This window comes from Prionailurus bengalensis, chromosome B2 (genome assembly GCF_016509475.1).
Source record: "Prionailurus bengalensis isolate Pbe53 chromosome B2, Fcat_Pben_1.1_paternal_pri, whole genome shotgun sequence".
NCBI lineage: Eukaryota > Metazoa > Chordata > Mammalia > Carnivora > Felidae > Prionailurus > Prionailurus bengalensis.
In genome coordinates this window covers 18,282,443-18,353,104 of record NC_057349.1, presented here as the reverse complement: position 1 = coordinate 18,353,104, position 70,662 = coordinate 18,282,443, and the positions used below count along the sequence as shown (strand labels likewise).

Genomic DNA, 70,662 nt, shown 5'->3' with positions numbered 1-70,662 from the left:
GAAGAGGTGAAAAGGGCATGGTGGCCCTAACACTTGGGGGAATAAAGCGGAAACCCGAAGACGCCGAGGCCTGAGGGCGCTGTAAAGTAACCAAGGAGCCAGGTGACAGGTGCTGGGGGAAACTAACATGTAAGAATGACCTTTCTCTCTTCTAAACGTAAAAATGTAAAACAGTGGTTCAAACTCCGCAATCTGTGTGCCCACCTAGGTTAAAAAACAAAAAACAAGACTCAGCTCTCCAAGCAACCGCTGATTTGGTGCTTGTGACATGGTTTTCTGCCAGACGGCTCCCAAACCAGATCTTATGACCTCTAAGACCTTTCAGCAGGTGACTGGGGCAGAGGCTGGAGCGCGTCTGCTGTTCAGCCTCCGGACAGATTCTCCGCATCAGCCGGTGTGGACGCGGGTCCCGGGGCTTTTCCGATTTGCTGAGTCAGCCGCCGGCGCCGCGGGCTTTGCTGTTTCAAACCCAGGCGACTGTGCTTCGCTGACTGATGTGTCGACTTGGTAGTGTAATTATTGTTTTGTTTTCTAATATGTAATTACTCTTTGTCGTCGCTATTATGAATCCGCCGAGCCTGACTTGAACAGCAAAATGGATTCAAGTTTGGGGTTAGGACTCGATGCGTGGGAAATACTGACTGCTCCCCACGCTGAGGGCCCTGGGCCCACGCATCTATCTCTCACCGCCCCCACCAGCCCAGCAAGAAAAGAGCGCGCCTGGGGTTCCCTGGCTGACAAGAGGCCGTTAAACCTGAGCCCCACACCGCTGTGGATCCACTCTCTGAGAGCAGGAATCGCTGAGGCTCTTTTTTCTCGTATGCATATTTATAAAGAGGGACGACGATGGAGGGAGGGAGGGAGGGAGAAAAGGAAGATTCAGAAACAGAGAGACGGGCTAGAGAGTTGAGGACAGGGTAAAAGAGAGACATTGATTTGGAAAGTGTTCAGAGACAAAGAACCAAGAGAGGAGGAGGGGAGCTTGCTTATTTTCAGGTGTTCCCGTCCTACATTTAAAATGAGATATTGGAAAGTTCCCACCATTTCCTATTTGTTTTACCACGCCCTGCATTATTAAACACCCCCCACCCCCGCCCACACACACACACACACACACACACACACACACAGTGGCTGCTGGGTTCCAACACTACTCCCGCAACCGTGCCTCCGGCTCTGAGCCAGGCCCGCCTGGTCGGGTCTCCCCACCCGACGGGGCGACTTTCAGGAGGCCCTGAAAGTGCCAGAACAAAGAACCGACGCCGCAAGCGCCTCCAGTACCGAAGGAGCCCCGTGGGCCCCGGCCTCAGAGTCGGACCTCTAGGCTGAGCCGGGCTGAAAAGGCCCCCAAGCACTTGGCGGGCGGAAGTTCACGGCTGGGCTGGGCACCGCGGGACCGCCCCACCGCGGCGCCGCCCGGGCCCTGCCCGCCGCCCTCTGCGGCCTGCAGGGCTCGCAGAGCGGAGCGGGCAGCTTTGCAGAGCCGCCCGCAGGCCCGGGAAGTGAGGTCCCCGGCCCAGGGAAGCGATCCATTTTCTCTAACCATTTGCCCGAGAGCTGTCAGGTTAGCGCTGCCTCCTCGGCCACCCAGAGAAGAATGTGTTAAAAATTGAACGGGAGGCCTTCCCCAGACCCAAATATACCACACCAGGGCACTTGCGGCCCCAACCGCCGGTCCCTAACCTCGGCCACCTTTTCTCGTTGAAATATGCACATCGCTCTTCAATAATTTAGACACCTGGGAGACTGGACAAGTATAATTTTTTTCCCAAACACACGAGCATCCGGGTTGCCATCAATCATGCTTTTGTTTTATGTGAGATGGGCTTTGTGTGTTTAGCTGCCCGGCTTCATCCTATTTGCATGCGGCTATTTAATGGACATTTATTTTAGCTTTGAAGATCTGCTTAAAAATCTAAGCCCAGAAAAGAGGTGGGGGTGGGGCGCCCCTTTCCCCCCCTTCCCCGACCCCCCGCTTGTGGTTCGGGTGAATTTGCCTCTGGGGCCCCTTCCTTTCTGGAGACGGGTCCTGCGGGTCTCGATTACAGATGAATTTTGATTCCGAGGTGGGACACGTAATGAAACGGAAAAGATACGTTCTTTCCCCCTATATGTCAGTGTTTCTTTCTAGCAAACAATGCTCCAGTCAGTATTTGTGTATGAGACAAGTAATTGTGCTCCAAATGCTTAAATAAATCATTGATGGGTGAAATTACACATGCTCACTTAAAGTGTAATGTGATTAAGAGATTATGAGATTGAAGCTAATATCTTGTCTCCCAGCTCCTGGCCCCCAATCTTGACACCAGAAATTTATCAACTACAACTGTCCTGAAATTTACAGATACAATAGGTTTCCGTTGACAGCGGATCAAAAACAACCTCTAAAGATAAATAAGTAAGTAAAAATATGTATGCGCGTATCTGTATCATACAGGTCGTGGTTTTATTGTGAAAGGACATTAGAAGCGAAGAGGAAAAGACAAGCGATGAGAGCGAGAGGGTGTTCGCCTGTTTTATCTCTCATTTTTAAAAAGTAAATGGCCGTGGGGGGGAGGGGAGGGGAGGGAGGGGGACCGTGGCGGGCTCTACGTCTGCGAGCTGATTACTCCCCGTCTGAAAGCGGCTCCATTTCCCGCACGGTGGGTAAGTCCTTTATCGGGGGAAGCCCCGGCCTCGCCCGCAGCCATCCTTCGCCTCGAGGCGCGCGCTGGGCCGGGGCGCGGGAGCCGCTCGGCGACTCCGTAATGACCCGGGTTCGCCGCAGCTGCGCCCTGACCCTTTGTGATGGCGCAGATAGCGCTCGGATGAAATTATGTCCTTCTCCGGGTGTGAAATTACCATGTTTATTAATTGAGCCAGACATTAGCTTTACCTTTTCTTTTTAAGCCGTGAAAATTTGTGATTCAGGGCAAATGATTCTCTGGCAGACGCTGCGCTCCGCACCCTACCCCTCCCGGCCCGCGCCTCCCCTCCCCTCCCCTCCCCTCCCCGCCCCGCCCCGCCCCTCCTGGCGCGCCCCTTCCCCCCTCGTCCCGGGCAGCTCTGGACAGCTTGCTGGCTTTCCAAGCTGGAGAGCCCGGGGAGAAAAAGCAAGCGGGCCCGAGTGTGAGAGCGCGCGTGTGCGTCAGTGCGCACGCGGGTTTTTTTTTTTTTTTTCCTCCTCGGGAAGTGTTCTCAAACAATAATAATAACCCCCCGACTCGGAGTTACAGCATTTCCCCCAGAATTCTTGATCAGTGAAACCCAAATCGTTTTCGAGACAAAGAAGCATCGATCAGCGACAAAGACAGATTTAACGTATTAAATCTTTATTAAAGTGAAGTCATTCTTATTGAAATGATGTATTGGGTGTTCAAAAAGATTGGATTTTTTTTTTTTTTTTTTTTTTTTTTTTTTTTTGCATTGCTAAAGATGGAGTTGGTGGCGGAGGGCAAGCGTTGTGTCTTTTGCCCTTATTGTTCTGGGCTGGGGTAGGGTTACCGGGGCTCTGCCCAAGGTCCCGCGCCCCGGAGAACACTGCCTTGGACTAGGAGAAAGGCTGATCCCTTTCCTTGTGCCTGCCCCTACTTTGATTTCCCGCAGAACAAGTGCCCCCAGTCCCCTCAAACTTCCTGCGTTTGTCCCCACATTTAGGGGAAACTGAGGTTCGGCAAGCATGGATGGTTGTCTGAAGTTCGAGAAGTTAGCGACACTGGCGGGGGGGTGGGGGGATGGGGGGGCTAGACTTTCTCCTCTAGGGTGTTCCTAGGTTTGGGGGAACAAGCCCAAGTTCTCCTGAGAGCCGCAAGAAGGTCCCTGCGCCCCAAGTCCGAAGAGTAAGGAGAGCATGTGTTCTCGGACCAGAGCGTTCTCGGGCGGTCTCCACATCCTTCCTTCCTCTAGGCCAGGACTGGAGGCAGGAGCTGACCTCTTTCCCCTCTTGAGATACACCTTCAATTCAACTGGCCCTCCGGACCTCTTGCCCAGCCAAAGGCAGGGAAACCAGGACCAGAAGGAGTTCAGAGAGGGGCCCTCTCACCCCCGCCCCCCCAAGGGACAGCTGCCCCAAATTTTCGGTCTTGCCTGTTAAAGGGCTCAAATTCTTAGCTCCCTAGAAGAGGTGGAAGGGGCAGGGTATCTAAAACTGTAGGCTGCTTCTCAGAAGGGCAGCCACAATTTTAACAAGATGTATTTGTGTCTCCACCTCAGACACACAGACATCCACCCCACTGCAAACGAACTGTTGGAATCAATTTCCTTGGAATACTCCACTTTTTTTTTTTCTATCATATTTCAGCAATGGCATGAATGCTATAGTCAGTTGATTCAATTTAGTATTTGCATAAGGAGGAGAAGAAGGTGCCTTTGCAGACTCAATGAATAGGTCTCTTGTTTGTTGTATGTGTTGTCGGATTGGACTTTTCAATACAGGTAGGGGAGGCGGGCAGTGGGAGGCCACATCCAGGACTGTGTTGCTGCCCATGAGTCAGAAGCAGAGAAGTCACTGCTGGGATGGTAACAGACTATTGTTCCTTGCCTCTCCACATGTCCTCACTCCTCGGACGCGTCCACCCATTGGAATCCCCTACTTTCGGGTATTTGCAAATTGGAGTTTTCGTGGCCCGTTCCAGGCAGTCCTGCTTTCAAAGACATATCACTTTGGCAAACTGAAATAGTTCAGTAGCAAAGAGAGATGGCAAGAAGAGAGTTTTATATACTCTGCACAGAGGAAAGCAGCAAACAGATTTTCAGGGCAGTCTTCAGAAATAGAGCCAGTTTTAATAGGATCCCAACCCGTGCACTAATTAAATATTTCACAGCTTCCAAATTTAATGTGTTAACATTGGGGTTTTCTTCCCCCACCAAGTCATACAAATTGGCCTTCTGTAACACCATCCATCCCCCACCCCAAGGATCCCCTCCCATACCCACCCACACACATACACACTCCCTGCCACAAAAGTCCTACCCACCCGGTTTCTGAATGGCATTACAAAGAATTTTGTTAAAGAAAAGTCAGACTAATTGTTGCCAGAAGACCCGTCTCTTAGAGAAGTCTGGTTTTCATAAGCCAGATTCTGTAAGGGTTGTGGTTAAATCTAAGCCTAGTAGAAGGTTCTTAAGGTTTTCTCAGCAAAAGAGGGAAATACAAAGAAACACTAAGTTCAGCCAAAATGCTCAGTGGGGAGAGAGGATGAAGAAGATGGGGTGGGAGGGAAATTCAAGAGGATTCCCTGAACTTTTGTTTCTTTCTAGATTCCTCTCCTTGGAAGAGCTTTCTCCAAACTAAGACCCATTGAGACAGTTTTCCCAAGTAGCTCTAGCATTGCATGGTCACCGACCAGTGACTTGATTCTCTTGATGTGGCTGGGAGTTATACTAGAGAGGACAGCAAGGGACTTTCCAGCCCCAAGATTCTCTGAAGCACCCCCCTGCTCTCTCAGCTCCTGGCTTGTTCTGGGGAGCCAAAGGTTCCTTGGGCAACATGCAGGTAAGCCATGTTGCTGTAGGGGCCGGGCCGGTGCAGACATCCGTGCCAGCCCTCCCCCTGGCTTCCCAGCAAGCTGCTGCTCAACCTTGTAGCAGAGTTAGACTGCGGTGCAGGCGGGGGTTGGGGAGAATATCTCTTTGAGTGTTTGACAAAGAAAAACCATAGAGAATCTTAAATACTGAGAACAAACTGAGGGTTGATGGGGGTGGGAGGGAGGGGAAAGTGGGTGATGGGCGTTGAGGAGGGCACCTGTTGGGATGAGCACTGGCTGTTGTATGGAAACCAATGTGACAATAAATGTCATGTAAAAAAAAAAAGAAAGAAAAAGAAGAAAAACCTCTCTAAGACTGGTCTATCAACAGGCTGATTGAATTTTAGATTTTCCTCCTCCAAACTTTCCTCTATTCTGTTGTTCCTGAAGCTTTTATAGGCACAGTCCCAGGGGTGGTTAGAAGGCCCCTGGAGTTCACCATCAGAATGGGCTTCCCCACTGCCACCTCGTTTCAGCCAACCCTGGAAGCTGGAGCCACCACTTTATGTCTCATGATGCAAGAGAGGAAACCCACTCAATTCCCAGCCTCCAAGCTGCATGGGGGATTCCCAAGACCCTTTTGGCTTGCAGAAATATCTTCCAAGGTAGGACTCATCACTCCCATGTTCCCTGATATTCCAGAAAACAGTTCCCTTCCTTGAACTTGGGTCCTTCTGTTCAACTGGCTATTGAGAGTGTGCGTGTGAGAAATCGAATATGCAACAATAATGCTTGCTGAGCACCATGAGAGGGTTCTTCCAGTCCTTGACATCCTGGTCTGTAGTATTTAACTTCTTTCTCCTCCCCAAGATTCCTTCTGAATTCCCTTCCCATCCTCCAATCTTACTGCAGGGGTGACAAGAGGGTCCAAGAAGGTCTTGATGTTACTGTCTTCCTTTGTTATATAATTACAAAAAGATCATAATAGAAGCAAATGAATAAGAACTTAAAAATGCCTTATTGTCTCTCTCTCTACCCCCCCCACCCCAATCCTCATGGTTTAGGTTCTGAAGGATTCTAACCATACTTTAGTGTTTGATATAACCATACAGAGTAATTTCTTGCACTCAAGATACAAAGCTACTTAGCTAAAAGATGTATTTCGCTTTCCACTTTCCAGGATGAGTAGAGCAGCCTTCTCCCCCAAATCCTATCACTTCCCTTCCCAACAGCCTGAACTTTTTAGGGGAGTTAAGGCAGGAACATTTCCAGTCACCTATTAAAACTGTGGTCACGGAGGTCTGACAACGTAAACACCTGGACCTTGACATCAACAGCAAATCCGGCTCATCCAGGAGACCTCAAGGGTTTCATTTGACTCCAGATGTGGATCAGGGCTAGTGGGACCAGCGCTGACGCGTCCCTATGAGTGGGAAGAACACATCCCTTTTCGAGCACTTCATAGCCTGGGCTTGTGCAGAGTAAAGGGAAAGACCAGAGAGCCCCATGGTGTATCATGCCCTGAAGCCCACTGCATTTGAAGACCATAAAATATGCAGCAAGTCCATTTGTGTTGTCTTTCTCCTCCTTGATCATCATGAAATAAATTGTTGCAAAAGGAAAATACCTAAGTCCCTGAAATCCCTCTCAATGTAGGGTGAGTGAGATTTGAAGTAAACTGTTCAATTACTCTGACGTTCTCATTTTAGAAACAAGCCACAAAGCTGTGTTCCTATAATAGAACTACAGTGTCTACTGTTGGTGTATATTTGCATAATAATTGCTACACAAAATCAAACCTCAAGCTTCCTCTTTTGCATTTGGCTTCATTCCCTCCCCCCCCCCCCCCAGCATCAAAAATATTTTGTATCTCTGCTTCTAAGGTCTTCTCTAGAGTTCATCTTTCCACTCTGTCATTCTCTCTTTTTCTCCTAATCAATGAAAGCTTTTTCTCCTGAAGCTAGAAATCCAGTCAAACTATTAAATCCGGAGCGTGTAGGACTTCCGTTATTTACCAAGAGGGTATTATCATACGGCAGAGATCTTCAGATTCAACTTTAGCTGTGCCTGTCACCGGCAACAAAAGAGATATGGGGTGTGTACAAGGGAATCAGCATCAGGGATCTTTTTTGTGGGAGTTTTTTGATAAAGGGACTACCCGTAATGTCCTTCAGACAGGGTCCTTCCCTGTTATCTGCCCATTTTTGCTGTCTTTTTCTCCCACTACACTGCCCCAGCACTCCACAGAGCCAATTTCTGTAATTCCAAAGGAAGAAGAAAAAAAAAAAAAAAAAAAAAACCTGAGATGAAACATGTTTTCTCTTTGAGGGTGACCTCTGACCCTTCCCTTTCCAATACACCTGACACCAGGGTTTTAGAATAAAACCCGTTTAGGTCTGGGATGCTGACGTTGCTTTCTCTCCGTCTGTCCGTCTCTCTCTCTCTCTTCGCCTCTCCCTCTCCTCTCTGTCTTCTCTGAGGCCGAACTCAATGAAAAGTTGTTGCAATAATCACAGCTCCCTGCTCCGCCAGGGCCCAGGGAGAAGGGCGGAACACGCAGGGTGTTTTGTTAAATGCTCCCGTCGTTCGCAGGGGCTGGGACTTGATAAAAGGAGACAGTTTTCTGAAAAGATTTGATTGAAATGGCGTGTGCCAGGGCTGATGGGAGCCAGCGAGGGACAAAGCGCCGCGAATCCATGGACACTCGAGCAATTATGCCTCCACGCTGAAGGTGGATTAGCGCGCTGGAAAGAAGCATATGTTTGGCCCGGGGCGACACTTCCCCCCGGCTGAGCTTAGAGAATGGGAGCGCGGAGAGCTGCTGGACCCGGAATATCAACTATCTGCGAAGCCCCCCTCCCCAGCCCAGCCCAGCCAGTCTCCCCGCCCCCGCCCAGAAAAGTCAGAGCGCATTTTTACAAAGAGGGGGGGAGGAGGAGGAGGAGGAGGGGGCGGGGGGAAGGGATGCCCAGAAGTGCAAATGGGCCTGGGATTGGCGAGAAGCGCCACCCAAGGCTTTCATCTCGGGTCATCCTAATGGGAGATCCATGCTTGGGCGTTGAGATTCAGAGGGGGTCGGCTAACCGCTCCCCCAGTAGCCTTTCCTTCCCACTGCTTAAGTAGTTCGGCCCAGGATGTTCGCCCAAACGGGTATTGGAAGGTCAACCAAAATTGTTGCAATAAAACAAGATCTTCATGCCTTTTTAAAGATTCAAGTGGCTAATGGACAGTGTCGCGGGAGGCGCTGAGCGGGCGACGCGGGTTCCTGGCCTCTGGGTGGGTCTAGGTGAAGGAAAGGCCCCGGGAGGGCGGTCAGAGAGTGAGGTTTTGGGCGAGATGCGTGGCGAGTGAAAACAGCTCGGGGAGGCCTGGACGGAAAGAAAGGGTGGGGGTGCCGGGGTCGAGTCCCACGCCGCTCGAGTTGCTTAGAGACCCAGGCCAGGGTTGCTAAAACTGCGCGCCGCCTCGGGAGTCGTGGAGCCAGAAAGTTTCCCAGATCCTGCCTCCAACCATTAATTAAAGCACCGCTCCTGCGGAAAAGGCCCTTAAAACTCTGACCTGAGCCTCCCGGCTCTCGCTCACTGCACCGGCGAGCGCGCGAAGGGAGGCGGGGGGCGCACGCAAGTCCCAAACCTCTCTCTCAGGGTTCGACTGCAGCTTAATTGGGTCTCACCCGGTCGCGAGCGCCGGTGGCCGCCGCCCAGGCCGCCCGCGCCCCTGGCCGGGGCTGTCGTCTTGGCCCCCTACGGTCCCCACCCTCCCTAACAGTCCCCACCCCCGCCTCCATCCAACCCCGAGCTGGGCTCGAACCGTCAGTCCTCTTTTCCACCGTCACCGCCCCCGCCTCCCACCTCCAAGGCCAGACCTTCAAAATCAAGTTGCGCGTTGCTTCTGATCCAAAGAGGCGCGCGACGGGATTTTGGGGGGCGAATGTAGCTAGGACTGCGCGGGGGCCGGCGGGCGGGGGCGGGGGTGGATCCGGCGGCGGGGCGCACCGAGGGGGTGCGGACCGTGCCGCCTCCTCCAGCGCGGGGGTCCTGGCGCCCGGAGCTGAGATCAGGCATTGGGGACCGCCTCCTTGCTGTGGACAAAGGCGCAGCCCAGACTTGGGGGCTCCAAAAAAGACAGGGGGGATCCTGAAATAGGATTTGGTAGCTGACAAAGGAGACGGAAATTTGATCCTAGCATTAACTCAGCGCCTTAGGAAAAAAAAAAAAATCTTTTAAGCTATATTAGCTAAATTTAGTTTGACCAAACCGTTCAAATAAAAATATAAATAAATCTGTATACATAGATGTGTATATTTCCCCAGGGTAGGTTGGATTCTAAAAGGGTGATGAGCGAGAACAATTCAAAAGAGAGCTCAGGGAGATGTGTGCCCTGACAGAAATAGGGGTCCTGGCTTCTTTACTTGCAAAAGTTTAGAGTTGGGGGTGGACAGCTGAACAGCAGGGCATGGTCATACAGAGGCTGGATCACCAAATTCCACTTCAGTTTGAAGTTTCGGGTTTAGGATTGTTGCTGGAATTCCGTGCAGAGAAGGCATAGCCTGGAATTGGGCCACTTAAAAGAAGAAGAAGAAAAGAAAGAAGGAAAATGCCCCTCCTGCTGTTGAAAATATTCCCATCTCCAAATGGAAGTTAATATGGAAAGTCAAGCTAATTCCACAAAGTTTCCCCAAAGATGGTCAGACTCCTCATTAAAAACAGAGAGACAGAGAGAAAAGGAAGGAAGGAGGGAGGAAAAGGGGGGGGGAGTGAGAAGGAGGGAGGGAGAGAGAGAGAAGGAAAGAAGAAGGAAGTTAAGGAGGAAGAAAGGAAGGAAGGAAGGAAAGAAGGAAGGAAGGAAGGAAGGAAGGAAGGAAAGAAGGAAGGAAGGAAGGAAGGGAATCTCTGTTATAAATACCTTAAGTATCTACTATGGAAAGTTCATCTCCTCTGCATTTCCTTCTCCTCCAACATAGATTTCTCTAGCAATATCCTAAGTGTTGCTTTTTTTCTTGAGAAATAAATGTCCCTGTGAAAGCAAAGTTGGCTTTGTGCTGTCCTTTTCAGACGCCAAAGATATCAAAGATACACAGTTTTACGTGGGAATAACAGTTAAAGTTTAATCACAGGGCCCTCAGGTTCAGCCTAAAATCTCCTTCACTCTCTCCTTTCCTGTTTCAATCATGACCCTAAAGAGCAGAATGTTATTTTTCAACCACAGGAACCTCCTGTGTACATGAATTGCGTAGGTTTCCATCCCAATATTCTCTTTCTACTCGCATGGCCACCCTGCTGCCCTCAATGGGAAACAGTTACTTCTTGGAGGAAGACTTAACTTGTGTTGGCAATTTGATTGAGAATGTTTCTCATCTATGTCCATGTGGGCAAAGATGAGTTTGGGCTACTGGTTTCGTAGAAAGAAATCAATGTCACGTTCAATCATACAACTGCTCTCTGTTTATAAATACTCCACCTCGGACTAATTCATCCCTGCCTTCAGAAACACAGTTGAGTAAACTCTGATCATTAATGGGGTTTTCGGTTCTAACTCGGGGTTAACTTGGCAAATAAAACTTCTAAGAGGAACCCATAACAAGGTCAAACTTTGTCAGTTTCTCTCCCATGGTGTGTTCCAAGGAGGACAGTATCCTTAAGAGTAGTGTAACACTTGGAAACTGACATGCCATACCTGTGCAGCAATCAAGTTTAATATAAGAAAGGAATTGTTCATTGAAATTCGCAAGGAAAAATATCCCTGAGCACCCCAAGAGGTGATGCAGAGGTGTGAGAACTGTTATTACCTGGCGTGTTGTGTGGTTTCATTCTTCTGGGGTGGATGCTGGGGTGATGTGAGGAGTTGGCTTGGGTTTGTCTGTGGTATGTGGGGTATTTTCTTCTTATCTCCTTGCATTTTAGGTATTTCTCTTTACCACATAGCACTAAGCGATGGGGGAACGTGGCTGTGTTTCTTCAAATGCCCAACTTGGATAATCAAGCAAATTAAAGAACAAATTTCACTACTCTCGCCTCAGGATCATTGTCATCGCTGCACCTGTAACTCAAAGAATGAAAACCCTGGTTATTTATGTTGTACTTTCTGCCTCTTGGATCTCTAGCGACTTGACCCGATTTTTATAGCCCTTTTACCCAAGCAATGAGGATTCTTCCCCTCACTTCACCTCCCCCCACGCCCAACCAACCCCATAACTGAGTGGCTTAGGAGGAGATCTGTAACTGGGATGAAGCAGCTGTTGGCTTCATGCCGCCCTCTAACTTGATTATTCTTTGGACACGTTAGGCAAGCATTAGTGATTGATAATGACGCTAATTAACCCCTTTCCTTTCCAAACAGTAAACGGCTGCCAGCAGGATGCTACAAACAATAAATATAAAACACTGCATACATCAATATCTGTTTAAAGCACAACTTCATTTGGGCACATTTAACCATACTGCTTTCAGTTAACAATTTCACTATTTACTCAAGCACTTCTCCAAAAGCCGGAGGAGGGAAGAGGCAGAGGAAGAGAGAGGGTTAAGAAAAGGAGCCTGCAGCTTTAAGACCACAAAAACAAAAACAAAACAAAACAAAACAAAAAAACCCAACAACAACAAAACGCTTGTCATACCTGTCAGCTGCAGCAAAGTTAAGCTCTAATGAAAACCATGCGTAATTTTTTTTTTTAATTTCAGGTCAATACTTTTTTAAAACTTAATTAATCCAGCTCTGTTCTTAACCTGTTTAAACTTAAAACAAGGTTGATGACCACATGTGATTTTTTTCTTTGCGGGGGGCGGGGGGGGGGGAGCAGCTCTCCTACCTGACATGGAATTATTATGAATTTACTTTTGATTGAGAAAGAAGTGGGGAGACTGTTTCATAAAGGTTGGTGAAATTCAGATTTTTAGAGGATTTGAGGAAACCAGGGCAAATTTGATCTGATTGCGCAGTCTCACGTAACCTGAGTTGTAAAGAAATGTACATTAAATTTGGAATTTTGATAAATGAATATTCCTAGCAAGTGAATAAAATGTATTCAATTAACTAAAACCCTGTGCACTTCTGAACTGAAGTGGAATCGACTGTAATTGATTTATTTGAAACCAGAGGTTAAGGACTGAATTAGCTAAGTACAACTGGGTATTTCAAGCCACTGACTTCTCAAATGTCAAATCCCTTCTATTTTAAATATTATTTCAGCTGCGGGGCATTGCAGTCCTGATGGTAGTTCCATCAAGAACTCAAATTATATTAATATTCGATTTTGGGGAGGAATGGATTGGATTGTGATTTTTAAAGGGTGTTGGAGAACAGAAGGGGTAATAAAGGAGCATTGTGTTTTCATAAAAATTGGGCGTGGTGATTAGCATAGCCTAGCAAGCATCCTTATAACTCAAAGTATGTATCCTAATTTGAGTTAATCTACAGAGAATCATGGTTGTTAGTATATAAACATGTGACCTGTCAAGCAATCACCATGTGCTTTAAAAAATACACATTGGTCACAACAGATAAAGTCAAAATCCATATAATCTTCAGTTAGACCCATAGAAATTATTTTTAATAATAACTGCTCTAATCCTCCCACCCCTTAGAAATAGATATAACTTCTTTTAAATATTAAAAAAAAAGAGAGAGAAAAAGGAAAGGAAAATCACAATATCCTGATCCTCAAAATGTCTAACTACGGAATAAAAATACCTAATTCTGTGCATTTGGAAACCATTGTTTATTATGACCTTGTAATGTTCTAACCCACTATTTCCTTTCTATCTTTCTCAGGATGCAAGGATTATATTGGGTTCAGGTTTTCCAACATAACAAGCATCTGTAAATCCAGATATGAATGAATGGTATTTAATAAGATTGTTTTCGTTTTAAAATGAGTATTTATGTGTCGTTGGAGAAAGCAGCAATGTATGGCTGTTTATGAATGCTATTGTGCCTGAGGTTAGGATCCCCCACACAATCTGAGATGCAGCCAAGAAAAACAGCCCTGATAGACAATGCTTCACTTCACCTGCTACGATGCTGTGTGCGTTTCATTTCTGTCAAGAGTATGTACAGTTAGGGTTCATTCGCCTCATTATTTTGTTACATCTACGTTACAGTTAACCAGTCTCTCTAGGAAATAATAAATAACCGCTTTAAAAAACAATTGCTGCGTTGCGTTCGGAGAATACACTTTCCATTTGAAATTAAAAAAAAAAAACCACCATTGTTATGAATTCTCTGGCTTTGGAAAATAGAATTTAGACTCCACCAACTCTCGTTCGTCTGTCGAGATTGATTTTACACAGCCTTCCATAAGGAGATTAGAAAGCAAAAGGCTGCAAAATGGACACTGTCTAATGCTTTGCTTCCTTAGTCCTTCGGAATGTCAAACCGGATGAACAATTGTTAAATCTCCTCCAGTGTGTATAGCTAGACACATTTCCTATGACCTTTCCTATAAACCTTCCAGTTAACTACCTCCATTTTCTTCTTAAAAACCATTAAAAAATCCCCTTCACTTCCAAAGCAAAGACTTTCCAAATCAGACTTTCCCAAAGCTCTGAATTCACCATTTTTAGGTACAGGAAGTCCTTCCTGCTTTAAGAGCTAAGCATATAGTCCTGTTACTCTAGAAGACAGATAGGATAGTCTGTAGGGGCAGGATTCACAGCCCTCCCCCACCCTCTCCACCCCACCTCAGGGCACAGTTTCTATTTCTGAAAGGTCCTAGGAGGAGCCCCGAGGTGATAGAAAAGGGTGGGTCGGCATTTAGGGGGCAGGCAGAAAAGACCCTGGGAATGAACCTCATTGCCACTCACCTCTGCTACCTCAGGAGATCCTAAGAACAGCAGAGTAGTGAACTCAGCCCTAAATAAAATACTAAAATAAATGGGAGGCAGTGTACCCTCTCTTTCCCTGCTCCACATGAGTTTAACCATTCCTTTTCCCTTCCCAGAAAACCAGAGCTGGGTCTTGCTCATTGACGTGTCTTAGCCACTGAGAAGCTTGAGCCAGTCAAGTGAATGTTTACGTGGTATTTCCTTTGTGCTAATGAACTAACAATTCAAATTTCAGTTATCCTCTGACACAGGTTCTAGAGCAGTTATGGGGGGGGTGGGTGTCTTCTGTTCTGTTCTCCATCTTCCCGGTCATTCTTAACAGTTTGGTTCTGAAGGTTTTATATTGTGGTTTCCAAAACACAAACGAAAACCTAAAGGGTCACCATAAATAAAATAAAACTTTATTTTTAATAATAAAATTAATGTTTCTAGTCAGGAAAAGAGAGTATGTCATTCCTTTAGCAGTACAAACAATCTTTTATCCAAAAGAATACATTGGGTTTTATTGTGTCATTTGTCTGAATACAGACTCGGTGGAATATCTAAATGATACCCTGCTCTGAACTCCAAGTTGAAAGTAAGTTTTTATTATACTTGAGGGAAACAATGGGTTCAGCTGCTTATTGCACGGAACAATTGCCAAGGGAGAGTTAAACTCAATTACTGTAACCATACTGAATAAAAAATACTGCCAAGAACAAAAATACGCCTGGGTAAAGACAGCCCCTGAATAAAAAAAAATCGACATAAAGCGTATCAAATATTTATTTATCTGGGCAACAAAGGACTATGATACATTGACAGGCATGAAAACTACTGCCAGCACAAGTCAATACAATACAACTAGAACTGCTTCCAAAATGGCCAGTGAAAATACAGAATACCAGGTGGTCCCAAATGTTTGAAGTTCTTTCAACAAAAAGAGAGAGAGAAAGAGAGAGGGAGGTGGGGGGGGGGGGGAATCCCTTACCCTTGGTTTAAAGACAATGCTCATTTATTGCTGGAATGATCCTTTCAAGGGAGGATAGTGGAATAAGATAAACTTTTTTTTTTCTCCCCACAATACATAGAAGGGTCATCAAACCACTCAAGTTTAAAACTCTTTCCAGGGTCCGATATCACTTTTTTTCTTTCAGTTCGATGGAAAGCTAAATGTAATACTAATTATATATAAAATTTTAGTTGGCTTTTTTTTTTTTTCTTCGTTCAGCTGTCTCCTTGTCGTCTTTAACATGCTACAACAGGGCTAAATTCATGAATCCCAGAGGGGGAAAAAAAAAAAAATCCCCCAAACCTTGAATTTCTAAATAAGTACCATGAACCACATGAAGAACTAATAGGGAAGATTCAAAACCCACTAAACAAGAGGTAAACGAGATCACCAGATAAATTAAAAAAAAAAAAAAAAAAAAGAGGCTTAAAACAGACTCACCATATTTACAATTCCCATTAAATTACACATAAATAAATATATACAGAGACGTGAACACTGATTCCCTTATATAACTGTGAATCGTGTTGCCAGAGAAAGTTCAAGTTGGTCGCTTTACCTTGAAGAGGAAAAACTTCTACAACTGAAGACATGACATGGAAATTCCTGTGTTTGTGTTCAAGTTTATTCACAATACTGATAAAAATGTCATTATCCTTTTGGCCTTTTTTTTTTTTTTTTTTTTTTTTTTTTTTAGTATGGCTACAATCTGAACCGAAGTATGTAAGGGAAGGTGGTGACTCAGTCCCATGAAGCTCGTATCTTTTTTTTTTTTCATTTTTATGTTCTTTTTTTTAGAAAAAAAAAAAAAAAATGTTTTTCTTTTTTTTTTTTTTTGTGGTGGTTGTCACTGTTGGGTTCCTGTTGGTTTTTCTGTTCTGTGTTTTTGTTTTTTAAAAAAGGTTCACACACTTGGACAGAACTTTTCTTTGCTGGCTTCTAGGCCTGTTCTGTTCTCTTAGGCTCCACAGGAGGGCAAAGGGCGGGGGAGTTGGTGCTGGTGGGGGGGGGGAGGGGAAGTCGAGGCAGGGGGGGCGGAGTCAGCAGGGGCGGTCCCGCTGCCGAAAGAGAGAGGGCCCCCGGACTCTGGAGGGCCGTGGGTGGCGGGCGGCGGCAGCAGCAACAGCAGTAGCAGCAGTGGGGTTCGCTGATTCCGAAGCTGTCACCTGCCTGCGGTGGTAGGTGGGGGGAGACGACCGAGTGGGTGGGCTCGCTGGGCGGGGAGACGCAGGGCGGGAGGACAGCCTCACTTTCTGTGTTTCTCCTCTTTGTCACTGCTTTTGGCGCTGTTGTCCGTGTGGCTGTTGGGGTTGTTGCTGAGGTACATTTTGTCCATGGCCTTGAGGGCCTCGGTGAGATAGTTCTGCAGGGCCGTGACCGCGGCGCACACCGCTGGGCTGCCGAAGCCGTGGGAGATGAGGTTGAAGTGGGTCAAACAGCTCTGGATGCCGGGCTCCAGGATGGGGTTGGGCCGTGAGTTCCCCAGGGGAGATCGGTCCTGAGCCAGCAGGTCAGTGAACTCTTTGCATATCTGTCTGCAGCACAAGTGAAGCAGAGAAAGAGAGAGAGACAGAGAGACAGAGAGAGTGGTGGGGGAGGGAGAAAGAGAGAGAGAGAGAGAGAGATGAGGCTCCCCTGTGGGCAGTACCAGCAGCAAAGAGAAAACCCTTCTCCCTGCAGTCACCCCCAGGGGATTCCTGGGAACCCCGACCTGACCCAAGGCCCCAGAGACAGACTTGGGGAAAGACCGAGTCACCCCTCAGTGTCCACTGAAACATGGCTCCTTCCGTCAATGCATGCCTTTCCTGCCTTCACAAATGTCTCTCTCGCTCTCTCTCTCTCTCTCCTCTCGCTCTCACCCCTCAGCTACCCTTAACTGCTAACCGCCTCTTTTCTCACTCATACCAAACGCCCCAGACACAGAAACACATTTCACACGTTAGAAGAGAAACAAAAGAGAATAAGACGGGCAGGAGTCAGGAACACAGGTATCTCGCCAATGGCCAATAGCACACAGCCATCAGCTGTCCTGTTCAAAATACTAGACAGACCTTCTTCCTGCTCTAGAGGTCTAGAGAGACCTCAGTTGGTGGGATGGTCTCCACTCATTCACCTGCAAATCAGGTTGGATGCAGACAGGAAGGCAAAACTTTTCTTGGGATTATTTTGCCTTAAAAAAAAAAAAAAGGTCACAGAAAACCTGTTACCTGGGGACAACTCAGACTGATTTTTGAGAAGAAATCGACCCTTCAATTTCAATTTCTCCTTCCACCTCTTTTCCCACCCCCCAACCCTCAGCCCCCGAAAAATCTCTAGGGAAACTGTGAATACGGGTGGGCTTAGGAAGCTAAGGGAAGAGAAAAAGTTGGCATTTCAACAAGGGTCTCGAAAAGTCAGAAATACAGGCAGATGAGGCCTGTATGCTGGAAGCTGTCTCTGAATCTGGGAAGGAAGGACTTGCTGGGGCCTCCCTGAGGCAGCAGCAGCCTGGAGGGGGTGGCGGGGGGAGGGAGAGGAGGGAGAATGGGGAGCACTGCTAGGCTGCCTTCTCCAAGTCCAGCTGATGCCCTCAGGTCAGAAACTATCCCGCCTGAGGCCCCAGCCTCTGCCCTCTGGTTCCATGCCCTCCTGTGACACAGACTTTGATAATTAAGGGCTTCCGAACAGGCCTTTTAATTTCCAGAAAACATATCAAAACAGTAATTTTCTTTTCACACACCACCTGGAGGGGCCTATTCAGCCCAAGCACTGATGGGAATATAACTTGGGCCATTTTGAAACCTATTTGACATCTCGCCTGTAGGCTACGACTTGTGTGTGTGTGTGTGTGTGTGTGTGTGTGTGTGTGTCACTTTTGAGGAGGGAGGAGAAAGAAAGGCAAGAAATGGGATAAGGGATTAAGGTTGAAACTAGGACTCCTGGCTTGCACATTTTGCAGACCATTGCTTAATCCTTGCCCTCAGAGACCATACTGATAGGAGACAAAAACTGATATAGGCAAGCCTGGTCCCCATTTAAGGACTTGATGCTGGGCTTTCTGAAAAGACAGAGTCACCAATTCACACTGAGCTTCTATCAAATCCCTACATTACCCCCCTCCCGCCCCCCCCCACACTCATTTTTTAAAAAATGAGGTGGAGCAGAAGAGAGGATTAAGATGGAAACACAGGACAATCCCGCCTACACTTCCCTTTAAAACGGTATGGTTTAATAAGAGCGTGTTGTTAATTTCAGTTATTTACAACAACAAAGCTGATTAACACAAAAGAAGCCGGGGGGGAAAAGCCGGAGAGACCAGAAACAATTTCGATTTTTGTTTCTCTGGACAACAGACACAGAGAGACCCCGGAAGAGGTAAGGTAAATGCCTTACTTTGTAGCCAGGAGCATGTTTTTTCTTGTCACTTGCTCATTGGGATCGGAATGTTGTCGGTTGAGAAATTCAGCTACTGCTTTGGCAGGAAATTCGGTTTCGCACACGTACCCAAAGTCCCTGGCTAGGTGGACGGCTTCTCCTGGCAAGAGGGGAGAGAGGAGAGGCAGTGTGACAAAAGGTTGAAAAGAGCTGAGATCAAAATTTCCTCCCAACTCCCTTATTTTCTTAATCCAGATGTTGAAGAAAACACAAACTACTTGTTTTCTCATTTCAGGAATTTTATTTCCTTCTCTGTAGTATCTGGCAGATGAATTTATCAGAAAAAAAAAAAAAAATGGCCACTTGGCCTAGAAGGCCAAGAGGGATTGAAAATGTAAGTCCCCTCCCCCACCTGCGAGTCCCCTCCCCCACCCTGATGACATTTTCCCAACTTCTCTTTTTAAATGTTTCTTGTACTCCAACCTCACACCTATCAACACATTCATAAATGATATTCATAATTACTCGCTGAGCTTTTCTTCGAGGGAACAACTAAAGGTTTACATTTTAACTTGATCGCATATAATTATCTGTTCATCCAAACCGATTAACCAAGAGGATTTGAGGGTCACTCCACTGAGTCTGTCTGTGTTGTTGATTTTCGAATCTTTGGTTTTAATTTCCTGAACCAGTTGGTTTTTACTGCAGGGCTTCCTGCCATTAGCTCCAGCTCCGGAAGAACGCATGCGCCAATTAGAGCATCAAAGCCCTCTCTGCAGAGCTCGTTTCCATAAAATGGAGCGGATCGCAAACAATAACAGTTCTCCAGAAACTGCCTCCCTGCTACAGGACTCAACCCCCAAGCCCATACACTCGCTCACACTGCTCACACTATACCCGAATCCACTATTGCCACTGCTATCATTTCCTTTGCATGTAATTCTCGGGGGGGGGGGGTGGTATGGATAGTGGGTTCTCTTATGTACTGATGTTATTTTTAACGTAATGCTACTGTAGCTGAGTTTCTGGCACTGAACACTCGCTTATTATTTAACAATTATAGTATCGTCCTCAATGCCATTAACAAATGCTTCATAGGATTCTTTCTCAAATTTACGGGTTTAAACTTTTTTTAGTTACTTATAAGCTGGAGCTCAAGTCCAATTGTAATGTATCTCCTCAAGTGCAAGATGTAAATAACACAAAATGCCTTCTTGAAATAGAAATGGCAGTTTTGAAATCTACCTGGTAATGTGTCTTTTTTTTTTCCTATGGGCATAAAACATCTTCAACCTAATGCATAGGAAAACACAAGAAAGCTTACACATTCATTCCCAGCACATCTAAACTTAAGCCAATTCAGTATCAGAAAAAGTTAACAGGAATCTAGAGGAAGCAGGAATGTAAGTGGGTTCTGGTGACAGGGTATCTATAGCATGGAGTGAGAACAGGAGTAGCTTTTGTTTTGAAGGGTTTGGAAGTGTGTGTGTGTGTGTGTGTGTGTGTGTGTGTGTTAAAAACTGCCATGAGAAACTTTCTGCAATGCTTCCATTTTTTTCTTTCCTAGCCAAACAATTCAAAATCTAAAATTGCTCACTTTTCTTCCCCTCCACTAGAGAAGCACAATTAAATAAGAGATAAGGGAGCATATGTTTGGAAAACAAAAACCTGAAAGGGCATATAACCCTGAGCTTTCAGGACGGTCTTAAATCAGGATGCAGGTCAAAGATTCCCAAATTAATTCAGGAAGTAATGGTCACGCATTTCTCAAACGCAGATGTCAGAATAGCTTAAGTGATTTACTGCTGAGCTCTCTGAAGGAGACAGGAACTTGGGATATATGCAGTTCTTAAATTTTCACATTGTTTAGGTCCATATTGAGCTACGGAGGTGGAATTTTGTGGCAGAGGGAAAGAAAAAAGGAGGACAGGAGTATATGCAAATAGTTTTTCGACATGCAAGGATTCCGTTCACTTCCATTACAGCCTCTGGAAAAAACGAAACTGCCCAGTTGACACAAAACACAACCAAATGGCCACTAAGTATTATCCATTTTCCCACAAGACAGTTCCCTTCTTGTTAGCAAGTGGACTCGCTTACCCTCCACTAGTGATGTGAGCAGAGTGACATTGGCAGCTTTACGTCTCCCTGCTGGCAGATTTAATCCTATTTTGTCCAGTTTTTCTCTTAAAGATCTTCCTCCATTTTTAGACTTCGCCCTGTTTCACAAATATATGCAAGAAAGGGATTGAGAAAACACTGGGTTGCTCTACATCACATTATTTTCATTTTGAAAACTTCCTAAAATGTGCTTTTCACAGTCAAGAATCGTGGCCCTGAGATACTTAAGGGAGGGAAATCTAGGAAGGAATGGTACAGAAAGATCATAGAAGACAAATGCTTGACTGTGAAGCACCCCCGCGTGCAGTTATGATTGCGGCAACCGTGGCAGGTTAGAAGGGTTTGATTTCCCAAATCTCTAAAGAACCACAAACAAACAAACACAACTCTCATCTCTAGGGCTTGAGGTATTCTTGAGTTCAACTGATTGCTGTATATTTTCCCTGTTGTTACAATCACACAAATCCCAGTGGGGTCTTTAAATTGTCTTTGCAAGGACTGCTGTTAGGTTGTTCAGAGTAACCAAAGTTATCATCACTCTCACGTTTCTTGCTCTGGCTTTAGCCCCAGTGGGAAATTCATTTCACCAACTGTTTACATGCCATGTCACCAGCCTAACTGGAAATGTCAAAAGCTGAGATCAGCCTTTAAAAATTTCACTGATTTCAGCGACAATGGGGGTGGTTCTAAATAGATGTCTAAATAGACTCCCATAATCAGAAAGTGGTTAAGATAAATTGTTTAAATAAAACAGCAAATTAATTAATTTCAGATTTTATTCCCCACTCAAGTGCTCTTTAATTGTGTGGATTAGATTATACTCCCCTAGGTAAACAGTCTCCAATATTGGGGATGGGGGAAGGGGAGGAAAAAGCAGAGGGCGGATTCAGATCTCTGTCAGTGAAAGATTACAAAGGGAAGCAAAATGACTGGAGGAGAAAGAAAAGATTAGAAAAACTGATGTTAAAACCTTCCAAAAACGGCTTTGTAAGGTTTTGCATGGGATATACCCATCAGAGTGGGCCTGTGGGTCCACAGATACACAAATGAATAAATGGCAAAACAGTGAAGTTCTTGGTCTACTTTCTTATTTAAAAAGAAAAAGAAAAAAAAAAAAAGATCATGTGGGAAACTTCCACCCAACACCCACCACTCACAAAGCTGGGTGGAACCCTAGGAGGACGCAGCTCAAGGGAGGGAGAAATCTGCCCTAAGGGAAGGTGCTTCACCTTGCAGACCCTTATAAAATCTAATCTACGAATCATTCCGGCCTCACAGGGGTGAGATGTGTATCCCTAGCCACGTATGTAACACGCACTCGTGGACAACGACTACACAGAATGATGCACGTAACCGTATCTTGCACACTGCCTGGAGCACATCGCGGCCGCAGTACACGGGAACCACTAATGCGTGTGCCTTAGGCACGGGGAGTCGCCGTCTGGCCAGAGGTGACAGTGACAGAGGGGGGGAAGCGGAGAGGCAGGAAGGGCGGCGGACTCAAGAGAAAGCCACCGTCTTCCACTTAAAAACCCTATCTATTCAAGGGGCGGTGGATTTCCGTCGGAGACCCTACACGGAGGTAAGGCAAAGTAAGGCGCCTGAGAGGAAGTTTTCCAGGGTTTGCAAGGTGCTCGCGGGAGTAAAAAGGTGGCTGCACGGCGCCCCGCCGCTGCAGCAGCCGGGACTGAACGCCCGGTGCAAAGAGCTGCGCGTGCGCGCGGGGAGTTGGGTTGGGGGCGGAGGGCGCGGGGAGCGCGCTGCGGCGGCGAACCCGGGCGCGCGCCAGAACGCCGAGCGCGCGGGAAGCCTGCGAAGGGCGCAAGCGCGCGCCGCCTCGCCCCGCCCCCAGCTCCCACCCACCGGGTTTGGCGCTCTTCTCCCCGCCCCTTTCTTTTCCCGCGAAGGGAGGGCCGTGGCACGAGGCCCGTTTGCGTCGTCGCCCCCGCGCAGGCGCAGTGTTTCCCGCGGCCGCGAGGCGGGGCGGGCTGGGCGGAGCCGGGCCTCACCTCCGCAGCACTCCGCCCAGCAGCGAAGCGTTGAGACACTCGGGCGGTGAGAGGCGCCGCTGTACTTCCGCCACCGTGACCTTGTACTTCGAGGTGGAGCTGAGGAGCGAGAGGCGACCCGGAACTGAACAGAAGACTTCGTTGGGGTTCACGACGCCGCCGAAGAGGTTGTCCTTGTTTATGGGGATGGCGGAGACGGCGTTGCTGTTGGATTTGGACAGGGACACGGGGCCTGCGGAGATAGACGGGGAAGCTGCGTGTGGGCGTCGAGGGTCACTCCTAAGTCCTTCCCGACCCCGGAGCTCGCCCGGGCTTGCGCTGCAACCCCCCCCCCCCCCCCCGTTTCCTGCCAGCCCAGAAAATCCCCTCTTCTCTCCTATTCCCTGGTGTTCGCCAGTCCTGGGGATCGAGCCTCTGGCCTTCGGCGCACCTCACCCGGCGGCCGGCAGGCGCCCCCACCTCTCGCCACCAGCCAGGCCCGAGCTTCCGGCTGAACCCTTTCCTGTTAGCCGCAAGGGTGCTGTCTACAAATGGTAGTGACATTGTGACCCCCTGGGCTCTCATCCGAGGACAGTGGCCCCAGTTGAGGTGCTGGAGCCTAGGGTCAGGGTGCAGGGGAGGGGATTACGTTTGCACACCCGAGAGCAAGCTGTGTGTACTTTGGAGTTTTTGTGGGGTGGGGTGGGGTGGGGGGGCGCCTTAGTGTTGGGAAGAGATTGCTTCAGAGACCTATAATTAAAATCAGCAGAGAGTTTAGGTGGCTGAAGCGGCCTGTAAGTGAGCATTGCAGTTAAGGCACCAAGCTGGGAGGCGGTCGATTGGCTTGTCACACACCACACGTGCTCCACCCATCCTTTTGAGGAATAAGCCCTTTCCTAGGTTTAGTTGTGAAAAAGACCCGAGTTGTGGAAATCCATTCCAAAGCCCCATTTTGAACTGGGAGAAAAAAAAAGGATAAATAGGCCTACCATAGGATATTAGCAGTATGCCCTGTTGTCCAGCAAATCGTTAATGCCCTTGTCTGCTTAAGAGTACTCATTGGGAAGGGGCGAGGATATTCTTGCTGGTTCAAATCATAAGCTCTTCATGGTCGGCCCCACCATAGTTAGAGAAAAAAGCCAAGGCCAGCAGAAAGTGTGCTACCATGTTACATTTCTCAACACCAATAGAGTTCAGATGCATTCACAACCATTTAAGTACAGTATGCATTTGTATTTTAAAATTCCACAAGGAGACATATATAATAATATGCACACATTCTATTCACAGTACTCCTCCCTCTTTAATGGGGATATTCTAGACGTATGGGGAGGTAGGGGGCTCTAGGTTTTGGATAGATCACTTGTGACATTAATAGCTCTGGGGAGGCTAATAGAGACAATAGGAGTTAAACGAACTCTTGAGAGATTACTAATAAAAGAGCCAATTATCATGTCGACTTGGAAAGAGCATCTCTTAAGATTTATCCCTTGCACATCTAATTTGACGTGACAAAGACTTCACAGATGCAAAAAATGAAACTTTAAACTGGCTAACAATATACTGATTGGGGTTAGAAATGAGAACAGTTTTATATAGCATCGTCCTCTGGTGGTGCCTAGAATCCTGAAATGTAACATTGCCACCATAACAACAACAAAAAAAGCTGCTGTGAATAGCATTTAATCCAGTAAACTTTATTTCTACTCACTAAACACAATACAAATTACAAATCCATCCAAGTCACTTGACACTTTTTAAAAACAATTTCTGCTCTGAACAATTATGCTAATAATCCCGACATTTTCAAGATGCTAATTTTAACCAAAAGCCAAATTTTTGTTAACCTAATTCACAAAGTTTAAAACCCCTTAAACAGCTAATGAGAAATTAAACTGAAGAACATTAAAGTTTCTTCTTCCTCTGCTAAGGAGTGTTACCAAAGACACAACTGCCCTTCTATTAACGTTGAATTATTTGCACCGTTTTAGCATTACACCCCTTCTTAACACTCATAGCCATGCACACAACAGATGAACTAAACTATTAAACCATTTGAAAACTGAAATGCCACTTCCAAATCAGTTCGACTCTTACACGTTTCATGTGTTTGTCCATGTATCATTAAACTAAATTAAATGGTCAAATCATGAACAAGGCTAGCCTGTTGCCATTACTAACATACTGAGAGCCGATCACTTAAGCATTGCTGTTCCAAGCCCATCTATTTGCTAATTCTGAGCCTTTAGGAAATCCTATTTGAAAAAAATAAATACAGCTCTGCAAGTTCTTTTAAATAGCACTATGCCTGTAAGGACATGCCTGGAATGTAGAAGGAAATGGCTTACCTTTCTTAATTACAGTTTGATCTGGGATGTTAATACCCGGGTCTTCTACATGCTGCAACAAAAGGATACACATGGATGTAAGTGTATAATCAAAACAAAAGGAAATGAATATTCCATGCAACATGGGGGGAGGGGAAGGGTTAGAATCAAAATTTCCCCCTCCCAAATAGTGACATTTATATATAAACATCTCCTCTTGGTTTATTGGAATTTGAGGCTTTGCAACTCAAGAGGTTTCACTGCACACCCACGGCCCATTTCTCCTCCCCCAGCAAATAATCCATGTTTGAAGGAGGTGGGGGTGGGGAATAAAACTTTCTTTGGAAATGAAACCAAGTTTTGGAGCACCTAATCTTTCTCACAAAGTCAGTTCAACCTTTAAAAATACACCTGGCTTTATTTTGGCGCCTCAGCGGCTTCGGACCTTAGCGATTCGAGTGTTCGGGCAGCAAAAGCCAGAGAAACACAATAGAAATGACAGAGGCGGGAGTAACAAGGGAGCATTTTAAACGTTTTAGGTAGTGTGATAAAAAGCAAATGCATATACACACCTTCACTTATGGAACACTAAAAATAATTTTTTAAAGAAGACTACTGCCTAAACCGGGTACCAGAAAGGAATATGAAAATGGTTTTAAAAAAAAAATACAAAAAACAAAACCTTTGCGGTTTTTTCCCCCTGTTGTCCAGCAGCAGATATGTTGGGTTTTTTTCTTATTTTTTCTTCTCTCTCTCTCTCTCTTTTTTTTTTTTTTTTTTACAGATGGATGGGTATACGTGTGTGCTAGAGTCAAAACGTGATTAGAAAGTAAAATGAAATCATGTTTTCTAATGCAGAAACTGACAGGCAATATAATGTCTGGCTGTGTTTACAAATTAGCACCAGGGCTGCTGAGATACAAGATTTCGCAATCGTTACCAAACACAGGCATTACCATTTAAAAAACTATTACTTCCTTCTCTAGTCTTTGTCCAACAATAATACTGATTCGAACATTTTCCATTCTGTCTTGGATTTATGCTCCTGTTAATTGTGCCTGATCGCAATGATTCCGGGTGGATGGTACTAAGTTGCTTTATTACAGGTTTTATTATACTCAATGCTCTCATTTGTAACTTGCCTAAAGTGCTTCTGGATTTAAGTATAATTAAATTGAGAAATGTTCAGAAATGACTACTGCTGCAGTTCTTGTGTTTTAACTATATGGGGAAATATGATCCCTTTATGCATGCACCCTCAACCCATAAAGTAAATGTAGTGTGGCATAATACTTTTATTTGTGTTATTTCTAGACCTTGTCCATACAGGGAAGACTGTTAAGTTTAAAACCCCACTGAGATATTAATGATTAAATAATTTTCACCATCAATTTGATTTTCTTAAATATTTAGCAGTCATTCTTATTAAAGGTTAACTGTTGCAGCAATGGGAAAATTGAAAACAACCCTTTTCCTGACCCAAATTCCTTTGAAAGAATTTTTTTCTTAATAGGTGGGGGAGGGTGGGGGGGAAGAGCTGCAACTGAGTTTCCTTGCTTTTATATGATCTTTTGGTTAATTTCTCCTACTGACTAATTTCACCACAAAGAGTGACTATACAGGTGCAAGAATTCACACCAGCCACTTTGGAATTTCTGCAAAGGAGAGCGATCCTAATTCACAGTAATTCCAAAAGGTTGCAATGCATTTTGCAATTCAAATATTTCCACAGAGCAGGCTAGGAAAAGGATTCAGAGGCTCTTTGGGAAGGGGAACTAAAATGATCACAACTTCCAGGTTGGTTTTTTAATTGAGCTTTTCTCAACTATTGCTTCTCTCATTTTACTTCCCAAGAAATGTACCGTTTAGTATCAGTCTCCAAAAACATTTATGAGCACAGACAAACGCACACCATGCTTACTAAATCCCACAATGGATCAAGTGCCTACTTTCTTGCTTTCCATGCAAGGCTGCTCAACATAACCAACAAATTTCAGTGATTAACTGGGCCAAGTGAGAGCTGTAATAAATTTTCTATTTTCCTATGTAACTTAAATAATGTTTTAAATTCACCAAGCAAGCAGGTAAGTTCATCTGACCATTTTCTTTGCAATCTAATGCAGTAATCATTAAACTGTCAACGGACATATTGCTGCAATATTTGATGCACTAATTTGAAATAGCATTTTAGTAAAAATCACATCCAGATACATTTCCTCTCCAAAGAAAAGTAGCATTAAGAGAGCCTTTACAGCTTTAATAAAATTATTGGCTCATTCTAATTCCATTTCAGGAAGGTTGTGAGGAAACCATAAATACGTAGAATTGAAACAGAGATGCTGGTTTAAATTTAATTTCAGAAAGTACTTTCAAATTATCAATAGGTTTACATTGTAAATAGTAAATGTGCTAATACCATGCTTATTCAGAAATCATTTTAAACTGCATTTATCGATAACTGAATCAGAACTCAAATAATGTATTGCCCAATAGTCTCAAAACATTTAATTTAATATGGGGTGTAGCAAGTTCTGATAGGCGTTGGGAACCCAGCTAATGATTTATGAGGTCAGCACTTAGCACCCCTAGGAGGAGAAGGAGGCTGAATTTTAATGTCCCCTGCTCCGATTTGCTACTTACTATTCTTTAATCAGGGTAGGGTACACACATAACTTTTAGTTATCACCAGTGCTTATAAAACCCGGCAAAAATGATTTTCTTAGGGTGTCGTTTACACTTTATGTTAAACTGCCGGGGCACTTAATGAGCTCTTCTGGTCGGATTTAACGTCTTTTTCAGGACAGACAGAAATCCCCACGCCAGACGCAGCGGTGGAATTAGATCCTCTCCCAATCGAAACAGTTTACTGTCGTGGAGAGGGGCAGATATTGTTAATGGTGACATTCGTCTGATTTATTTCTGTGTTGGTGGAAATGGTAACGCAGGCATTGTTTGCAGGAGCTCCAGGAACCTTTGTTCTAGGCTATAGAACTCTCAACTACTTTTTTTTTTTAATTTTTTTTAATTCGGTCGTTGCTGTGGGTTCTCAAAGCGTCCGCCCCCAAAAAATAATACGAAATTTTGGAAAAGTAAACGCCATCGCGGGAACCTCAGGCCCACCCGCCGCACGTCCCGATTATCTTCTCTGGGGGTGGGTGAGCAGGGGCTGCGGTCCCCTCTCGCGCCCCCCGCGCGGCCTCTTACCGGGACGTCCTCGATGGCGTGAGGTAAGGAGTGGATCGGGAGGTCTCCGAGTCCTGAGCTAAGCCCGTGTGGGCCGTGCAGGAGGTCTTCGTGCCGCCGGTAGTCCCTGCGAGGATCCAGGCCCGAAAGCTGGTGGGGCAGCCCCCGGTGCGTGTGCAGGAGCCCAGACTCCTGGCTCTGCCTCTGGCCGGGCCAGCCCGGGTGCTGCGGCTGCGGCTGGGCGTGCAGGGGGTTCAGGCTGTAGGGGTCGTTGACGTGGGAGTAAGGATCTTGCGACTGGGGGTAGATAGGCTGGTAGGGCGGGGGGAAGTAGGGGGGCTGGAAGTCGGCATTGGGGGTGTGGGACAGCGGCGGGGCGCTCGTGTAGGGAGATTGACCTACAGTGCCCAGCTGGGGCAACCGTGCCGTCCCGTTGCTGGTGCCGTCGTGACGGTCCTACAAGAGGGAGAGAGAGGGGAAGGGGAAAGAACGAGAAATCAGGCGTCGAGTTACAGCTGTCCACTCTAAATCCACTCCGCAAGACTGCGTGGGGAACCGCTCACTCCCACCGGCAGGCCGCCGAGAGAAATGGGCTCCAACTTGTCCATTTCGGAAAATACCCCAGAAGTGAGGCGGGCTCTTTCCAAAACGCAGGGAATTAGATGGTGCAAATGTGGGGGCATAAGAGGCTCTGCTTAGGCGTTTCTTTGAAAGTGGGTGGGTGGGGGGGGAGACAGAAAAAGGCCTCCCAGAATACACTCCGTTTAGCTGCAGCGTGAAACCTCCCTTAAGCAAAATGAAAATTCCTGCTAAATATTAAACAGCAGAAGCGGCCTTTCCTTTTTCCCCCGGATTTGAACCTGCCTGCCACTGCGTTATTGTTTACACCCTGTTCATTTATTTGGAGGAAAAAAAAATCACACACGTTCAAAGACCATTACCATTTCATGACTATTTAAATAGAAACATCTCATAGAGGGGCTGCAACGAAAGCACACGTTTAAATTACCAGCTTAAAGAAGGTTTTAACTGCAGGATGGGGGGTCTGTCTTTTCCGCTTCCTCAGTTGGGAGCCTTTTTCTCGACAGGGTCGATTTTAGGATACGGATGGGGGAAACGGGGACGTCAAGTCAAGGTTTAAAATAGAAAGATTCAGCCTTGTTGGGCTTAAAAGAGAGAGGTGTACCCCGGGGCGGAGGCTCCCGCCCCTTGCACCCCAGCCCCAAAGGGCAGAAGACACGCCTGACTTTATGTCCCTGTATTGCAATTCGCTTGCAAAACAGGCGAACAGAGTTGATTCCAGGGAGTGCGAACCCTCGGAGGTTGAGCCCCGGGCTCCGAGGGGAGGGGGCACACCGGGCCGCGTTCTTCCTGCAGATGGATTAAGCACCAAAGGTTGAGAACACCTCGGGAACAAGTGAATACGCGAGGAAATAACGATGAACGTGGTGAGGAACACGCCTGGGGAAGTAGCGGCGAGGTAGGACTGCGCGCCGGGAGAGGTCGAGCAGGGGGGAGGGGGTAATGCATTCGATTTAAGAATGAAAAAAGCGAGAGAAAGGAGGAAAGAGAGAAATGCAAATGGAAAGGTGGGGGGGGGGGTGCCCTGAAGGAAACCTGGGCGCGAAACCCGAGGTTGCGGGCAGCCCCGCCGCACCCGGTTTCCAGAACAGAATTCCTAAGGAAAACAGGGATGGGGGTGGGGATGGGACTCACCATAGCTGAAAAACTGTGAACTAACATCTGCGAAGAGTCTGGGGTAACGAGTCAGGGTGGAAAAAAACAAGCAAGCCTGGAGAGCCCGGCTGCCCCGCCGCCCGAGCGCGCCCCACACAAAAGGCGCCGAGAGCCCCGCGCCACCCAGGACTCCGGTCACGGCGCAGACGCTCCCGCGAGCGCTGGAGCCCCGCTCTGGTCCATCCGAACTTGAACCACCGATTGGAGCGGCGCCTTCAGCTGGTCGAGCCCACGGTCTCTATCCTGCCGCGAGCGGTTAGGATTCAAAGTTCCTTAAAAAATGAAAAAAAAAAAAAAAAAAACAACCCCAAAAGAGGAAAAAGAAAAAAAAAAAGTGTGTGTGTGTCTGTGTGTATGTGCGTGTTCCTTAATCCGTGTCTCCCTTCTTTTCTTAGCGGCGGCTTCGCTTGAGCTTCTAATAACCGCGCTGGGCAGCGTTCCTGGAGCCTCCTAATAGCAGATATTCATGACTATTAATATTACACGAATACTTAATAAGGGAAGAATGCCTGGAAATCGAGCGTGAAGCGGAGAGGCAACTCGCGCCGGAGCCGGCTCTCAATGCAGTCCATTGACGGGAGCCTCAGTGTAGCAAATCGGAGGTGGGGAGAGGGAGCGCGAGAGACAAAAAGCGGGCGAGAGAGGGAGCGGGCGAGCGCGCGGGGGGCCGCGGCGCGGCGTCTGGCGAATCACAGGGAAGGGGCAACATTTTAAAAGGTTGCAGGGCATGCAAAAGTGAAAGAGAAAGAGGGAGAGAGGGAAACCGAGGGAGAGAGCGCAGAGAGGGAGAATGTGTCTGCGTGCGTGTGTGAGAAAGAAAGTGTGGGTGAGAGAGGGGAGCCCGGAGTGGGGAGAGGGGAGGGAGGAAAGGAGGGAGAGCCCGGGAGGAGGAAGGGAGGGAAAGAGGGAGGGAGGGAAGGAGGGGGAGGGGGCCGAGCCGGAGCGCACGGAGGGGGAGGCCGCGGGGAGGGGGAGGGAGCGAGGGGGGGGAGAGGAAGCGAGCGAGGACAATCAGACCTAAAAGGCTGGGGCAGACCTCGGGATACCGTGGGGGCCGCGCGTCGCGGGCCGGAGCTGCCGGGGACCGCGTCCGGGCATTCATCAGGCTCTCGGCACGGGAGGTGCTGCCTGGCCCTCTCCGGCCGCGGGCTCCTCCGCTCCGCAGCCGGGCCTGGGACTCGGGGTTCGGCCGCCCGCCGCCGCGCCGCTGCTCCATGGCCCGGCGCCCCGCCCGGGACCGGCCCGCCCGCTCCACCACCGGCCCTCGCCTCGGCCGCCGCTCGAGCTCCCCTCGGACGGCCCGGGCCGCTCCGCTCTGCGGCAGCTGCCGCCCCGCCCTCGGCTCTCCGGGGCAGGGGCTCGGGGCGGGGGAGCCGGGACGCGGCCCGGGGCGCGCAGAGACGCTAGGCGGCCCAGCCCGGGCGCCGCTGGCACCGGCTCCCGGCTCCCGGCGCAAACCCGTCCGACTGGCTGGGCCACTCCCGCCCGACGCCCCCCCCCCCCACCCCCGCCCGGATGACACGGCTCGCTCTCTCCCAGCGCGGCCCGGCTGCCGCCGCTGCCAGTCCGCCCGCTGGGTTGTCAGAACAAGCGGCACCTCGCCTCCTGCGTGTCCCTGCAGAGCCCCGACATAATTAGACAGCCCCGAGCCGGCTCGGAAACCCGAAATCCCTGCTCCGGCGCTCGCCCACCGCAGTCAAAGTTGTTGAAACAGCCCTCACTCTGTTCTCCTCTCTCTCTTTTTGGCCTCGCTTACACACATTCACACGCGCCCCCACAGGATCCCTCTCAGAGGGAGCAAGTTCTTCGCCTCCCACCTGAGTGTCGCAGGCGCCCAGCGCCGCGCAGAGGTTCGGACCCCGCCCGCCTAGGGCTCGGCCTCCGCGAGGGTGAAATGCCCGAGCCTCGGGCTCGCAGCCCTGGCGGGGACAATTCGCTCTCGACTGAGGGGCTCAGTTGCACTCGGACCAGTTCGCAGAGCCACCCCCACCCCCCACCCCAGGCCTGAAAACAAAGCGGCTGGTCTGCCCTGGGGTCGCTGAGCCCGGCACCGCGCACGGCAGGAGCCCCCAGAGAAGCGCCGGTCCCCGTGGGATGTCACCTCGTGCCCCGTGGGGTGAAGGGAGGGCCCGGGAAAGGAGAAAGATTTAAAATAGCCGACGGAAAGGAGAGGGGGAAGGGAACGGGTGACACATCGTTCACCTCAACCCGGGTTCTGATTTCAAGTGAAGACAAGACCCACGCTGCTGCGCCCGCACAGACCTCTGCGCCAGACATCTCCAGCTCCAAATGTCAAAGAGAAAGAAAACAGCAGAAAAGAAAAGAGAAGACAAAACAACACAGCAAAGGCAGGGACTACCACCTATGTAGGTAATCACCGGCCGAGGCCCTCCTCCCCCTCCCGTGACCCCTCCGCGTATTTCAGCGGGGGTTGCGAAGGAGTTCACGGCCGCCGCAGCCAGGCGGGTTCCCAGCGCCTCCCGCGGGCGGAGCGGCGGTGCTGGGGCTTCCCCGGCTGCCGCAAGAAGCCGAGCTCCGGAGACCCTGGCTTGTAAAACGGGCTCCAATGAGGCGCGCTCTATCGGCCCCGCGGGCTCCCCGCACCAGAGGCCCCGTGCAGCCCCGGCAGGATTCCCACGGTCACGCAGCCGAGCGCCGGGCGGCTGCAGGGGCCGAAGCTGGAGGACCCCGAGGCCGGCCGGCTCCGCACCGCGCAGCCTCCCCACCGCCACCCCAGGGATGCTCTCCGAGTGTCCCACAGAGGGAGAAGCTGCTTACAACTTCTTCAGTAACAGAGATACCTGGAGCGAGCCCCGAAGCAACGTGGGAGAGGAGTGATTCCAAACTGAACCCCATAACCGGGAGGTGCAACCCAGCCCAGGGAGAAGTGTGCGGGCCCCTTCTCCAAACAGAAAGGAGCCTTTTTAGAAAGGGGGAGGGGAGGGGGAAGATAGGGAGGAAGTAAAAAAATGAATCAATAAAAGAAGGAATATTAAAGATCGGAGAGGAAGTTAAAGAGGAAAAGGGGTTTTCTCTTCCCTTTCTCTTCCTGGTGGCTCGAGCCCCCAGGATCTCGCTGGAGACACACGCCGGGTGCACAGACGCGTGCCTAATTGCCAGCAACTGCTTCAAAAACCCAAGCTCGTGTCTTCGCTCCACTCTTAGGCAGACCCAAAACTGGTCAGAAAAAAAAAGGGGGGGGGTAAAGTGGGACACGAGCTTCGAAGGAGGGAAATGAAAGAAGGCAGCGTCCACATCCTTCCTCTCCAGCTTCTCCCTTGCGTTCTTCGGGCGAATCGGAGAGGCGGGCGCCGCGCTGGGGAAAGTTTGTCCCACCCGCATTTCGCAGCTGGCTGCGAGGAGAGGAGGAGGAGCGGGAAGGTAGCGCTCCGAGCCTGCGGCCGCAAAGATACCCGGCGCCGCGCTTACCTCGCAGTCCTCGTACTTGATATTATCCGTCAGTTTCCAAAGCATTTTCATGGATCGGCGTGAACGGATTTGCCCCCTTCTCCGCCTCGCACCCAAGTGGAGCTACTCTCTGGGTAAGCGCAAAGTGCCGGCTGCCGGCGGTGAGCGCAGGAGGAGGAGGAGGAGGGCGAGGAGGAGGAGGAGGAGGAGGAGGAGGGCGAGGAGGAGGAGGAGGGCGAGGAGGAGGAGGAGGAGGAGGGCAAAGAGGAGGAGGAGGAGGAGGGCGAGGAGGAGGAGGGTGAGGAGGAGGAGGCGAGAAGGGAAAGAGCTCCCGTGTGCGCTCGGAGATCTCCCTCTAATGGTAGAAACTTTTCCCTTTTCCAGCTCTTTACCAACAGCCTAATCGCCTCATTAGCATATCAACAATAGTCCAATTGCTCGCCAGCACCGCAATCTGCGGCCGGCCGCTCCGACCCAGGTATAAAGGCCTCTCCAAGCCGCGAACTTGCTCCTAGAGCGCACGCCTGCCTGTGAGCGGACGGAATCTCCCCGGAGACCAGCCGCGCGCCCCTGCCCCAGTCACCCTCCAGCCCCCGCCGCTGCCCCATTCCACCCCACTCCCCTTCCTCTCCGTCTCCTCCTCCAGGGAGATGCCCTCCGCAACAACAACAACAAAAAACCTGCACTGTGCAGGGTCCGAGCGGCTGCGCCTGGGGCCCAGCTTTCAGCACCTCTCCCTCACCCCTACCACCGCTAACCGCGCGGTCCTTTCGGCCCCGTCCAATTTTATTAGAAATTATTATCCCTTTCGCAATTAAATATAATCACCAAACCAAGACCGGCAAAGTCACTCCAGGATTTTTGCCCAACAAGAGATCGCCTCCGCTCGCGGCAGCCTCCACCTCGGGCCCCAGCGCCTTGGGAGTTTTATTGGCTTTGCGCTCCCCCCCCCACCCCCAAGTTGAAGATTTTGCCAAACGGCTCCAGTGGCTCGGCTGGGGTTTGCGATCCTTTAATTGCCGCGTGTAAAATAAAAATTGTACCCTGAAGAGGTTAGTTGACAGCTCCAGGGGTTAAATGATTTTCCTCTCGTTTGTATGAAGCTAGAGCTGACTGATAATTCAACGTGGTGTTTGGGCTAAGGGTTTCCTAGGTGCGATGTGGACAAAATACAGAACTCCTATGGAGTCTCACAGTCGCTTCTGGAGTTGAGCCGATATACCGACATGTGTGCGCCGTGTCATTCATGCATCAAAATAAATCGCTGGGAACCAACTCTTCGCTGTGCTAATCTGCTCCAGTTTTCCCAAGATCCCCCTTTTTAATTAAAGCAGGGAGAGTTCCTTCATGATTTGGTGATGTTACTAAAGCGGGCGCGCTCGCGGCGCAGTGCCCGGCTGACGCGGAACCCGGAGGCCCCGGGGCCACCCCCGAGTCCAGGTTGGCCAGTCTGGGCTCTCCGGCTTCACACAGGGACCTGCTCGCCCCACCGGGGCTTATTATTATTATTATTATTATCATTATTATTATTTTCTCTCTCTGCTGTTTTAGTAAATTATTTTAAGGGAGAAACTAACAAGAAAGACGTGATGTAATCCTTCGAAATACAGAGTAATTAATTTCTCTGGCTGAGCTCCTCATCTGTCCTCCATGAAAAAGTTTTTGTGTGTCTTTCTCGCTCTTGAATACTGCAAACTCACTAAGCAGTAGTAGGTCTGCCTCCGAATTCCTCTAGGAATGACTTCTGGTTCCATCTAGGCCTGTTTCTTGCAAACTTCCAGGCCTCCCGGGTTTCCACGGGGTGTCCTTACAGAAGGGCGGAGGCTGTTAACAATTCGAGCATTTCTTAACAGGTGGAAGGAAGACGAGAAGAGGGAGAACCCCCTTCCCCCCAAATCTGTAAAAGGGCAATTCTCCTTCTGGGTGACCCCCGCAAATTCCTCAAGCTAGGCAGGGTAGGCCAGAGGCCCCTCCCAAAACTTGGGAAGAAGACTTGAGCTTGAAGGGGGATTTAGAGCTCGGGACATTTCCCGGACAGCCGGGGCTCTCCCCTCGCTCCTTTCCGCCACCTAGCACGGCTCTGTGGCTGTACACAGTCCGCTCCACCGGGGGAAACGGTGACCGTCCAGGGCTGGCACCACGCACCCTAAGGGGCTGCCCCGGGGCCCTCCGCGCAACGCGGGGCCTAGAAGTACCTAGAAGTCGGGCGATGGGCCGCCGCGAGCATTTCCACCTTCCTGACGGCAGCCGCAGCCGCCGAGCGTGATCTGTAGGCCAAATCCTAGGCCTGGGAGCATGGGATTTTTACACCCTCAGCCGTCGCCACAGTGTGCTTAAGGGAACTTCAAGTTTCGCTTTTTCAGTTTGTTGGCTGGGGAAGGCATTCAAGGCCCTTTATCTTCTCCACTGCCCCCCACCCCCACCCCGGCTGACCCGTGCCCCGCAGATCTCTGGCTCCGCACCCGCGGGGGCTGCTACACTGTTGTTGTATTCCCGCCGAGGGTGCCTTTGAGGTGCAGATTGGGGCCTGTGGGCTCAGCGCCACCGCCCGAGTTACAGGCGTTGAAGAAAGGCCCAGGCCCGCGCCCCAGGAGCCCCTGGAGCCAGCCGAGCCGCGTTTGTGTGAACGTCATTACCACGACAAGTCGCTTCATTGCATGTCAATGCTCCGTCCTCACCAGCGCCCCGGGATGGTAGCGCCAGGCCTGGGGATAGAGGTCGGGGGTCCAGGCCTGGAGTGGGGGCGTGGAGAGGGCCTTGGAGGGAAAAATGAGTACCAGTGAGAGACGGAGACACCCAAGGAACAAAGAGACAGCAAGGGGCCTGAATGGCTATTTTCTCTGGTTGTCACCACCCAGTGGGACCCAAGAGCCCAACAGGCCAAGCCTGAAGGATCCAACCCCTCCAGGCCCCAAATCCATGGGCCCCACCCTAGAGGCAGGCTTCCCACCTCTTGCCAAACTGTGAGCCCGCAGGAGCTAGGCCTAGGGTTCACTCTCTTCTCCTTGAGGCCAGGATCTCACCGCTTCGGAACCTGAGGCCCTTTGGAAGCTCGGACCTCCACCAAGGCTGTGCTACTGGCACTTTCTCAGACCCGAGGCGTTCTGCTGTGAAGTCCACTCGGCTTGCTTGCGGAGAAACCTGCAACGCCCTCAGCCAAAGACTTCCCGGAGTCTACACCCTCCAGAGAAGAGAATGAAGTAGGGTCCTGAGGCCCACGGGGCAAGGGAGAAAACGGTGTGGATTTCTAACGTTTGTGTTTGGTGTGGGTATTTGCACCCTTAAACCCCAAAGGCAGTCTAACGTTGGGGCTGAAATTGCATTTCAGTGAGGTTTAACTTGGGGGGAGAGGCAGAAAAAAGCTCAGTGTTAATAAAAATTATAAATACAAGGAAAGAAATAAAAATTGCAAGACGAATTCCTTTCCCCAACTCCAGGGAATGTAGTAAAGGTGGGACTTCTCTGACCTTTACTTCTCATGGCACAAATCTGAAACAAGAAAAGGAACTCGCCCCAGAAAGAGCAGGACCTCGACTTTTCTCTGGAAGTTCAGGGCGTTCTGTTCGAATTGCCCTACAGGCTTCTAGGCACCCAGAATCTCGCCCTAACCAGGCCTCTCTGGGCCCCGGGTTGGGGGTTGGGGGTCGGGGGGGGTGGGGAGAGGGCCCCGCAGCTCCTATTATGAAATTGGCCACAGAGGAGAGAGACTGTTGGCCCTCACCAACCTGGCCAGAGCTGCCCGGGTTTCCGTAGGGGAAATGTCTGAGAGTTAGAAGCCGAGAGCTACAAGAATGCTCCTGTGGCCTAGGTCGGGTCCGGAGCTCAGGGACCCCAAGGTCCAGGGCCCAGTTGGCCTTGTAATACGGGCGGCCTAGTAGGGCCGAGTTTGGCAGGCGTTCGTTTGGAAGAATTTTGGACCTGCCTTATCCCCCACCATCCACTCCTCCTCCAGTCACCTCCAGCCCAAGCGGCGCAAACGGGCTTCACGACTCCGACTGAGAGGCTAAACTTTGTGCAAACTCTTAAGTATTTCCCCAAAGAACATTCTCGCCGGCGCGACCCGTCCATCCGGACCCCTCTGCATTCTCCACCCCCCACTAGGTCCCCCAAACTTGGGAGGCAGGAAGACAGGTGCACCAGAACCCCACCACATGCGTAGCCCTGGGGTCTAGGGCAAGAACGGAGGGCGGACCGAGCCGGGAACCTTCCTTACCACGCACTGCAACCCCCGCCCGGCGCCCTTCCCCCTCCCGAATTAGTCATCCACCCTTGTTTCTGCTGTGGGGGGGGGGGGGGCATGAAAAGCTCTAGCGCAAACCACAAGTGACCCCCCGGGGCCACCTGTGGAGCGTGCGCCGGACTTTCCCCAGCTCCGGGCCGCCGGCAGCGCGTGTTTTTTTCTGCCCTCTTTCTCTCCTGGGAACACTCCTGGGCGCTGCCAGGCGCGCCTCACTTACGACTCTCCCTGCCCTGGGCCAAGGCTCTTCCTCTCCACCTCCCCCCCTGCCGGCCCCCTCCCCCGCTCCACCCCCGCCCACTTCAACCCCAGCCAAGGCAAACCCCCGTACCTGCCAGTCCCCCATTTTGGCAAGTATGGACATCGCGGCTCGGCGCTCCTGGCGACGGGTCCCCGCCGGGCATGGGCTGGAGGGCTCGGCCGGGCCCGCTCCCTGGAATCGCTTAGGCAAATCCTCCTTTTTTACCTGCTCACCAACATCTCACCTGGTCATAAAGAGCTGGGTTGCTACCTGCCGACGCATGCGCGCTAGCCCAGGAATTCACTCCGCCAGCTCTAGTCCCAGCGCCTCGCAGAGCTGACCTGGGAAGTGATGGATTTATAGCCGCGGCAATCTCGCCATCAGCTCCTGCTTTTCCCAACAGCCCCAACCCGCTTTCCCGGTCAGTGCCTGACCGGGGAACCGAGGCAGACTGCCTGCTGGGGTGTGCAGGGCGCGATGCGAGCGTGAGTGGGTGTGTTTTCACACTCAAGCAATGGGGGCATCTACGCGCTCTTCCGTCGACTCTCCTCCCCCCTCGGAACTTTGGGGCTAGGAGAGTCTCCACCCCGAGGGGGGAAGGATCCGGGAAGGGGGGTGGGGTGGGGTGGAAGAAGAGAGCAAGGCCCGGAGATTGGGCCCGACCGGATAGGTCCCGCGCACCTGGCTGCAAGCTGTAGGGCCAGACCCCGGTCCGGGCCTCCTCACCGGCCCACGAGGTTCAGGACACCCCCGGCCCTCGCGGATCCGAATCTGCGAGCCCCAGGGCTGCTTCAAGCGTCCGATCCCAGATCAAAGTGTTTCTCAGTAGGTGAAAACGTTCGCGATTGTTTCATTTCTGGCTTCTAGGTTTAGTCTCCTCCCACCGCAGACACACGCACACACACACTTGCACACTCATACACTTACACTTCTATTTAAGGTGAGCCCCTCCCCCACTCCTCTATGGCTTCCCAGCTCTTTATCTTTTCCACTAATAACTTTTTAAAGGGAGAACGGGGGCGTTGGTGGTTCTGGGATGGGCAGCTGAGGTTTGGGCTTGGGGTTTGCTTTCCCATGACAGATAAAATCACTCAAGTGATTCCACCGCTGCTTCTAATTAGAAGGGAGATTTAAAAGAAGCCACAGGATTTGGGGCTCCCGAGGAGCTCACCACTCCGTCAGGAACCACACCTGGTCGGGAGGGAGGCCCGGGTGAGGAGCTTAGCCTCGGGCCGCGCACTCCTCCGCGACCGTGCCGGCCCCACTCCGGCAGCCGCGAGGTCTGAGGTCTGAGGATCCAGGGCTGGGGCCTGGAACTCCCGGGACAGGCTCGGTTATCCCCTCCTGCTGTCGTCGCGGAGACTAAGATGAACAAAGAAAGAACCGGCTTCACATCGTCTAGGACACGTCAGGCCAAAGTGTGTAAAGGGTCAGCTCCGCGCTGGGGAGTGAAGACTTGTCCCGGTACCAAGGCTCCCTCCATCCCTGGCGGACGGCCTCAGTGGCCCTGCACCCTCCCAGCCTGGGCGGTAGTGGTGTGGTTGGTGTCTCTCAAGGAGTCCCCGTGTCGCCTAGGCATTTGGGGCGTCCCTGGACTGCGGGACTCCCATCCCGGCGCCGACTGTGGATTTAAAACTTTCTCGGACCTGCCTTAGAACCTTGCTCAACACGTTTGTGGATGCTTTTTTGTTTTTCCTTGCGAGAATTTCAAAGAATTTAAATTACGGCGTGTTTTTTTTTTAACTCCTAGTGTTTCCACTTCACTTTCCCGGCTTTTTCCACACTGTCGAAATAGGTTGGTGAAAACCGAATTCTTTTAAGTCCAAGAGAGAAGGGGAAGACGCGCCTGTAGCTCTTCAAGATTCCGGCGGGGGGCGCTGTAGTCTCTTAGAAATGAGCACGGTTTCTGGCCCCTGCAGCCTCGCTACTCGCGCGCCTCCGTGGAACTAGAGCTGGAGGGACGTGGGACCCGGCTGGCTGGGCCAGGCCGAGCTGGGACGGGAGGACGTGTGCTAGGGCTGGGGTGGGGCGCCTCTAGTCTCTAACTTTGGTACCTTTGGGGTGGGGGGAGGGACGTGGCAGGGCTTGTGCGGGAAAGAGAAGGCAACAGTGCACTTGATCGCGAAGGCAAGCCGCCGCTCTGGGTTGGATGGGAGCGGACAGAAAGATTTGGAAGCGAAGCGGCCCAGGCCTTGGGCATGAAGGTGTCTGTTCAGATGACCCGGGCTGTGGCTGGGATCGGGGTGGGGGGAGAGGGGAGAGAAGGGGCAATCCGGAAGCGGCCGCGAGCTAGAAGTTAGCTTTGGAGTACGACCACTTAGGGTACGAACTCAGCTCGGTCATTTACAGTCAACAGGCTGAGTGCTCTAAGGCAAGTTGCTGAGTTTGTCTGAACCTCAGTTTTACTCATTTGTAGAATGGGTAATTTGTTGTGAGAATTCACTAGAGGAGTGTGTGCGCCAAGCGCTCAGCACAGCGCTAGCCCAAGATGCGCTCTCAGGGAAGGCTGCTGAGCCTCGTCAAGGAAGGTCTACTCCGCCCCACCCCCCACCCTGATAGTTACCCGAGCCTGGTTCCTTCTAGGTGGGGTCAACTCCTTTGTTCCTTCCTTAGGCGCCCCGCAGTCAGACCTCGTGGTCAACTGCACCTCCTGGGACTCCCTCCGCGGAATCTTCCTCTTCCCCAGGAGCGGGCCCTCCCCGTGGCTCCCGATTCTCCCCTCAGGGCCTTTCCCCACCTCGACCTCCTCCCTAGCCCCGCATCATCCTGACTTTGCCACCTGCAGGAGGGAGCCATGGGGTGGGGGGTGGGGCCCGGGCAGGGGCGACACCTCCCAACTTCACCCCAAACTTAGGCTCCAGTCAGCCACCCTAGTGATCCAGCTGCACCCAGTGCCAGGGCTGTCCCAAGGCCACTGACTGCTCTTGGCGACCCACCTCAGCACCTTAGCAGCCTGCAGCCTCCAGAACTGTGGCCTCCGGCCTCCGGGGAACCAGAGAAAAATGGGATTTTTTTTTTTTTTTAACTGGGTCGAGGGAAGGGAGATCAGCAGGAATTATCCTCCCCTCTCCCTGCTCAGCTGCCACCACCGAAAAGCAGGTTCCACAGCTGACAGGTCCTGGGATTCTCGGCCCAATGGCAAACTTTTCAGTGCGCGGCTCAGTGAGGCGTTGGGAGCCTGCGGGAAGGGGCTGGAAGATTTGGTGTCAGATTGTGCCAACCTCCTAGCTTCAGGTAATGCTGAGCTCAGGCTCTCTGAGGCCCCTGGTGTCCAGGGATATCCGGGTGGAATCTATTCCTACCCTGTAAGTTGCCACCCAACTTCATGAGTTCCCAAGTTGCAGCGGGAAGGATCTTTCCCTTAGGGTCAAGCTTTGCTTGAACTGCATTCCTCCCCACCCCAAAACTTTGAGGATGCTTACTCACCTTTTTTTCCACTCACCATCAAGTGCCACCCCCTCCCCCCGCAGCACTCCCCTCCCCGCATTGGAGGCTTCTTAAGGCACTTAGAAACTGAAACTTAAATCTGAGCAATGGGTTGACTCAGAATTTCAACCTTGTGGTTTCTCAGCTTGCTTCTCCCTTAGAGGGGTCGGGGATTATTGGGGACAGATTGAGTGACCGCTCATTGTGCCTGGTGCCTCTTCCTCTGCAGAGACTTTTCTTTCTGGCCCTTGGGCCTGAGAGAGCCTGTCAACTCTGGGCCATTCTTGGGCCCCTCTCTGCAGTAAACTGGCCCCCAGGATCGGAGCAGGGATGGGAGAAGGTTTGACTACTCAGAGGAGGAAGCGAAGGGAGTTGAGCAGTGATGTGGCACGCCAGGACTCTCCAGGGATTCCTCCAGCACCCCAAAGCCCTCTCAACTCTCCCACTGGATTAGGGCAAAGGAATAGGGTTACCAGTCACTACAGAAGAAAGAAGCCAAACCTCTTACCAAAGGCGCCCAAGGAGAGTGCAGAAGAGAGGAACTGTGACCCTGAGGTGTGCTCACCTAAGCGCCTCCAAGGCTTGCACTCGGAACTGGGAGTTCTTGGAGCAGTGGGTACAGAAGGCCCCAAGGGGGCAGTAAGACAGGTGGCCCAGAGGCCAAAACTCTAGACATGCCCTGGAGGCCCTAGGCCCGTGACCCCTCCACGCGTGGCCCCGGTTCCTCCAGGCCCCAGGCGACAGGTGCAGTGGCAGCCTCCGCCGCCCGCTGTGCCAGGGCGGCCGCCGCTCAGCGGTGCGGAACCACTATCGGAACGAGTTTGCGCTTCTGTTTACAAAGCAATCCTGCCATCAAAAGAGGAACAAAATCACCACTTATCACACCCTGTCATAAAGTAATCTGCCCTGGAGGGAAACCCTAGCGAAGAACCGCGAGGTGTGGTGTGTGTGTGTGTGTGTGTGTGTGTGTGTGTACGCGCGCGCTCGCGTAGGTATGCGCGCTTGGGGGTGGGGGGAGCAGGGAGAGCAAAGGGAAGGGGGATCTCTCCCAACTCTTCCAGAGTAAATCGCTAGGACAGGCAGGGTCTCTCCAGGCCGAGAGAGACAGACGGTAGCCCCAGCGCTGGCCCCCGAGTGTGACAGGGGAGCCCTGCCCAGGACTGGGTTCCACAGAGCGTCAAATCTCTCTTTGCTCTTTGGAATCCACTCATTTGCAGTCTCCGACCGGATGCCTTCTTTTCTGGGGTCTCCGACGATGCCGTACCCCCCAACCCCCACAGATGGGCAGAAAGGGAAAACAGTGAGTTCTTGGAAACTAGGAGGTCCATCTTCATTTCCCTCCCTGTTGGGGCACGGAAGGGCCCACAAGATAGTCTTCAGTAATTCCTAACCAGTGGGGGAGGGTTTTGCTCCCTCTAATCCCCATGGTGTCCCCCCCCCCCCACAATTCGTCGCTGAAGAGGGTGTCCTAAGGATGCTCTGGCAATATTGACCAAATGGTCTGGAAAGTGGCCACGGCTGGGAGGGAGGGTGGTGGGGGGGGTAAGTGTTGGGAAGTTATAAGCAATCCCTGTGGGCATCCAGTCCTTTTGGATTATCTCCATTCCTGGCTTGTCTAGAGGGAGATGGGAAACCCTTCAGGCAACCAAACCCATCTGTGTCCAGCGGAGTACCTCTGGGGGCTTCCTCTGGGGTGGAGGTGTCCCTGCCTCTTGTGTCATCCTCGGAAGGGCAAAAAGAGCAACCTTTCCCACTGTCACCCCACCCTCCCCATTTCCCTTCCGACGCGAAGACTTTTCCAGTCTTCTATCAGTAATTCACGACTTATTAATGCAATGCAGAGTTTGGGCTTGTGCGAAGGTGATCCTCAAGTCCAATACCACTCCTCCCACTCCCACTCTCCTAGTCAAGGGAGTGGTTTCCCCTGCAACCCACATTAATGTAGCAGGGCACCATTTGGTGAGTTTGTGTCCGCAGGCACTTGGATTTGGGACTCTTGGTCTCCACGATGTTAGTCTGAAAAGCTAGCAATCACTAACCCTGAGAGATCACGTTGGCTCCTAATGGGATATCCCTGAGCCCCGGCAGGCAGAATGATCAATGTTAAAGTATCCTATGCATTTTTAAGGCCTTGGGGGAATTGTTCCATCCTTTATAATTCCTGTATGGTTGATAAAAACAGTCCACATGGGAAGGGGAGGGACTTTTCTTTCCCTGGACTGGGAAGTTAGATCCAATGCTGGCAGAATCTCCAAGAGCAGGGTAAGAAAAGGTCCTTGTCCTCTCCACCCCGCACCCCCCAAAACAAGCTGTCCTGGGGCAATAAATGACTTAGGGGAGCGGTATTCAAACTTCGATCTATATTGGAATCACCTAAAGAGACTGAAAATCCTGATGCACCTGATCAATGGAGTTAGAATTTGGGGGGGGGGGGTTAGGTCCCAAGCAGAAATATTTTTTAAAATATCCCAAGCGATTGCACTGTTCAGCCAAATTTGAGAACCAATGGCTTAGGGCGGTGTGGTCTAGAGAACAGCAAGATCAACACCATCTGGGAACTTATTAGTAGAAATGCGAATTCTTAGGCACCTCTTTTGTTCTGCGGAAAATTCTGAGGGCCCTGAAATCGGTATTGTAACCAGCCCTCCCAGCGGATGCTAGTGCACGTTCAAAGCCCCTTTGGGAACCACTGATGGGGAATTGTGTGCCTGTATTTGAGGCGGGGTTTGGAGGCTGACTTTCCAATCCGCAATTATTCATCTTTGTCTTTATGAAAAACTGAGAGCCCCGGCGTTTACCTGTCTGTCCATCCTTCGGGAACGCAGGGCGTATCTCGGTCTTAGGTATGGAGAGGTGTAAATCTCTCAAGCAACTTGCCTTGCGTTAGAATTATTAACCAACTTAAGAACAAGTTCAACATAGAGCCTACAAACTCAGCGTTTCCCCGCCTCTGTCGGTGGCGTCGGCCAGGATACAGTTTAAAACCACACCTGGGTTTCTGGGTTTTACTTGGGGCCAGATACAACTTTTACCCAACCTCTGAGCTCTGGGATTCTTTTTCCTTCCGAGTCTAACCTCCTCTACACTTTCTCTCCCCGCTCCCCAACCCCCAACTCCTTGAACCCTACTAGGCAGCTTTGTCCCACTCGCTCAGACCATGTGTCTGGGACCCGTCCTGGGAATTTAAGGTCCGACCACAGCTCTCCCGCCATTCGCCAACTTCTTCCAGCGCCGGGGGAGTGAAATCTCCCTCCGATCCATCTTGCTCCCAGACCCGTCGGGTTAAGTTTGCTGATGCGGTGCGCACCCAGCCGCCGCGTCCTCTCGGACACCCCCGACGCGGTCCCTAGGGCAAGCTTGCCCCAGCTGTACCTAAAAGGCGCTAGGTTGGCTGGGTGGAGCTGCTCGGCGCCTCTCCCGGCTGCAGGCGGCCTGCGCGGCCGGGTCCCGGTTGCAGCCGGCACCGCCCCGAGCGCGCCCTGCCTTCTGGGCTTCCCAGGCAGCTGCCCCTCCGGCCACGCAATCTAGAGCAGGGTGCGCGCCCGGGTGCCCGGCGGCGCCACGGCTGGGGCCTCGTCACCTCTCGGGCTACAAGGGTCTTTCCTTGGAAAGGGCGGTATCTGGGCAGACAGGTGGGCGTCGCTCGCAGGCGGCTCGGAGGGGCGCGCGGGGGAGCCCCCGGCGAGCAGCGCTCCCAGGCTCCCGCCGCCGCCACTTTGTGCCGCCGACCGGATCAGCTGCGGGGTAGCGAGGCCGCGGGGGACGGGGGTGGGGTGGGGTGGGGGGGCCCGAGGCCGGACCTTGCGGCCGCAGCGGGAGGCGAGGGCGCCACGCCTGGAGTTGGGCGCCCCCGCCGGGCGGATTGAACCCGCTGCGCTCGGGCCTCCGCCGGAGGTGGGGAGGTGGGGAGGGGTGGAGGGGGGTGGGGGGGGCGCTCTGGCGCCAAAGCCCGGCGGGCCGGGGGGCGGGGAGCCGCCGGGGCTCCCTCCCATTCAGAATTCAGAGGCTGCTGGAGCCAGAGAGTCTCCAAAATTGCTGCAAGTCTCCCGAAAGTCTGGGAAGGACGCCTCGAAACTTTCCTGCCACGCAGAGCGGAGGCTGTCGGGGGGCTCGGTCCCGGTGCCCTTCGTGCGAGCCCTTGAACGTTCGCCCGGTTCCGCTGCTGCCGGGAGGGGCCCGCGGTCGTGGCCGGACTCCGACGCGGCTCCGTTTCCTTTCAGTTTGTCCTAGTTGCCTGATGTCAGGACAGGCTGCCCTGCGCGCGCTGAGATTTTCTCAAGGATTTGTCACTTTAACTTAGAAATAGGAGGCAAGGCCTTCTTTTTAGAAGGTGACCGATCACTAGCTGCGTCTTTCTGCGCATCTGCGGCGGATGTGCCCAGCAGGAGTTGATTCCTTAATGCCCCTTAGCCATTTAGCCCCTCCCCCCTCCCAGAACCCCTCCAGCAACCCTGTTTGTTCTCCATAGTTAAGAGACTGTTAGGTTTTGTCCCCCTCCCTGTTTTTATATTGTTTTTGCTTCCCTTCCCTTATGTGCCTCTGTTTTGGCTCTTAAAGTCCTCATATGAGTGAAGTCATATGATATTTGTCTGTCTCTGACTAATTTTGCTCAGCATAATACCCTCGAGTTCCATCCACATTGCTGCAAATGGCAAGATTTCATTCTTTTTGATCGCTGAGTAATACTCCAGTGTGTGTGTGTGTGTGTGTGTGTGTGTACACACACACACACACACACACCCCACATCTTCTTTATCCGTTCTGCCATCAGTGGACATTTGGGCTCTTTCCATACTTTGGCTATTGTCGATAGCGCTCCTATAAACATGGGGGTGCATGTGTCCCTTCAAAACAGCACACCTGTATCCCATGGATAAATGTCTAGTAGTGCAATGGTTAGGTCGTAGGGTAGTTCTATTTTTAGTTTTTTGAGCAACCTCCATACTGTTTTCCGGAGTGGCTGCACCAGCTTGCATTGCCACCAACAATGCAAAAGAGATCCTCTTTCTCCGCACCCTCACCAACATCTGTTGTTGCCTGAGTTGTTAATGTTAGCCATTCTGACAGGTGTGAGGTGGTATCTCATTGTGGTTTTGATTTCTATTTCCCCGATGATGAGTGATGTGGAGCATTTTTTCATGTGTCAGTTGGCCATCTGGATGTCTTCTTTGGAGAAGTGTCTATTCATGTCCTTTGCCCGTTTCTTCATTGGATTGTTTTTTGGGTGTTGAGTTTATAGGTTCTGTATAGATTTTGGATACTAACCCTTTATCTCATATGTCGTTTGCAAATATCTTCTCCCATTCCGTTGTTTGCCTTTTAGTTTTGCTGATTGTTTCCTTCACCGTGCAGAAGCTTTTTATTTTGATGAGGTCCCAATAATTCATTTTTGCTTTTGTTTCTCTTGCCTCCGGAGACCTGTTGAATAAGAAGTTGCTGTGGCCGAGGTCAAAGAGGTTGCTGCCTGCTTTCTTCTCGAGGATTTTGATGGCTTCCTGTCTTACGTTTAGGTCTTTCATCCATTTTGAGTTTATTTTTATGTATGGTGTAAGAAAGTGGTCCAGGTTCATTCTTCTGCATGTCGCTGTCCAGTTTTCCCAGCATCATTTGCTGAAGAGACTGTATTTATCCCATTGGATGTTCTTTCCTGCTTTGTCAAGGATTAGTTGGCCATATGTTTGTGGGCCCATTTCTGGGTTCTCTATTCTGTCCCATTGATCTGCGTGTCTGTTTTTGGGCCAGCGGCCACAGACCTTAAAAGAGCACACTTTAAAGTTGCCATTAAAACCTGTCAAGAGTTCCATGTTTTCGTCTCTTGTAATTTCCTAATGATGGAGACTTCCTGCTTTTCACGTGCTGCTGGAAAGCTTGCTCCACAGGGAAGGTGCTTTGCTGGGTGTGTTTTGAAGCTGTGCAAGACTGTTTGTCAGGGATCTCAGAATAACAGGCCAGCTACCTCTGGATTTCCAATGACAGATTCCAAAATCAAAAATGCATGTATCTTGCTTCTCGAGTCTAGAAAAAAAAATAATTTTTTGAAGACATCATCCTCATCATTATCATCATCATCATCATCATCATTTTCACAATAAAACGATACTGAACATGTCTCTGGAAACTTGGGCGGAGGCATTGCTCCACTGGTATTGTGTTTTTCTGTACGTCTTTCTACGTGGCAAGTTGCACTGGAAACTTAAGTTGACGATTTAACAAGGCCAGATCAAGTACGTAAGGCTTTGAAAAAAATGGGCATGGCATACATCTCTTCATCTGTTTCCAAACTCAAAATGTATTTTCCCCCCTAAATCTTACAATGTAAATTACACAGCCTTTCTAATTGGATAATTTCAGCCCTTGTGTTGTGGATATGAGAATTAAACAATTTCCCTTTGAAGTGTGGTGCTGAGAAAAAGGAAGAGGAAGTTTTTTCTTGGGAAGTGAGTGCAAACACACACCAGAACCTGACAATTTCATACGCACAGGTCCCTTTCTGACTTGACTCTCCTCTTTGACAGTTACTATTTAAAATACCAAAGTTATGGGCTACTAACTTAACTGGGGTCTGCAGCTTAAATAGTTTATTCCTCATTTTTGAAAAACTCGATTTCATTTGCTTCAGGAACGTTTAAAGGCAAAATCACTAAGATGCTTTTTAAGAAATGTTTATTTATTTTTGAGAGAGAGAGAGGAAGAGAGAGCAGGGAGGGGCAGAGAGAGAGAGGAAGAGAGAATCCCAAGCAGACTAGGTGCTGTCAGCAGAGAGCCCTGTGTGCGGCTCGATCCCACAAACCGTGAGATCATTACCTGAGCTGAATTCAGGAGTCTGACACTTAACCGACTGGGCCACCCAGGCGCCCCAAGACACTTTTTCTGAACAGAGACTCAGACAATAGCAGTTGGCTGATTTAAATCTCCAGTTATCTTAAAACTACAGCTGGAGGAGCCCTCAAGTGTACAAAGAAAGGATAAAACCTAAAAACTGTTTAATTACATATTTTCTCCCTTCGTTGTTGGAGCACTCAAGCAATTTCGTATGCAATTCAGGTTAAGTAAAACTCGTAAAAAAAAAATACATAGCCAGTTTGCATATTCTTATTGCATTCAAATATTTGTATGACAACCCCCCAGGATACTGACAGGATTTTTAACATCTTTTTTTTTTTTTTTCTTTTACTGCTCGAAAGAGAAGCTAACAAAGCAAAACTTCACAGAGTTTTAAAGCCTACGACGATGCTCTGATCATGATGCCCTTCACCACAGGTGTTTGTCTCCTGAGCCCAGGACTGGCAGTACGTGTTCTGAGCCCAACACCATTCAGCTTGTTGGTAGCCAAGGGAGTCTGGACAAGGTGTCCCGGCTGATGGCCTTTCCCCTCACCACACCTGTTCCCTGACACCGTGTCCTACCTAGATTGTGTTCCGGATGAAAGGCCTGATTAATTACAGACTTTTTTGATGAAATGTTTGTTAACCTAGGTATCCAACCCACTTTGCAGAGGTTGGGATTAAAGATGCCCTGTTGTTAATTGCAGACAGGGAATGGAGTGTGTGGATAGAAGTGACCTCTCGAAAACCTTGATGCTGGATGGTGCTAGAGAGATGGCTCTTGGTTCTAATGTGGATGCTTCAATCGCGACTGCTTCCTACGAATGAGCTCAGCCTCCGCTGGAGGCTACAAGAAAGCCAGAAACTATGGGTGGCTCGGTCAGTTAAACGTCCGACTTCGGCTCAGGTCATGATCTCACAGTCCGCGAGTTCGAGCCCCACGTCGGGCTCTGTGCTGACAGCTCAGAGCCTGGAGCCTGTTTCAGATTCTGTGTCTCCCTCTCTCTCTGACCCTCCCCCATTCATGCTCTGTCTCTCTCTGTCTCAAAAATAAATAAACGTTAAAAAAAAAAAATTAAAAAAAAAAAAGAAAGCCAGAAACTGTACACAATTTCTAGTCTGGCTAAGCCTGCAGCTACCTGTCTCATTCATGTGTCTTGAACATTGTCTAGACGCCTGCTTGCTATTTTACAGCACACGATTCCAGTATTAGAACCCCACTTTATGTAACCAGGGATGGCAGGAAGGCAGGACTAATCCCCGGAATCACTATTTGGGAATTATTAGAGAGTGATAAGAAACGAGTGGAAATAAGAAAGAGAACATTAAATGGGTGGGGAAGTGAAAACTAGAAGTGAGTACCAAGAGAGGGTGTTTGATTCATCAGTAATCGTAACGATGAAAATGGGTTATGATAACAGCTGAAGGAAATCTTCACCAGTAAGTTCAATTGATGAGTTCACGTGACATGAAATTTCATTAACTTCTGTAAGGAAGGTGCGGCTCAATATTACCGAACATTCTGGAGAAGACACGTTCCATTTATAAGGAATGCGTTTGATAATCTCAGCAGTGGCATATTTGGAAGCCAAAATGAGTCACGGTGACTACCACTTTCTCTGAAATCTCCGGTCCCGTGTTGAAGCACACGGACTGAGGAGCAATCTCAATGCCATCAAATAAACAAACCAACCCCCTCCCAGGAAAATCTCTTTTTGAAACACTTTCCAAATCTAGAAGGTAGGTCTGGAAGTTTTTCCTAAACATTTACTGCCCCCGTGTGTTTCTTTAGAGAACTGAGTGTTAACGTGACATTGCATTTATTTAGCGACTCCTGTACAGCATTCGGTTTAGATACACGGAACTACAATCAGAGAAGCACCGAAACCATTGTAAGAAGGAGCACCAAAGACAGGGCTGGAGAAAGGTGGAGAAAAGATCTTTCTTTGGCCTCAGGGTCCTGATGTAATCTCTAGTAATTACATAACCTGTCCATGCCTCTGCCTTTTAAAGCGTGTGGCCGGTTGATGGGATGGGAGCCACGGTTTTCTCTGAGGTTCCATCTGGTCCTTTATTTGGTCATTCCCACTGAGGATAATGACACAGAAGTAGGAAAATCTAGTCATCCCATTTCTGGCTCAGTAGTCAACTTGGAGGTGTGCCCAATCCTCATGAATGAATTTCCTGTTTCATCACTGGAATCCATTACCTTGGTCCTCTGTCATCTCGACAAACCTGCTTCTCCGTGTCTGAGTAGCTCTGAGCCTAAGGAGACAAGAAAGAATTCGTTTTCTTTAACGGCCAACAACTGTGCAGTAGACCGCTTGTGACTTCAAAACTGAAAATCATCTTCAGTGTTTATAAGTATGCGCCAGTGACAGGTGCTTCTTCAGCGCCAACTAGTTCTTAAATCTGCGCAATGCCATGGTCAATTTAACAACACTGTTCTCTCCCTGCTTCCTTGATAGCAGAACCCTGATTGTTTTTAGTTACCAGGCATGGTTTGGAGAAAGGCTGGGTCCCTCCCTTACCCGAGGGGATGAATCTTGGTTCACCTAAGAATTAGACTAGTCACTGATTTCACTGCCTTCTTTTTTATTCAGAAGTTTGTTTTTATTATTATTTTCATTATTATTGAGGTATAATTGACATACAGCATTATATTAGTTTCAGGTGTACAACATAATGATTTGATATGTATATGTATTATGAAGTGATGATCACAAGTATAAGTCTTGAGAGAGAGAGAGAGAGAGAGAGAGAGTGCGAGCAAGGGAGAAGGGCAGAGGGAGAGAGAGAGAATCCCAAGCAGGCTCCAAGCTCAGCACGGGGCCTGATGTGGGGCTCAATCCCGCGATCTTGGAATCATGACCCGAACTGAAATCAAGAGTCCAATGCTCAATGGACTGAGCCACGAAGGCGACCCAGAAAGTTTTTTTTTCTTAGGGCGATAACTTTTAAGATCTACACTCTTAGCAATCTTCAAATATGCAATACAGTATGACCTAACTATAGTCACCATGTTTACATTATATTACCATGACTTATTTCTTTTATAACTGGAATTGTATGCCTTTTGACCCCTTGATCCATTTTCCTAACCCCCAACACCACCTCTGGTAACCACCAATCTGTTCTCAGTGTTTCGTCTGTTTGTTTTTCAGATTCCACATATAAGTGGGATTCTATGGTATTTGTCTTTCTCTGTCTGCTTTATTTCACTTAGCATCATGTCCCCAAGCCTAATCCATGTTGTCATAAATTACAACATTCTCTCTTTTTTTATGGCTGAATAATATTCCTCTCTGTGTGTATACATACACACATACCACAATTTCTTTATCCATTCATCAATTGATAAACACCAGGCTGTTTTCATATCTTGGCTATTGTAAAAAATTCTGTAATTAATATAAAGGTGCATTAGTTTAGGAATGAACACATGATACTATTTTTAGCCTTATAAGGAGAAATCTGATTGGGGTGGAGCATCCAGGATAGTTTGCCTCACTCTTAGAAAGAAAGAGAAGATGAGGTTATGTCTTTATTATCTCTTGTAGTTTTTGGGTTTTACCCTCTGAAGACATAAGGAATGTGATGTGTGGAGCTGTTGCAGCCACCTTGTGACCATGAAGGAAGCTCCCATATGCAAGGTACAGCTGAGTGGAATGACGGAAAGAATTCCAGTCCTTGATGATCTTGTTAAGCTGCTGAATTAACTGACTGTGTAGCTGTCCTACCTCAGGACTTAATATTAATATGAATGTAAGTAAAAGTCGTGTCATTTAGTTGGAGCTGTAATCATCCTGATACACCAATAGCTCTAAAAACAAGTAGGCACACATATTTTGTTTTATTTTTTTAATTTTTTTTTCTTTTGAGACAGAGAGAGACAGAACATGAGCAGGGGAGGGGCAGAGAGAGAGAGGGAGACACAGAATCTGAAGCAGGCTCCAGGCTCCGAGCTGTCAGCACAGGGCCTGACGCAGGGCTCGAACTCACTGCGAGATCATGACCTGAGCTGAAGTCGGACGCCTAACCAACTGAGCCACCCAGGCGCCCCTAGGCACACATATTTTAAATATTTTAAATGGGGTTCCTTGAACCATGCACAGTGGATCATCCTGGGATCCCAAGGAATCCTGCTAGTATTCTATAGGGATGTTTTATAAATAGGATTCTATAATGGGCATGTATGTGTTTATATAGTAAAAAGTGTGAAGATATAATTTCAGAATGTTATTCCTTTCACCTGTCCAAACTAAAGCTGTGCATTCATTTGCAAATATAAAACAAAGACTGGGGCAGACTTAACCTACAAGTGGAAAATGTATTTGGCCTGGGTAAGATTGAGCCTAAAACTAAAGACATTTTTGTTACAATTCATACAAAATCCTTAAGCTGTCGTAATATGTACAATTGTAATATTTTAATACTCTTGTCTTCCGAGTGATTATTAGTGCTATGAACTTTGTTATCACTTGCCTTGAACATGCAAATCATTAAAATGTTACCGTCATGTCAAGGTTTGCCGATTGTTTCTCAAGAATTGTTCAGCGTTAGTGGCCAAAGTGTTTGAAAGCTCTTGTACTCGAATCTGTTTTTCTCTGAAAGAATCTGGCTCTCTTTTTTACTTTTAGCTGTGGTTTTCATTTTTTTGGTATCATTTTCATCATTAATACACTTATCACCACTTGATGTACTATGAAACCTTTTAACTCTTTTTTGCATGTCTTATTTGTACACATGAAACTTTTAACACAATAGCTAGGAGTCTAGTGCACAGGATGCTAAGTCATATTCAGATTTATGAACCTTGCCTTGAATATCATATTTTAATGCTAGAATATTCATGTTCTAGCATACTATGCCTGACAAAACAATGTGATAAGTGATTGCACTCTTAGTTGCTTGGAGGAACTCATTTCTGGTCTCGCATTCTTGTGTTTCCGAGGCATTACAGGCATATTAGTAAAGCATGTGTCTTGCTATGTGAATTATATGTGTGTGTTTCCTGACTTCAACATGTGCCTATATATAAGAGAGGTATTACTTTTAGCCTGATCGCCATTTGTTGCAACGTGAAATTTAAAAATCCAAAGCCCCAAAGGCATTCAGTGTAACATTTCAGGTTAACTTAGGCGGATTTTCAAACATTCTCTCCATTACCAGATGGTTTAACATAGAACTGAATAGAAAACAGACTTATGGTGTAGGAAATATTCGTGTGTTCTCATCTTAATAATGATTCTGTTATTCAACTTCTTCTGTACCCAGAAACCAGTGAGATTTACCGACGTTATTACCGATCACAACCAGAAGTATCTTGTGAGAGCCACAGATGTGACATGCGTCCTCAGAGCAAAGCGCAGAGGGACAGGCGTGAAGTAACCACCTTTAGAGCCACAGTTCATTTTGGTGAAGGAGCAATGTGCCAGGTCTAATTGCAGTTCACTCTTCATCGCAAGGGTTTAGTCATTTCTCTTTCTTTCATTTATTTTTTAATTTTTTAAATGTTTATTTATTGTTGAGAGAGAGAGCATGAACAGGGAAGGGGAGGAGAGAGAGGGAGACACAGAATCTGAAGCAGGCTCCAGGCTCAGAGCTGGATGCAGGGCTCGAACTCACGAATGGCGAGATCATGACCTGGGATGAAGTCAGGGGCTTAACCGACTGAGCCACCCAGCCACCCCAGGTTTTGTCATTTTTGCAATGCTTCCAGAATTCCGGTCCCCATTCCCACGTTGTGACTGTTGGTTTCCAAAGCTGTTTCAATACAGTATACAGCCTTCTAAAGACCGCCGCTGTCGCAGGTGGGGCCGTGCTCAATTTGCAGTGGGGGTGGAAGGCAGATGGCTTTTCCGAGTAGCGTGGGATGAAGGAAAGAGGCTCAGAGTGGCATTGAAAGAGTGGGATGCTAGGGTCAGCCTTGCCACAAGCCACCTGCTCCATCTCCTCTCCTGACCTGAAAGCAAGAGTGTCTCTTCGGTGCTCTCTGAGGCCCCTTCCAGGTCTATAAGCTCCTTGAGTCAGATTCATGTATCCGTCAGCTGAATTCCCAAATGGCAGCCTGGAGACCACGATTCTGGAAGGGAGACATAGAACCAAGAAACCACTAACATCCTTTAATGCATTAAGTCACTTTCACGGGAAGCTTACGTCAATAGTTTGGGACACGTGACGGTCAATCTCATTTTAGATTCACCAGTTATTAGGCAAGCCATTTTGATCCCCTGGTATCTCACTCCGTACCCTAACTTACAAAATCCAGTTAAGTTCTCCTGACATGGAGATAATATACAACTCCTTTCCATTATTAGCACCACTGAAGAGAGCTATATAAACACGTGCCAATAATATTCAGGACACAATAAAAATATGACATTTCCTCAAGGGAACTGATTCATGCAAGCCTATGAATGTATTATGTATAATAATCATCATAGGTAACTCTGCTGTTGTATTTTTTATAAAAAGCAGAAACAGTCGGGGCACACGGCTGGCTCAGCCGATAGAGATATGACTCTTGATCTCATGGTCATGAGTCTGAGCCCCACACTGGGTGTAGAGATTGCTTATTCTAAAGTTTATTTATTTATTTTGAGGGAGAAAGAATGCATGAGTGGGGGATGGACAGAGAGAGAGAGAGAGAGAATGGGAGATTCCCAAGCAGGTTCCACACTGTCAGCCCTGAGCCCGATGCAGGGCTTGAACTCACAAATCGTTGAGATCATGACCTGAGGCTGAAACCTCGACTCGGAGGCTTAACCAACGGAACCACCCAGGCGTCCCTTAATTAAACTTAAAAAAAAAAAAAATCTTTAATAAAAACATAAAAAGAGAATTAGTGTTACAAAGCTCTTTGTTGTCTACTGAATCCTTTGTGCATGTAAGAATGCTGCATTTGAATATTTAAATGCACAGAGGTCAAATAAAGGATACATTTATTTCAGTTGTAGGTGCGAGGGCCTGGAAGTCGAGGAGAAAGCCAATTCTTCCTCTTGCCTCTACACACAGCAATGGTGAATGTCATCAGCAAATTTAGAAACTATTGTATTTTCTAATGTCTTCAGAGATTTGATTGGTTTTCTCTCTTTCTTTCTTTTTTTTTTTTTTTTTTTTTTTAGTTTTTATTTATTTTTGAGACAGAGAGAGACAGAGCATGAGCAGGGGAGGGGCAGAGAGATAGGGAGACACAGAATCTGAAACAGGCTCCAGGCTCCGAGCTGTCAGCACAGAGCCCGATGTGGGGCTCGAACCCACAGACCGTGAGATCATGACCTGAGCCGAAGTCAGAAGCTTCACCGACTAAGCCACCCAGGTGCCCCTCTTTTTCTTTTTTTAATTCTCTTTTTTTAGATTTACATCCAAATTAGTGAGCATATAGTTTTTCTTTAGAGCTTATTACAAAAGTTAAGAACCTTCAATATCTGGTCTTTTTTTTTTTTTTTAATTTATTTATTATTGAGAGACAGAGAGAGACAGACCATGAACAGGGGAGGGGCCGAGAGATGGGGAGACACAGAATGTGAAGCAGGCTCCAGGCTCTGAGCTGTCAGCACAGAGCCCAACGTGGGGCTCAAACCCACAAACCACGAGATCATGACCTGAGCCGAAGGCGGACGCTCAACCAACTGAGCCACCCAGGTGCCCCTGGTCTTTTTTTTCTTTTTTTTTAATTCCATATAATTCTTTATGTTAGTGGTTTACATCAATTTTTGCTTGTTTTCTCTGTGTAAGATGCGGACAGCTGTTGGAGGTTCTTTGTACGATAACACTTCTCATGCTTAGTAATTATCTCTGGGTGAGGCAGCATGGTGTGGTTCTTTCAATGATTCAGCATATACTCATGGGGTGTCTGTTCTAGATTTTGGGGGGTAGACCAGTGAAAATAAAGGACAGAAACCCCTGCCCTTGTGGAGTTTACATTTCTAAAGGGAGGAAACGGACAATAAACAAGATATATAGGTAAAATATACAGCATGTTAGGCAATGGTGTGGGCTGAAGGAAATCTAAATGAACAAAGAGAGTTAGGAAGTACTGGGAGAGTGCATGATTTGCAGTTTAGATAAGGATGCCCCCAAGGATAAGGTAACGTCTGCATCACCAAGGAAATCAGCAAATGCAAAGGCCCTGAGGCAGCAACGTGACTGGCTTAGGCGATCGGAGTTAAGTGGGCAAAGGAAAGAGCAGTAACCCATGAGGCCAGAGAGAAATTGAGAAATGGTGGAGGCCTACGGGCTAGAGGTACTCGTGGGGAAGGGCCTCCTGAACCACTATAAAGACCTTCGCTTTTCCTGGAAGGGGTTCGTGCCAAAGAATGGCGCGATCTGACTCGTATTTTAACAGGGATGCCTTGGCTGCTGTGTCACCCTAGCGGGGCAAGCGTGGAAGCAGGAAAACCAGTTTGGAAGCTGTGGCAATTCCCAGGAGCCTGGTGGAGACCCCCCCGGGGAGTGCTTTCAGATAAACAGGGATGGAGCCCTGGGGTTCTCCCGGGTGTAGCCTCAGGGAGGTGCAGAGACCCCGACAAGGCCCAGCCGGGAGAGGAACCACTAAGGAAGTGGGAGGACGACCCTTGAGCACGGACTCTGGAAGCCAAATTTCCAGAAGAGGGAGTGAACACCTGTATCGAATGCGGCCGATAGTTGGTGCAAGATGAAGACAACGTGGACCCCTGGCTGTCGTCACAGAGACATCACTCTCTGTGGCGGAACCAGAAGGGACATCGCAAGCAGAGAGCCCCACAGTTCCAGCCAGATTTCGCCACACGAAGCCTGGATACCTTTAAGCTGTTTACTTATCCCTCGGTGTCCTCACTGGGAAGGAGGTGTAACACTTCCTGCCTCAGAGTGGCGAGAACCTAAGAAGATAATGTAAAGAAAGCTCCTATCCAGTGCTCTGGCTGCCATACAAAATGCCGCAGACGAGGGGGTGGAACAGAGCGTGGAGAAGAAAACATACCACAGACTGTGTGGCTTAAATCGCCTCCTAATTCTGGAGGCTGCAAGTTCAAGATCAAGGTGCGGTCATGGCTGATCTCTAGTGAGAACTCTTTTCCCGGCTGCCTTCATGCTATATCCTCAAATGGGCCTTCCCCTGCGTTCCTGCAAAGAGAGATCTCTGGTGTCTCTTCCCCTTCTTTTCTTCTTCTTCTTCTTCTTCTTTTTCTTCTTTAAGTTTATTTTTATTTATTTTGAGAGAGAGAGAGAGAGAGAGAGAGCAAGCAAGGGATGGGCAGAGACAGGGGGAGAGACAGAATCCCAAGCAGGCTCCGCCCTGTCAGCGCAGAACTGGACGTGAGGCTTGAACTCACAAACTGGGAGATCATGACCTGAGCTGAAATCAAGAGTTGGACGCCCAACCGCCTGAGCTACCCAGGTGCCCCATCTTCCTCTTCTTATAGGGACATCAGTCCTGGTGGATTATGACCTCATTTAACCCTAATGAACTCCCTATAGTAGGGAGTTTTCAAATGCAATCATACGGGGGTCAGAACTTCAACATATGAACCAGGGGGAAGGGGGAGGCACATCTCAGTCCATTAAAAAAGCCCGTAAGACTTGTCAGTACTCAAAAAAGGTTAATTCATATCTTATTTATTGTTGTTTATATTATTAACACTTAAAACTTTTTCTTATAGTTACAGTTTAGAGTAAATTATATAATAAAGCACACATTCAGTTCTTACTCAGAAATTAGACACATAATCTATCTTGCCCAAACAAGGCTTAATTAGTGGTTAAAAACAAACATCCACACGAAAAACAAAACAAAAAACTGTAAGAAAAAAGTTGGCCAATACTGCCATCTACTGGAATTTTGTCCAAAACTCATTTGTGGGACTTAATTTATGATATTTTAGGATGCCTGGCTCATCTTCCCCTTTCTAATGAGTATACAATTGGATGATTTTGTTCTCAGGTTAATCCCACTAAAATATTCCAAGACATACATACAAGTTTCTAACATGACAAATTTGGTTTTTTCCTATTTCCAGGGTCCATTCTGAACATGACAAAGGTAGGGTATGGACAAGAAGGTATAGATAGAAATGTCTTTGCTTTTGGAGACACCTAGAAATCTCATTAGCATTAGTTTTAGTTTTATTTCTAGATTATAACGTGTTTGGTTTCCTGGCCCCCTTAATCCACGAACAAAGACGACTAGTCTCAGGAGCCTGGTGGTGGACCATGAGGTTTCAGATTCGGGGATGACAATTGTTCGTCTGCTGATTCTGAGGACCAAGTTCCAACGCTGCAGAGTTGATTTAGAAAAGACGCGTGGCTGGGGCACCTGGACGGCTCAGTCGGTTGAGCGTCCAACTTTGGCTCAGGTCATGATCTCACGGTTCGTGATTTCGAGCCCCGCGTTGGACTCTGTGCTGACAGCTCGGAGCCTGGAGCCTGTTTCGGATTCTGTGTCTCCTTCTCTCTGTCCCTCCCCCGTTCATGCTCTGTCTCTCTCTCTCTCTCTCTAAAATAAATAAACTTAAAAAAAATTAAAGAAAAGACATGTGGCAGGGGGAGGGTGTAACTGACAAGGAGCACAGTACCTTGGTAGTATCACCGTTGAGGGTGAGAGTAAACTGGCATTCTCTGCCTTTGCTAGGAAGATAGTAAGACGGTGTGGCTCCCATGTGCAATTTATCCAAACAGATATGTGCCTACCCTTTAACTCAGTGATTCCACTGGTAGGAATTTATCCTACAGATGTAGTTCCAAGCATGTGAAATGATGGGTAGATAATAGTGTATCATTTTTTCTTCTTACAGCAAAGATCGGAAACAATCTCAATGCTATCAGTACGACACCTTAAGTAAATTATGGTATAGTGGTATAAAGGAATCCCGCTATGGTATCAGGACGAGGCAGTTCTCTGCACTGAAATGGATGAAACTCCAAGATAATATTGTTAAAGAAAAAAAATAAAGTATGGAGCTCAGTGTAGGTTATCCATATCTTAAGAGTTCTGTTTTGCTGCGAATAATCGTAACCTCCTGACAGTGGCTTAAGCCGCTTCTCTTGCTGATAAAACAAAATCCAGACATAGGCAGGTTGTGGCTTGTAAGACTGCATGAGCCTCAGGACCCAGCTTTCTTTATTGAGTTGATCTGTCATCCCAAGTGGGTGGTTTCATGGTCCCAGAAGGCTGCTCAAACTCTAGTCATCCAACAGGCAATCCAACTGGCAGAAAGAAAACTCTTGAGAAGTCTAACATGCACTTGGATCCAGCATCTAGAACTCAGTTACACAGCCAACATAATTAGCTAAAAGAAAGGATGTTAAGGGCACCTGGGTGGCTCAGTCGGTGAAGCATCTGACTCTTGATTTCAGCTCAGGTGGTGATGTCACCGTTTGTGGGTTCGAGCCCTGCACTGGGCTCCAAGCTGACAGGGCAGAGCCTGCTTGGGATTCTCTCTCTCTCTGCTCCTTCCCCGCTTGCACACATGCACGTTCTCTCTGTCTCTCTCAAAATAAATCAATACAGTTAAAAAAAAAAAAAAGAAAGGCTGTTAGGTGTAGTGTTTTAGATGGACAGTAATGAGCAGCCGTAAATAAATTTAGGGTGTTATTGTATGACTGCTGGGACAGGCACATGCAGTCTGTCGTGCTGTGCTAACATTTATGCGGTGGGGAGGGGACCTAAATAATACGTACACGTATTTGCTTGGCAAGAGTCAGAATATCTAGAAATACACAAATCCCTAGAAGCATTATTGTCTTTGCAAAGACCTAAATTGACTGAGAGAAAAGCCAGGAACAGAGATAATTTTTGCAACTTACCGTTTTGTGTCTTTTGAATTTTCTGCTATGTCCATTTTTCCTATAAGAAAAATCTGAATGTAAAAAGATGTCAGCTAACGCTTTGTAGTAATAGTAATCGTATGGCCATATACAAATGTATCAAACCAACGCATTGCACACCTCAAACTTACACAGTGTCAGGTCAATTATACGTGAGATATATGTCAGTTGTATCTCAGTAAACAAAGAACACATTTGACTTTGAGATTTTGCATCGGACAGTCTGGTTTCAAGTTGACTCACACCACACTTCACATGACTCTCTGGCTGGCGCACGTGTTTCTCGGCTCAGATGAGGTTTGATTAGAGTTTGCAACAAGGGACAGAAACGAAAACTCCATGGGGGGAAGTGAAATCATTGTTTTTTAGCACCACGAACTTTTCCTTTATGATATACCTCCACCCTGACACATATACTGATACATTTACACGTGAAAAATACACATTCGAACTTTGGAATCAGGTAACCAACCTGCCCAGAATGCTCAGATCAATTGAATGCATTAGCATGTTGATTTTTTTTTTTTTTTTCCTCCCAGAAGATTTCAGGAGCTCGAGGACTTTGCCCAATGCGTCAGCTCGCTGCCTGGACTGGCCCCTTACCCCACTTGCTTGCTGATGCTTGAAATTCTTTGACATGAGATAAAGCCTCTCATTCTGCAATTTGGAGATAAATCTTCAAATCTGAGGGTAAGGTAAGGCACGTGAAAATGGGGCTGACATGGCAAGCCATAGAATACCAGAGAAGCTGACAAGGGACAGCCAGCAGGTTGCTGTCCTCACTGAGACAGAGGGGGAGTGTGGTATATGGAGAGTGCAACAGTGTTATCACACAACAGGGTTATCTCTGGGCTCATGAGGAAGACAGCCAGCCTGAGGCTCCGTGATAGAAAGAAGCACTAAGGGAAACCTCTATGACCAGAGCCAAGAGGCATATGGGAAGAGAGGGAGCAGGGCTAAGGGAAAACAGAACTGCATTCCATTCTTGAAGGAATATCCATTGCCCCTGGGGAATAGGTTTAACAATTTATGTAGTCGAAAGGTACAGACTTCCAGTTATAAAATAAATAAGTCCCGGGGATGTAACGTACAGCGTGGTAGTTATAGTTAAACTATAGTTAACTATAGTTACAGTATTGTAACTTTGAAAGCTGCTGAAAGAGTAGATCTTCGAAGTTCTCATCACACACACAAAAATTGTAACTCTGTATGGTGATAGATACTAATTTATCGCGGATTTAACTAATTAAATGGATTTATCATTTTCTAATATACTGAGTAATTATGTTGTGCACTTGAACCTAGTGTTATGTCAATTATATCTCAAAAACAATGATATAAGTTTAGTAATGAAAGCGTTTCTTAGCAGTGGACAGTGGCTGAGAGGTCCCATTAATCAACTGAACTTTTTTTCTCTCCGCTGTGTCACGTAGATAAGTATTCCCCAACGAGTAGAGGATGTTGAGATATTGAGCGTTGATAGATCTATACATGAATATTTCTCTTAATTTAAATATGTCATGATTTACTGTTTTGTCAGTTTCGAAATGGATCTTGAAAACGATTGGCTGTATCTTACAAAGCTGAACGTGTATCTATGTTATGACCCAGTGATTCTACTCTTAGGTATTTACCCAAGAGAGATGAAAGTGTATGTCTTCAAAAAGAATTCCTGAAAATGTTTCATGGCTTTATGCAAAATAGCCCCAAACTGAAAACACCCCAGCTGTCTATCAATAGAAGAATAGATAAACCAACTGTGGTAAACTCAAAAATGGAATATTGCTTAGCTAAAAAAAAGGGACGGACTGCTGATAAATACGGCAACATAGATGGCTTTCCAAAATACTATGCTGAATGCAAGAAACTTCATATGAAACAATACGTGCTGTCTTCTTGTGAGACAAGCAAAACTAATCTATAGTGATAGCAAGGGAATCCATACAATGGCTGCCTCTGGGAGGTTGGAGGTGGGGGTAAGCGTTGACTGTAAAGGGGTCTGCAGAACCTTTAAGTGACCTTACTCTATTGTACCCTGACAGAGGTTTGCACAGATGCATGGCATTGCTTGTAACTCACTGCACAGCACACTTGGAAATTGTGCATTTCATTGTATGCAAATGTTATCTCAACGGAAAAAGACAGTAAACCAAAACTATCTCATAAATGATACGTGTGTTGGGGTATATGGGGAGAAGTGTATTGCTTCCTGAGTCTTATTTTGAAAGGCATCTTATTTTGAAAAAATAAATGAATTGGTGAGTAGATAAAGGGATGGATAGATGGATAAATATGTAATAAAGGAAGTATTAGTAGAATGTAATTGTCGAATCTCGTTGGAGAACATATGAGTGTTCATTGTAAAATTCCTTCATTTTGGGGTGTGTTTAAAAGCTTTTATAACAAAATGTTATAAATGGCTCAGTCGGTTAAGCTTCAGACTCTTGAACTTGGCTCAGGTCATGATCTCAGGTTTGTGGGTTCGAGCCCGACATTGGCTCCATATTGGCAGTGCGGAGCCTGCTTGGGGTTCTCTCCCTCTTACTCACCCCGGCTCTCTCTCTCTCAAAATAAATAGACTAAAAAAAGTGTTGACAAATTGATCTTGAATTTGGAGTTCTAGTAAAGAGCTTGAGCTCTGACCTTACATTATCTATGTGGGAGGTATTTTTGTGAGATTGGGGGTGGGGTGCAAGGAGATCTCTTGGCAACTGTGAGCCCTTCCATTGTGATTTGTTTTTGTTCTTCCAAAGCTGGCACATAATAGAGCCTCAGAAAGCTTGTGAATTGATGAAATGAATGAATGGGTGAAACGAATGAATGAGACATTCCTAAACCAGTGGCTGTGGAAATTCTAAAGGAAGGATGATTCTGGCATAAATATTAGAAAACCCCATGAAGGAAAACACACTTACACCAAAGAATAAGCAAACATCTGAAATTATTGGGTCTCAATAAGCATTCCAACAATTGTCTTGAAGGAGGAAAGGGACCAGGAAGGGAAATTTGAAGTGATACCGAAGACTACTTTTTTCCCTAACAATTTAGATCTTTCTTCAATGGTGAGACACACAGTAAAGAATCTGGAGAAAACATGTATTACTTCTTTTGAGAAAGTACATTGCATCTGAGGGTTTTGGGCATGGTTACGATGGTTCTGCTATAAACTGGTATATTCTGCTTCAAGAGAAAGAGTTGGGAGAGAGGAGTGATCCTTTAGTGGGCTCTGCTAAGAGACCTGTCATTCTAGAATTTTCTTCAGGCTCAGGTGGTTCTGGGGATTTGAAACTCCTGGTGGGGAACTGGGTGTGTTCCTACAGAGTTCACACTTCTTTCCGTGAGGTCAGGGCACAGGAGAAGTGCCTAATCTGGGGATTCCAAATCCTGGCTGCACATGGAAATCATTAGGAGAGTTTTAGATGGTATTGATGGAGGGGGGGGGGGGAGTATTAAAGGTGAATCCCCCCACCCAACCAATGCAATCGGAATTGCTGGGATTAGGACTGTGGTAAAACACTACTGTGCAGCCAGGAGTGAGAGCCAATAGGCCAAGACACTCAAAACCTGTGGAAAAATGGCCCACCTGGAGTCCTTGAAGCATGTGCTGGCCTGAACTGGAGCGGAGCCCCTGTCTTCGTGTCATCAAAGGCAAGGGGAAAGGGGCTCATTCTAAAATATGGAAGTTGGGGTGCATATAGGCTGGCTCAGTAGGAAGACCATGCGGCTCTTGATCTTGGGGTCATGAGTTCGAGACCCACTTTGGGTGTAGAGATTACTGAAAACAACATAAAATGCAGAAGTTTGGCCGGGTAACAAATAGATGAAATGGTGGGGCTGATGTCTTGGAAAATAGAAAATAAAAGTAACAATGCTTTATCTATATTTTTTTAAACTTTTTTTACATTTACTCATTTTCGAGAGACAGAGCACAAGTAGGGGAGGTGCAGAGAAAGAGGGACAGAGAATCCGAAGCAAGCTCCAGGCTCTGAGCTGTCAGCACAGAGCCCGACGCGGGGCTCGAACCCATGAACCGCAAGATCATGACCCGAGCTGAAGTCGGATGCCCAACTGACTGAGCCATCCAGGCGCCCTGCTTTATCTGTCTTTTAAAATATATATATGTATTTTCCTCTCAATTTACCAAGGTGTTCTTGTGTCAGTCCTTCAAATGAATTACTTCCCTGGGGTTAGGATGGTCTCTGCTCTCAGGCTTCACCGACAGGCCTTTGAGCTAAAATCATTCCACTTCTTGGGTCTTTTGTCCTCAGATGTCTTCTCTTATGTCTTTGCCACAATCATTTGGTGGAAAAAGGAACAATGCCACGTTTGTATCACCACCAAGGTCTGAATTAACACTGGGAACATATCCGGGAAAGAAAAACTCTGTGTTACCCCCAGAGGTTGGAGTAAACAGGCATTATTCTTCCCCCAAATGCATTACTTCTGAAAAACTTGAAGGTCTATTATCTTTGATAGGTTTCTATGTAAGTAGCGTGAAGATTGCCAAGCAGTTAAAGCTCTTTTATTGTTCAATATCTTGGGCATTTAAGGTTGTGTTTTCTTGGTTTTGCAATAGCTTAGGATTGGTTCTTTGATAACATAGTGGAATTCTATTGTACAAGGGGTCTTGGGAGACAAAGGTGTACCTGTGGACAATGGGCTGGGGTGACTCCGATAATCAAGGAGAGATTTTTTTCCTCCTGGAAGTCTCTAATTTTTCTTTATTTTATTTATTTTAACTGACTTCTGGTTCAAATATGACACCCCACTGTTAGGAACACTTCTTTCCTTCCCTCCCTCCACATCACCTTCCTTCTCTCTCTCTCTCTCTCTCTCTCTCTCTCTCCAATTAAAGGAGCTTCTTAAAGTTAAAAATTATTTATTAACACTGACCATGTGTCAAGCATTTGTGATATGTGAATTATGAAATAAGACAGGGGCATCTGGGTGGCTCAGTGAGCCAGGTGTCTGACTTTGGCCCAGGTCATGATCTCACGGTTCACGAGTTTGAGCCCCGTGTTGGGCTCTGTGCTGAGAGCTCAGAGCCTGGAGCCTGCTTCAAATTCTGTGTCTCCCTCTGTCTCTGCCCCTCTCTCATTTGCTGTCACTCTCACTCTCTCTCTCTCTCTCTCAAAATAAACAACAAAAAAAAATTTTTTTAAGAAGGAAATAAGACAGACTTCAGACATAACACTTTCTTCTTTGACCTCACACCCACTCAAGGCAGTGTTTCCCCACCCAAATTTTAAAAAAGTAAACTCGAATCATCAGAAACACTGGAAAGTAGTATACAAACACCAAGTACTCCTCATATGAACTTAACTCCTGCTATTACTTTCCCACTTTTTCTCCTTTCTCAGATGATAGGTTGATACATGATAGAGATAGATAGATAGATGATAGATAGATAGATAGATAGATAGATAATGATAGATAGATAATGATAGATAGGTAGATAATGATAGATAGATGACAGATAGATAGATAATGATAGATAAATGATAGATAATGATAGATAGATGATAGATAATGATAGATAGATAATGATAGATAATTATAGATAGATGATAGATAATGAGAGATGATAGATGACATAAAATAGATACATAGAAAATGCATAGATATTAGATGATGTGTGTGTGTGAGTGTGTGTGTGTGCGTATGTGAAAGAGAGAGATTTATACTTTTTCTAAGCCATTTGAAAGTACATTGTAGAAGCCATGATACACAACCCTGATATTTTTCAGAGGGCATCTCAAAGTAGTACATCAAGGCTAGATCTTGAGAAGAGAAAATATGATGCCTTTTTTTTTTTTTTTTTTTTTTTAGCTAGACTGTATCATTGAGGGAGACTGTGATCTGAGCAGAGAATTGCAAGGAGCATGCAGGCTGGAGTTCAGGTAGCCATTGGAACCTGCAATTTTGACCCGGATCGGATTTTGTAAGTGGCCCAACAAAATGGTGGCCCTGTTCCAGAAGCCCAGGAGTAATGGCTCATTTCTGGGTGAAGCATGTTCAGGCTTAAGAGTTTCTTGTCAGGCTGGATTTGATGAATGAAATAAATACATCTAACTAGCTCTATCCATGTAGCATGTACTCCAACCTCCCTTTAAGTTCTCACATTGAATCAAGAATAATTTTGCACACCAGATACCTGGTGGAGCATCTGCTATATTTTGGACCCACTTGAGTATCTAAAATACTGCATTGGGACATTGTCACAATATAAGGAAACCTTCTTTTCTTCTTTCCCTCTTTCCACCATTACATCATTGGGTAGCAACAGGGATGTTTAGCAATATGTTTATGAGTATTTTGATGTCGGTTCATTTCCAGGCATCAATTTGATACAAATTATAATTCTGTCCTCGGTTCAGTACGTTGGTTTCCAGTGAATTTATATCATACATTGATCAAGTACCACCAATATTTCTGTTTAATGTATAGTATTATGACCTCAAAACCAGTTCTGGATTTAGTCCAACATTTTAAAATGTATTTTTTGGGGCACCTGGGTGGCTCAGTTGGTTAAGCCTCAGACTTTGGCTCAGGTCATGATCTCACAGTTCACGAGTTCAAGCTCTGCGTCTGGCTCTGTGCTGACAGCTAGGAGCCTGGAGCCTGCTTCAATTCTGGGTCTCTCTCTCTCTCTCTCTGCCCCTCCCTCACTTGCACTTTGTCTCTCTCCAAAATAAATAAACTTTAAAAATAAGTAATTCAGAGGCGCCTGGGTGGCTCACTCGATTGAGCGTCCGACTTCAGCTCAGGTCATGATCTCACAGCTCGTGAGTTCAAGCCCTCCGTCGGGCTCTGTGCTGACAGCTCGGAGCCTGGAGCCTGCTTTGGATTCTGTGTCTCCCTCTCTCTCTGTCCCTAACCCACTCACATTCTGTCTCTGTCTCTCTCAAAAATAAATAAACATTAAAAAATAAGTAAATACATAAGTTAATAAATAAACGTATTTTCTTATATAAAATTTTGTGGAAAAAATAATATTTTGAGACAAAAAACATCTTTTAGTTATGCAGACATAGATTTTCGTCACATTTATATTCCGTAACGTTCAATGTATAGATCTACTACATTAGGAACTCAAGGCACAAATACAGTTGTTCCATTTACTGCCACAATGAGCAATACGGAACATGAAAAATAATATGTATTCATAAAGAAGAGCCAAGATGGTATGGCACTATAAAATTAAGAAGGACATTGGGGCGCCTGGGTGGCACAGTCGGTTAAGCGTCCGACTTCAGCCAGGTCACGATCTCGCGGTCTGTGAGTTCAAGCCCCGCGTCAGGCTCTGGGCTGATGGCTCAGAGCCTGGAGCCTGTTTCCGATTCTGTGTCTCCCTCTCTCTCTGCCCCTCGCCCGTTCATGCTCTGTCTCTCTCTGTCCCAAAAATAAAATAAAAACGTTGAAAAAAAATTAAAAAAAAAAATTAAGAAGGACATTACCCCTGGACTGTATGGGAAGGGCCTGGCTGATTTCTTCCTAGCGATGCATTTTCATCAAAACTCATACATATTCAGCGAGACAAATAGCATGCCAATGAATTCAATGAGCCACCCCCGAAACCAAAACATCTATTTCCTAGCATCTGTTCGTGGGAATTATGTAAAATATTTAATGCGATGTGTTTTCACTACAATCCTGTTTTTGTTTCCCAACCAGTGAATTTTCATTTAAATCAACATGTTTACCTGAGCCCCCTGTGCTTGCATTTATTGGAACTGAAGTGCAGTTACAGATACAAGCAACATGGCGGCCAAACCAATGCATGTTGTTGCAACTGAGCCAATTTTCCAGGACATGTGTTCTGTTTCTCTAGCTGTAGAGATCCCCCCTATGATGATAAATGCTCCTGATCATGAGGGAGGGCACGAGAAACTAGAGTCCTGGACTGCAGGGAAATACCACAAGAGAAACAGCTCTCTTAAAACCCTGTTACCCAGGGGCGCCTGGGTGGCGCAGTCGGTTAAGCGTCCGACTTCAGCCAGGTCACGATCTCGCGGTCCGTGAGTTCGAGCCCCGCGTCGGGCTCTGGGCTGATGGCTCAGAGCCTGGAGCCTGTTTCCGATTCTGTGTCTCCCTCTCTCTCTGCCCCTCCTCCGTTCATGCTCTGTCTCTCTCTGTCCCAAAAATAAATAAACGTTGAAAAAAAAATTAAAAAAAAAAAAACCCTGTTACCCAAAGTGTTTTCTGTGGATCAGCAGGACTGATATCTCCGGGAGCTTGTTAGAAAGGCTGAATCTCGGGCCCCAGCCCAGACCTACTGATTGGGAATCTGCATCTTAACGAGATCTCCAGAGAATTTGCTTGAACAGTAAAATTTGAGAAGCCCGGTTTTAAAACAAACTCTTAGGGGTGCCCGGGGGGCTCAGTCAGTTAAGCGTCTGACTTTGGCTCAGGCCATGATCTCACGGTTCACTGGTTCCAGCCCCATGTCGGGCTCTCTGCTGTCAGCATAGAGCCTGCTTCGGATCCTCTGTCTCTCTCTCTCTCTCTCTCTCTGCCCCTCCCCTGCTTGTGCTCCCGCTGTCTCTCAAAAGTAAATAAGCTCTTGGGGCGCCTGGGTGGCTCAGTCAGTTAAGCGGCCGACTTCGGCTCAGGTCATGATCTCACGGTCTGTGAGTTCAAGCCCCGCATCGGGCTCTGTGCTGACAGCTCAGAGCCTGGAGCCTGCTTCAGATTCTGTGTCTCCCTCTCTCTCTGACCTTCCCCCATTCATGTTCTGTCTCTCTCTGTCTCAAAAATAAATAAACATTTAAAAAAATTTTTTTAAAAGTAAATAAACTCTTAAATGCACACAGTTATTTTTAGGGCGATGCTCAAAGTTCTAAGACAAGCCCTTCGTCCGGTGGACAGACAGCTTGGGGAAACCAGCTCCCTTTACGTGCAGAGGCCACCCCAGCCTCTTTTTCTTTTTATTGCACATGCAATACGTGTATTTTCTTTGTCCAGACTCAGGCAACTCAGGAGTCCGCAGAGCGATCCTCTTTTGCCAGAATTAACCACCGTCACTAGTTTCTCTTCCTTTCACTTTCTCTCCTGTGAGGTTATGGGCGTGTGTACGCGTCAACACATTCTAAAAACATATACACGAGATTTGCGTCTGTGACACGGCATGCGCGCTGTTTTCATTCATCCACGTGTTTCTGCCACCTTTCCTTGTCCCTGTATGTTGGACGGCCTCAGTCTTTGGAAGGCACATAGTCCTCCCTGGTGTGGATACACCAGAATCTGTACAGCCAGTTCCCTAGTGATGGACATTTGGATTGTTTCGATTTTTGTCTCCACCAGAAACAATGCCCCACGGACATCCTCGAACATCTGTTTTGGTGGCCACGTTTGAGAAGTTTAGATCAGATTCCTAGAAATCTCTAGGGTCCAGAAAAAGAGACAGAATAGCCTAAAAGCATATGGCACTATGCTGGCTCTCAGTAGCGATCAGATGAATCCGAGCTGAACAGCAATACGGCAATAGGGTCCTTCTCTTTTGCAGGCTGGCAAAAAGGTTCAAGCCCGATACATTTTTGGTAGGAGTACAAATTGGGGAAGCCTTTGAGAAAAGCGGTTTCACAACCTCCAGTCAACAGTTTTGATGATGAGGATCATGTATAGGCTGTGTCCAAGGCTGGGGGCTGGGGGTGAACTTCAGACGCCCTGGGAGACCCAAGTCCCATGTCTTATGACTCTTAAATCTCTTTCGTTCCCTGCATGGGTCACTTCCCCTCTTGTAGGCAAATCCCAGGAAGGATCAGAAGAATGTGCTTGGGTGTCAGCGACCCCACTGAACCCACACTTCTATGGCTTCTTCTAGGGCTAGCCTATGGTCCCATTTTTCTTGCCCATCGGGGTAACTTTATTTTGGTTGCCTTTCCCAGAACCTGGGCTGGGCCTTCCTTAGAACTGCTTGGGGTCCTCTTCCCAGAGATCCTGGGTAAGATCTTAGGGAACAGGGGTTGAGTGACTGGGTCTTATCCTCTCAAAAGGCCCTCATCTCCTTATGGGCATGGCTTATCTTCCCTCCAGAACCCTGGTCCCTATGTCATTTGTGCAAGTAACAGAGAAGTTCACTCAATAACCTCTCACTGGGCAAAACAGATCAGCCTTAAAAAAACTACTATACCTTAATGTGCTGAGACTCACAGAAAAGGCCAGAAGGAGTCACGTATAGCCCCTCACTGGTGTCCTCCAGCACCCATGGGGCTCATTCGAGCAAGGACGCCCTTGATGGAAGGGCCTGCCACGTCCAAGGAACACTGTCTCCCAGAGCCAGAGTAAGTGCTTGCTCTCCAGCACAAGTCAAGCGTGCAGTGTCTCTCTCGCCTGTTGTCTCACATCTCTGGGAGGATATACCCTTTGCTGTTACTCCCTCTCTTCCCACTTTTTCACAGGGCACTTGCTCTACGTGGCAGAGACGGGCACTCCTGAACTGGGAGAGCAGTTTCTGCCATAGTTTCTGCCATGCCATGGGCAGCCCCTTCTAGGCCCTCACATCTAGGACATTCGGAATCACCTGTTACAGGAATGGCACCCTGGCTGGGTCCCTGGGGAGGAGGGACAGGCAAGAGCAGACACGATCCCTTTCTGGGTCGATGACTGTATGAAGCCAGACAGGAGAGCAGCTTGAGAAAGTTGTTGAGCCGATAAAATGTTCGGTGAGCCTTGTCTGTGTCATTAATGGCATGTTATTGTGAAATAGACTCACGAGCCTCAGAAATGCCCGGGTGCCCTGCTAACCCTGT

The 70,662-nt window shown here is 48.0% G+C and overlaps 1 protein-coding gene and 1 long non-coding RNA gene across 7 annotated transcripts; one reads left to right on the top strand and one right to left on the bottom strand.

The window, feature by feature from the left end:
* Nucleotides 1-15,013: 15,013 nt before the first annotated feature.
* On the bottom strand, nucleotides 15,014-38,667 carry TFAP2A (transcription factor AP-2 alpha). 6 transcript variants are annotated; one of them, XM_043590842.1, is made up of 8 exons: nucleotides 38,535-38,667; nucleotides 37,944-38,194; nucleotides 28,252-28,686; nucleotides 25,069-25,120; nucleotides 22,742-22,973; nucleotides 20,712-20,830; nucleotides 18,630-18,771; nucleotides 15,014-16,792 (listed from the first exon to the last, which is right to left on the bottom strand). In XM_043590842.1, the coding sequence occupies exons 2-8, from the start codon at nucleotides 37,974-37,976 to the stop codon at nucleotides 16,504-16,506; spliced, it is 1,302 nt and encodes a 433-aa protein (XP_043446777.1). In that variant the 5' UTR covers nucleotides 37,977-38,194; nucleotides 38,535-38,667; the 3' UTR covers nucleotides 15,014-16,503. The 6 variants fall into 6 exon arrangements, with proteins under 6 accessions (XP_043446777.1, XP_043446778.1, XP_043446781.1 ...); XM_043590843.1 differs by lacking the exon at nucleotides 38,535-38,667 and having other exon boundaries at nucleotides 37,944-38,340; XM_043590846.1 differs by lacking the exons at nucleotides 37,944-38,194; nucleotides 38,535-38,667 and adding an exon at nucleotides 33,397-33,738 and having other exon boundaries at nucleotides 15,014-16,788.
* LOC122489248 lies at nucleotides 33,393-34,650 on the top strand. Its single transcript, XR_006298881.1, has 2 exons — nucleotides 33,393-33,509; nucleotides 33,760-34,650. It is a non-coding gene; the product is annotated as an uncharacterized LOC122489248 (long non-coding RNA).
* Nucleotides 38,668-70,662: the final 31,995 nt, after the last annotated feature.

Bases quoted from the DNA above. Each gene is read 5' to 3' on its own strand.
- TFAP2A (XM_043590841.1), bottom strand. From the start codon at position 33,447: ATGAAAATGCTTTGGAAACTGACGGATAATATCAAGTACGAGGACTGC. The intron at 28,687-33,396 runs GTAAGCGCGGCG...TCCCTCTTGTAG, and splicing joins TCAAGTACGAGGACTGCGAG to GACCGTCACGACGGCACCAG. The intron at 20,831-22,741 runs GTGAGGCCCGGC...TTTGTGAAACAG, and splicing joins CTGGGCGGAGTGCTGCGGAG to GGCGAAGTCTAAAAATGGAG.